Source organism: Nyctereutes procyonoides, unplaced genomic scaffold, assembly GCF_905146905.1.
Source record: "Nyctereutes procyonoides isolate TBG_1078 unplaced genomic scaffold, NYPRO_anot_genome, whole genome shotgun sequence".
Classification (NCBI taxonomy): Eukaryota; Metazoa; Chordata; class Mammalia; order Carnivora; family Canidae; genus Nyctereutes; species Nyctereutes procyonoides.
Window position 1 is genome coordinate 36,980,297 of NW_026575146.1, and position 59,440 is coordinate 37,039,736.

At 43.8% G+C, this 59,440-nt stretch overlaps 1 long non-coding RNA gene across 1 annotated transcript; it reads left to right on the top strand.

Annotated features, from left to right (window-relative positions):
• The first annotated feature begins 6,036 nt into the window (after positions 1-6,036).
• LOC129499698 (uncharacterized) lies at positions 6,037-56,811 on the top strand. Its single transcript, XR_008662439.1, has 3 exons — positions 6,037-6,173; positions 54,916-55,053; positions 56,533-56,811. It is a non-coding gene; the product is annotated as an uncharacterized LOC129499698 (long non-coding RNA).
• The last annotated feature ends 2,629 nt before the right edge of the window (positions 56,812-59,440 follow it).

Consider the following 59,440-nt stretch of genomic DNA (forward strand, 5'->3'; position numbering starts at 1 on the left):
AGCAAGATAGGTCTTGATGTCTACTCTTAGTACTTTTTCATACACAGACCCTCTTGCTCTGCTCCTTGGTTGTAAATCCCAGCTGTCTTGGCTATCTTCAGAGTGGAGCCCAGTCTCTCTCCCAAGGCCACAGTCAGGACACCTGTCGCCGAAGTCCTGGCTAAGGTCTTCCTTCCATTTTTAGAAGCGTCAGAATGAATTTTTTCTTTAACACCATTAGGGTGTGAGCTCAAAGGGATGAGTGAGCCTAGCCGTTCTCATCCCTCTGCCAAGTTCGCGCAAGCTGACTTGGGCTGCTTTCTGCTTGCTGAGACCTGCCCCAATCAGGTAACCATCTCTTCACCTTCCAAGACATCCTGTTGGTGCACTCGCCCTTGGACAACTTTAGCCTGCAGCCCTAGAAGAGAATTGCCAATTCCCCTTCCACCCTTTTGAAAACCTCCCTCTGTGCAGATCCTTGTTTCAATCGCCAGAGTATCCTGGGTTTCAAGGCATTTTGCCCAGCCAGGTGCAGCACATCGTCTCTCTATGCACTTCTTCATGTGTGGAAAGGGTCCGAGGACTTTGTAATCCACCTCCCAGCACCCCTTGGGGATTCATCTGATTTTTCAGCAGGAGAATTCTACAGGCTTCGGATGTTAAAAAAAAAAAAAAAAAAAAAATCAGCCCAGCCTCATAGAACCCAGAACCCAAATAGAAGTCAACCCCCAAGCAGCTCAAGGACAAAAGGGGGCTAGGAAATTCGCCTAATCGGCTGACACAACAAACCATATTCCTAAAGGGGCAAAGACTGATTTCCTATGTTGGAAAGAATTTACGATCTCAGTTGCTTTTCCTTTCTTTTTTCTTTTTGCCGGCTTCCTCCTCCTCCTCATGCAATAAAGATCAATTTGTCTGGGAGCCACTTCTTTTTGATGAGAGACCGTTTCTGGGAGAGGTCTTGGGCTTCACGGAGCACATACAAGTAAGTAGAAAAAAAAGAAAGAAAGAAAACACAACACACAACACACGGCGCAGCGGCACCCCAAGTCTCCTCTGACCGCAGCCGCCCCGCAGCCGCCCCGCAGCCCCGCAGCCGCCCGCAGCCCAGCCTCCGCGTCCAGCCGTGTGGGCGGCCCTCTGAGCAGAGTGCAGCCAGGTCAGCCTAATTAGCCAGGCTAATGTCTGGTTTCCTGGGGAGAGTTTTTGTGAAGTAATTGCCTGCCTTGGGGTCAAAATGTAGTAATTATAGGTCTTTTTGTTACTAAATGAGATAAACAGCCTTTGAATTCTTGCAGCAAGTTAGCCAATCACAGGAGACTTCTCTTTGTGCCCCAGAACTGCAGAGGCTATTTTGACAGGTGATTTCAATACCATGTAGCTATTTATTTATTCTGGGCCTGGGACATAAACACAAACATCTTGGCCTCCAATTGCACACGTTAAGACTATCAGGACTCTGTCAGAACCAAATGTGGGGATTGCAGGGCAGAGGGTCTGCTTAAAACGCTGACGTTGGAGAATGAGGTCGGCAGATACTTTGAGCTAAAGGAGAAATTCCCTCACAATTTTAAAGTTAACAGAACAGCAGAATTATCCGTGTTAACCAGCTCCCTTTCTCCCAGTTGTTTGCTTATTTTCTCTGTAAAAGTCAACAGGACAGTCTGGGAAGACCATGGGAAGCTAATAAAGTAGGCAATGTCGTTTCCACCTCCGGAGGTAGACAATGGAGCATGGAGAAAGGAATTCATTCCAAGCTTGACATGAACATATTTTTTACCAGTTCTGGTTGGGGTGAAGGGGACTCGCCCCATGGAGTGGGAATATAACTGGTGTGAAGATCAGGAAATAGGAAATGGGGAAATGATTTATAACTGAAATGAACATTGTTTCAAGGATCTTGTTGCCTCCTGGGCACCCCACACACCTGCAGGCACCTAGCTGGTTAACCCTGGCAACCCAAGGCCCACAGACCAGCGACATCAATATCACTGGGAAGTTTGCTTGAAATGCAGGGTCCTAGGCCCCACTGCAGACCTCTTGAGTCATAGTCTGCAGTATATCATGATCCCCGGGGGATTCCTATGCTTATTCAAGATTAAGGAGTTTTAGTTTAAATTACCATGTGATAGGGTTTACTCCAGATGGGTATGGCTTGTTTTAAGGAAAAACATTGAGAAAGTATGTCCTCCAAAGTATGGAGACATAAGGTGAGTAGTTAAGTACCAGAATGGTGATCTACAACATTTTGGTCTCTTCAGAGGAAAAGTGACTTGTAGACTTTCTTTTTTTTTTTTTTTTTTTTTTAAGATTTTATTTATTTATTCATGAGAGACTCAGCGAGAGAGGCAGAGACACAGGCAGAGGGAGAAGTAGGCTCTGTCCCTGATGTGGGACTCGATTCCAGGATCCCGGGGTCACTCCGGGGTTTTATTCCCACTCCTATTTCTTGATCTTCACATCAGTTTTATTCCCACTCAGCCAAAGGCTGACACTCAACCACTGAGCCACCCAGGTGTCCAATTTATAGACTTTCCTAATGTCAAAACTCAGTTGCATGTGGGAGTTTCAGCCGATCCCTCCATTTCCTCCCTGCTTTACCTGGGAAATGAGAAGAATATAGTCTCCCTACCTCTCTGGATCTATAGTTGCAGCTTGATACTATAAATCGATTACTCTTGGAGCCTGCGGCTGGTCCGTGTCTGTTCTCACTTTTCCCAGTATATCTTTTAGGCCCAGTCATGCATATGGAAGTCTGATAATTAACAAGATAGGTAAACTTTTGGGCATCAAAACAAACCTTAATGTTTAGAAGGAACTGACTGCTGGGGTAGGTCCAGAAGGAGGTTTGTGCAGTTTGTACTATTTCCAAATCCCACATCAAATGCACCAAATAGTGTAAGGGAGCTCTGCAGAGCTTGCCTATAGGATACTCTTGATATTTTTCTAGCACATAGGTGGATTTCAAAGACTCTGTCTTATGATGGTGTTAGTGAAGATAGGCAGCACCTCATGATGCAGAGCATGGATTTTTAAAAAGATATTTATTGGACCATGTCACTATATTGTATAGTTTTCTATACACTAAAAACAAAACCTTAACCAGCAGTCAGTAATCCCTAAGGAAAAAAATTAGAGTATACTACAGTATTTCCATTATTTTAATTCCATTTGAGAACTTGGAAGCCAAAGTGCTTTCAAAGCATTCTGCAGATGAGTTACTCCAAAATCATCTCCTACTAAGAAAATTCTGAGGGCAGCCTGGGTGGCTTAATGGTTTAGCACCGCTTCAGCCCAGTAGGGATCCTGGAGACCCGGGATCGGGTCCCACATCGGGCTCCCTGCACAGAGCCTGCTTCTCCCTCTGCCTGTGTCTCTGCCTCTCTCTCTCTCTCTCTCTCTCTCTCTCTCTCTCTGCCTCATGAATAAATAAATAAAATCTTAAAAAAAAAGAAAATTCTGATTGATGACACATATTCTATTCCTGAAATCAGAATCTCTTTTCCAAATCATCCTATAAGAATTCCATTCTTAATACTGCACAAAATACATGAGTTCTCTATCCAAGACTGCCCAGCTATGGAGTAGAAGTATCACTAAATGGTGGCTGCTGGAAATATGCAAGCCACATATTAAGTAAGATAAACAATATCCCTCACTCAACAAGTATTTATTGAGTACATAATGTCTAAATACAGGCCTGGAGTAATTAGAATAGCAGTTAAAATTTTAGTGAATGCTATCAGGCAACCTTCTACACAGTTCTCACATACTATTTAATTTATTTATAAAATAATCCCATAGTTTGGTAGATTTGGAGGCTGAAGCCCAGAACGCCCAAATAATTTGGCTGAGATCACACAATTAATAAGTGGTAGAGCTAAGATCTGAAACTAGGAAGTTGTCTCGTGAGTTGGTACTCTTAATCCCAATACGATCCACAGCTCTAAGAAGATAGATCCTACCGTTGCTTTCATGGCACTTACTATTTCACAGGGAAGATAGACGTTAAATGACTAATTGCAAGTCTGACGAATTTTAAGTCTGGTGAGTTTTATGCTATAGAAGTGTATCAAAGGGGGGTCTGAAGTCTTTCAGAATAAGTCACAAATTTAAGTTGCAAGTGAGAATTCCTGGTATAAAGTTTCCACAGCAAGGCCAGAGTATGGAGCTAGAGCCCAATTAGGGTGAAACTGGATGAGTTACGGTAATGATGCTGAGTTTTATTTGGAGAAGAATGGAAAACTGTTAAATCAAGTGAGAGAATGCCCCAATCTGATTATGACGACAGCAGGGTGGAGTAGTGGAGAGTGCTGGCTTGGAGGTGGTGGGAAGGCCTCTGTGGGAGGCTGTTGCAGTAGGATGATGGCTTTGCCAGAGTGTCGGCCGTGGGGATGGGACATGTGGTTGGGGGTCAAGGAAAAGGAGTTCAATTCCTGAAATGTAAAATATGAATAGTGAAGCTTAATATAGACTCATTGACTTGATAAAACATAACCAAGTATAGCAAACCATGGAGCCTCTCCTCCATATTTTATCCTCCACAGGATGGGCCAGGCACCCTGCAAAGTGGTTTGTGTGCTTGTATCATTGATCTTTACAACGACCCTGTCAGGCTAGCACTGTTTAGATTTCCATTTGACCTATGAGGAAGATGAGACTGGGGAGGGTTAAGTGAGGTCCCAAGGTCACAAGAAAAGTGGCAGAAGCAGTGCTAAAGCTCTAGGGTGTCTGATCCCACCAACTACAGTCCTCACGTGTCTCTTTCCAGAGCTTGTCTGACGATAAGACTCACCTATAACACTTGTTGAACAGACTTATCTCTGGGCTCCCTCTCTGGATGTGCTGATTCGGTGAGCTGGGGCCCGGGATCTGTGTACTCACAAATTCCATCACCACTTTCCCCTCATGCTGCTTAGTTTTATTCACAGAACTGATCACAACTGGAAATCTTGTTGTGTTATGTATTGATTTATTACCTAGCAGCTCCTCTAGAACAAACCCCCCAGAAGGTCACGGCTTTGGCCCCTGGAATGTGCCAGGATCCTCTTTCCCGCCCCTCCCCTCTCCCTGGAGGACCCTGAGGGCCCCTGGCCCTGTCTCCTGGTTTCTATCCTCGCTCCTCCTTTGACCCATCTCCATACTGAAGTCACAGTGATCTTTGAGACATGTCAGTTTACTCGGCCATCAATCCCTTCCTCATATCCTTAGAACAAGAATGCTATAATCTGGTCCTTACTTCCTCCCTCGGTCCCTCAATCCAGCCAGGCACTCAGCCTCCAGTGTGACCCAAGTGCTCTGAGCATCAAGGGTCCCATGGGAGGCTCCCAAGCGCACTTTTCCTGGAGGTACCAGAGTTGCTCTCACTGCTACAGTGTGGAGGTAGTGAGGCCGGAGGCCACAGTCCCCAGTGGCCACTCCCCTGCCTACTTCCCCTTCTGGGTATTTGTGAGGCTTCAAGAGAGAGCCGTTTGCTGGCTGACTTAGAGACAGGCTCAGCAGGTTAAGCTCTGCGGCTGTACTTCTGACCCAGGTGGAAGGCAAGAGAAGGTGTCCTGAGTGGGAGTTCAGGGAGGGCTGTTCAGCTGTCCCGGTGGGCAGAGGCAGAGCAGAGAATGCAGGGAGGTCTCCCACAGAAGAACTCTGCGGTGGCTCCCTGGGTGGCCCGGCCAGCACAGCCTGCTGTGTTCTGTGCAGTTAAAAGCAAGCTGCGGGTGGAGGGACCTCTGTGCTCGGGCCGAGCGCGGCTTACGCCACACATGGCTAAAGTACACAGACGATTAGCAATCAGGGCAAGGACCTCCCTGCTGCAGAAAATGACACAGGGGTTACTTCTCTGTAAACAGCCCCAGAAAAGCCCCGGTTCCTTTTACGGGCTGTCTCTCCTCCCTTTGAGAAGTTGCGAATGCACCCACCCAGGGCTTTGGCTCTCAATCCACCAACGGGCAGGAGGCACGTGCGCGTGCACACACGTGCACACACGCACACGTGCGCACACCCCGCCGTCTGGGCAGCAGCACGCCCCGAAGGCCCTAGGATCTCTCAGAAGGCTGTGCCCTCAGACCCAGTGGGCGCTGTGTGGAACCAGAGGAGCTTGAAAGTAGAAAACAGGTGGCCCTTGGTCGGAGTGGCCCAGCAATGGGGAGCATCCCTCGTGGGCCCAGTGTCCTGCACCTTCGTTTCCTGGGTCCCTGGTAAGAACAAAAGAGAGCATTTGCACGTTGCCTGTTATTTATTCCAAATTAAAATATCCTGAGTAATCTTTCCAGCCCTCCCTAGAAAAGATGGGACAGAGACTTAAGGGGTTTTAAAGGCCTCAAATCCTACTCAGATGACACCAGAGCCTTTTGGAGTCTCTGCAGCAAAGTGATTTTGAGGCGTCCCTTTACCTGGGAAGTCCAAAGCAACATTCTTTGGGAACAAAGATTTGTGCTTGTATTAATGGCCATTAAACTTGTGAATGACGGAAGGCCCCACACAGGCCTAAGCAGCAAAGATTTCTGGGCTTCTGCAGCTGGAAAGTCCAGATGGGTTAAGGTGCGCATTCCAGGGGTAGCAGTGAAAACAAACACGTACTGAATCCTGAGCACAGATCGCACTAGCCCGGGCATTTAACCCTCAAGCCACACAATGATCATGGCCCTATCCCCACCCATTTTGCAGAGGAGCAGGGTGAGGAACAAGACTTGTATCTGGAGGCCGACAGGGCCTGGATGGGACCATGAGGCCCTAACCCCCTAATCTGATCTCTGAATGCCACTCAGTCTGGCTCCCAGTCTCCTTAGGCAGTTGTCTCTGCCACCTTCTGAACTTGTCCCATCCTACCCACCGGCACAGGCTTCCCCCCTTCCTGGGGAAGCCCCCTGGGGGAAGCCTCCCCCCACCCTGCTCTGGGGGGCTTCAGGCCAGGGCAGTCTCTTGCTGCCACTCTACAGAGCAAGTAGAGGGGCCAGGCAGGAAATACAAACGTGTGACAAGGGCCATGTGCACTGTGACAACCAGGACCAGCCACCGCACGGATGTGGCCCGGGGATCTCCAGATCCTCTAATTTTCAAGAAAACCAGAAATCTGGACTTTTCATGTAAAAGTTTCTGCTTTTGAAAATGTGATGCAGGCCTAACCACATGCATTTTGGAGTCAGTGGTGTTTGATTTCTGCTCTCCATTAGAGTCTTGGGGAAGCAGCCCTAGGGGCTCACCTGTCTTTGAGGCAGCTCCTTTAGCCAGGGGTGCTGCCTCCACCTGGGACCCGGTTAGCTACTGGAGGGGGGGTGATGCGCAAAGGGATATGCGACCAGAGTCCTGCTGAGACCACCCAGCCCGTGGTTGGCATCTCCAAAGAAGAAGTGATTGAGTAATGTCTAGAACGTCTGCACAGCCACTTGTATGAGTCCATAGTCCCTTAGAGCAAATCGTAAGAGAAAAAAAATATTCCATTTAAAGTTAAAGTCGGTTATTTTTTGGACTAGCTTCAAAGCAGAGATGAACAGAATGGGCTAAGAGGCGGCCAGTGTGAGCAGTAGTGGCGTTTCTCCAGCCTCTAATGATGTGCCTTAGTCAGAAACCAGGGGACCCACGGAGGTTGGGCTGGGAGCTTGGTTTCCATTTCCTATTCAAAGGTTAGCCTGTCTGATGAGATAAACACAAAGGAGCCAGATGTGGTATGATTGTAACAGTCGCTGATTATATCGGATACTTTACCTGGGAGGCATTTCCACCTTGGGGTGGGGCGGACTCTGATGAGCAGCTCTTGTGGGCCTTTCTGGGTGGGGTTCTAACCGCGTAGCCCAGCTAGAAGCCCTGCCATGTGCTTCACCACAGACTTCGGGTTCCTAACTGAACAATTCTGCTGCACAGATTTGAATATTTTCCTGTCCTTGGTAGGATGGGTTCAGGAGGTGCTCCCCTACGTGGTACAGAGATCTGAGCACCAGCAGGGGTCCCTCTGCCCTCTAGTCAGAGCCTAAGGTTACTCGTGGCACTATCTTTCCTCAGGCTTAACACATTGTGCATCTTTGTTAAGCGTACGTGGTTCTACACTAACCTGGAAGGATGGTGTGTTAGTGCATGTGACAAGCTGCTTGGAAACCATCGGCCCTGTTTCAGCTGCTGCATACAACTCTTCCTCTCATAAAGGCCTCTGGGGACAGGCACTGTGAGCCCATTTTCCAGAGGATGACACCGACTCCAGGAGTTGGAGGGAAGCTATACATGATAGTTATATTTAGTATTCCGATAACAAGTGTCAAGGGCAGGATGCCAGGAGTATCACATAGAATGCTGTTGGCCACAGCAGAAAATTCTAATGCAACTGAGTTAGAAATGAGGAAACTCATTATCTATCAGGAGCATGGGTCTGGAGGTTGGGAGGCCGCTGCTTAAGCTCATGGCTCAAATGACACCATCAGGAACCCAGATTCTTTCCTTCTATTTGTCATCTTGGCAGGTCGGCCTTGACCTCAGTCCTCACTGGCCTGCTTGGCTGCATTCCACCCAGACTCACCCATACCTGGCATGAGGGAGGCAGCGGGGCCGCCACCTGGGCTGCTCGTGCCCTTACCTTACACATGACTTTGAAGGACCCACACCTTAGCTTGTCTGAGTTTTGCTGTAAAGTTACATTAGCAATGCCCGTTTTCTTTCAGTTAGCCTAATAGGTTGAAAAGAGCTCTTCGTTTATGTTTTAGACAAAAGGTGTGTACCAGTCCAGGCTTGGAAATGAGTGAGAATTTTCTCCATTGCAAGTGACTCAAGTCCTGTCCTCCCACTTGTGGCTTCTGCTCTGCATGATGATTGAGAAGTTAGATCTGGAAATCTGGCCACAAAAATTACTTAATGGATTCATGCCTCAGTTTCCACCTCTGTAAAATGGGGATCATATTAGAATCCGCTCATAGGGTTGCTCAGTAAGGATTCAGTAAGTTAGTACATGGGAAATCCTTGGAACGGGGTCTGGCCTACTGTAAGGGTTCAGTAGGCTCCAGGTCTTAGTGTTGGTCTCCAAGGTGCCTCAAGAATGAGGCAGCTTTGATGTGACAGCCGTGCAGCCTGTGCTTCCAATGAAGAGTGAGGGCTAGCCCACTACCTCAGATCCCAGAGAGGACTCTGTGGTTCAAATAGCCCCCTTTCTGCCCAAGCTGGGGCTTGAGCCGTGCCCCGCCACTCCGTGCAGGGACTGAGGTCCCCCCCAGACCTCCCCAGGCATTGAGAAGAAAGAGTGGTTTCCTAAAGGGGATCCAGAAGGCTATGACCAGAGCAAGGGTGGTAGGTGTGCCACATGGATGATGCTACGGATGACCCGCCATCATTCCTTCTGCTGTTGATCCCTGGGAGCGGGCATTTGGACTCAACATGTGACTATATTAGACACCGTTTTAGCAGCTGTGGTTGTGAGACATTTTTCTGGCATAATATAATTCTTTATTCTGCTGTCCAGACTGCAGTGTCATCTCTAAGAACTCTCTGAGTATTTGATCATATTTAGATTACTGAATTTTTTATAGTAAAAATTTGGAGGGGCAAATGATACCATCAGAGGCGAACTCAGCATTGATAGATGTGTAAAGAAAGACCAAAAACCACCCTTTCATTGCACTTCTTTGGTTATATAAGCAGGGTAAAAATTTGGTAGAACCAGAAAGAAAGCAGGTAGCAGCTGTGTCTAGTCCATTAGGATAACCCGAGGAGTGTGGCTTGCTGGGAAACACACAGGCCCTCCCGAGGTGCCCTGGGCTCGTGTGGGGCACTGGGGCACCTCAGGTGGGCCTCCCCACCATGCCGTCCCCCTTCAGGCCTGAGGACATAGCTTTATCACCTCTATGCCCCACGGCTCCTGCCGTGACAGAACATGTATGGGCTTTGTAACGGTTTATGAACAAAACTGATAATGCCTGTAAAAAATGTTTCTTTAGGGGCACCTGGTGGTCCAGTGGTTGAGGGTCTGCCTTTGGCTCAGGTTGTGTTCCCAGGGTCCTGGGATTGAGTCCCTGCAGGGAGCCTGCTTCTCCCTCCCTCTATGTCCCTGCCCCTCTCTCTGTGTCTCTCATGAATGAATGAATAAATAAAATCTTTAAAAAAAACCCCAAAGAACTCTTTTTAAAAAATAATGCAGTGCATTATAAATCATTTTTCTGAAGCCTGAAACTTGCTATGTGTGAGCAAGTACTTGGTAAAGTACTGTTTTATGCCAACAGAATATTTTTGAAATGTAAAAGCCACAGACCTCCAACTAACATCTTCCATTTAATACTCATTTTTGGGCAGCCTGGGTGGCTCAGCAGTTTAGCACCACCTTCAGCTCAGGGCATGATCCTGGAGACCTGGGATGGAGTCCCACATCAGGCTCCCTGCATGGAGCCTACTTCTCCCTCTGCCTGTGTCTCTGCCTCTCTCTCTCTCTCTCTCTCTCTCTGTGTGTGTGTGTGTGTGTCTCATGAATAAATAAATATAATCTTTTAAAAAAAATCCTCATTTTTTTTTGACACGTACATGGTTTACAAAGTGAAACAGTTTTGCGACATCCAAACCAAAGCAGTCTGCCCATCCCGCCTACCCATCCCCCTTCCCACCCTTCTGGCAAATGTAACTCCTTCCAGATCTTTCTTCTGATGTTTATCTCCATGTTGTAAAATAATAACCTTACATTGCTATTCTGTAAGTTTATAGTTTTTGATATTGTCCTCATCTATCTGAGCTGCTATAACAAAGCACCACTGATTGGGGAGTTTGTAAAAAAACAGAGATTCATTTCTCACAGTCTGGAGGCTGGATGTCTGAGATTAGGGTGCCAGCGTGATCAAGTTCTGGTGAGTGCCCTCTTTGGGGTTGCACACAGCTGACCTTTGGCTGTGTGCTCACATGGGGAGCAGAGGAAGCAAGCTTTCTTGTGACTCTCCCGAGGGCACTAATCCCATGTGTAAAGGTTCCATCCTCATGACCTCATCTAACCTTAATTACCTCCTGAAGGCCTCACCTAACACCATCACACTCTAGGGTAGGACTTAAATATCTCCCCCCACAATTTGGGGGGGGGGATGGATATTCAATGCATAATAGGTATCACCTACTAACTTCTAACTATAGAATATAAAGTCTGGCTCCTTTCATACGCCCTTCCCAACATTCTCCCCATACAATTATTTCTATAATTTTTTGGTTAAACTAAAACTCATTTTTGCTAATATCAGGATTATATAAATAGCTGAGCTGTGTGGTATACTATGATTATTTCCTTTCAGAGTCACTTGTTTGTCTCTCTGGCAGCTAAAAATTGCTTCATATTTTCATTTCCAAATTTTGTAATGTACCTATCATTTATTCATCCTCAAATTCTTTGCTACAGTATACATTTCTCAAAACATTCTAATGCATCTAGTAATCTATGTGATTCATATTTTTCTTGGTGATTATCCTTCTGGGGATTTCTGTTCCAACCTATGAGTTATTTTACTCAGTTTCTTCTCCATAGACTTTTTCCCCAGAGGATTCCTCTTTCCACTTCTGGTGAACTGGTTCTTTCTTAGACCAGCTGTAGTGTAGAGCCACTGTCATCAACCTAGGGATCTCATCCCTCACCCTAAGAATTCTAATTTGTGTTGGAATGTTTGTTTCTTGGATCCCATATTTTCCTCATTCTTGGTATATTTCCTTGCTTTAGTGAATTATACCCTTCCAATAGCTTCCCATTTTTGGTTTTGGTTTTTTCTGAGGCTTACATGTCTGAAAATGAAAATATATTTATTTTTTACTTTCACTTTTTGGTTGATAACTTGGATGAGGGTGATAAAATTCTAGATTGGAAATCATTTTGAAGGTATTACTTTTCTGGCTTCAGTCCTGGTTCTGACAAGTCTAATGCCATTTCGATTCCTGGTCTTTTGTGGGTGCCCTTTTTTTCTCTCAAGAACATACTAGCATCATCTCTTTCTCAAACATTCTGAAAATTTAAGGTGGTCTGCTCTGATGTATTTTGTTTGCTGTTTGTTTCATTTATCCTGCCAAATAGTTGGTAGGAATTTTCCATTAGGATACTTTGGTTCTGGGAAATTCTCTTACTTTATTTTCTGATAATTTTCCTCATGCAGAGTGAAGAAAGTCTAGCTTTAAAATTTGGTGGACTAACCGTATAATTATTTTGGTATTTGCTATCTTATTTTCTCATCCCTTGTTTATATGTCTTCCATTTAAAAAGAATGTATTTCTTGAGGTGCCTAGGTGGCTCAGTTGGTTAAGCTGACTTGAGTTTGGCTCAGGTCATGATCTCAGGGTTGTGAGATTGAGCCCTGTGTCAGGGATTTTCTCTCGCCTTCTCCCTCTGCCCCTCCTCTGCCTGAATGCTCTCTCTCTCGCAAATAAATAAATATTTTAAAAATGTATTTCAACTCTATCTTTCAACTTCTATGATGAAGTTTTTAAAATTCATGTTATTACTTTTGTAAATTCTTCTTTATGTGGCATCTTGATCTTGTTTTATGAGTATAATATCTCCTTTCTTTACTTAAAAAATGAATTACAGATTTTAAAAAGATATCTTGATGTTTACGTTATCTCTTTTTTTCTCTTGTTTTTTTTTTTCTCTTTGTTCACAAAGACTTCCCTCAACTATCTGCTAACCTTTGCGTTTTATTTAAGAGTGACTGTTAAAATAGTACAGGAAACTCTGTATTGTGTGCAAAGGTTTTCCTTCTGTTGTAGTGTCCCAAAGGGTAATTGGCTATTTTGTTAGAAACTCCCAAATGTCATTACTGATAGTCAAGTATCTGGGGTCAATCAGTTTTTCCAGAGAAGGACTCTCTAATTTCCTGCTATGGGATGAGGTGGAGGGGAGGGTCCAAGCCTGACTTTTAGAGCTCAGAGCCAAGTGAGTAAAGAGGCTTGACTTTGACCTTACCTGCTGTTTACCTTGGGGACCAGGTCCCTGGGCTTGGACTCTCTCTGCTTTATCATCTTTAAAGAGTGACTCTCTTTCTGGATAGCAGAGGGCTGATCAGTTGTGCCCAAGATTGTGTATCCAAGAAACCACCAAGGAGCCGACACTGATGCAAGCGCACGAGGGTTTATTTGCAAGCTCGAGCTTGTGTGCAAGTATACCCGACACAGCGGAGCAGGGACTTGGACCCCGAGGTTAAGAGGCGTAGTAGTTTAATAGGGGCCAGTGGCCAATGAGTTTGTAACACACAGAAAGTTGCATAGTCATGTCAGTCCACACGCAGGTGGCCGATTGAATTACAATTTACCCTATAGTGACCGTTTGAACTAGCCTATCACTCTGGTCAGAATTGGCGTGCAGGTTTGGCGGGCAAAAGGCGGGTTTACATTCTTATGAGCTGGTTTGGGTAAGGGTGTGCTCAGCGGCTTGACTAGGGTGGGACAGCGCCTTAAGCAATAAGCAGGTCATGTGGGGGTTATACATGAGATGGCGGGTGTAGCACAAAATGGAGTTAGTCCTGCTCTGCTTGTCCAGGGGTAGGGGATTTTTGTTAAATTCCTTGGGTCCCACAGGTCCTATGCTGTGTAGGGTTAGCAAGGGGACTGGGACTTCATTCTTAACCTGACCACCAGGACTCTTCCCAAGAGAAACACCTGATGCTTCTATTCCCAAGATTTCCTCTAGGCATGAACCCACCTATAGCTCTGGGCCCAGAACTGGCTTTCTGACTCCTCTGGTCTGCTCAGTTAATCACCATTAGATATGACTGCTACCTTCTGACCTCCCTCTGCTCTGACTCCTTTCATGTCTTCTTTTGCTCTTGTGGATCAATGTGTTTTTATCTTTTTTCTGTCACTTTAATGGGGTTTTGGGAGGGAGTAGAGAGGAATTTGTGTGTAATTCATCATGTTTACATAAATTTTCATAAATCCATAACACCTAAAGTCATTAACCAACCCACCTGTGTATCTCTCATTCACATTTGGCACAACTCCTTTGTCTCCTAACTGCCCACCACACTTCCAGTGAATTGGCCTTACTTCTTAGTTGTGGTGGGGGTGGGGGTAACCTCATGGCAAGAGCCTCCAGTTTCTATGCAGAATTAGAGCAGGTGATAAAGAAACCTCTGCTAATCTCTAGAGTATTAGACACTGTTCCCAGGTCTAGGTAACTCTGAATATGCCAGACTTTTCTTAAGGAATTAAATAACAACGTAAGCTTTTGTTAAAGCTTCCAATTTAAAATGATGTTGTATGAGGGAAAAGTCCCACAACAAAACATTCTGGTGTCTGAGAGAACAGCCATTGCTCTTTTTAGCCCTTTGCTTAAAAAAAAAAAAAAAAAAAAAAAAAAAAAAGTTCTCTGGATATAATGGAGGAAAAGTAGGATTGAGGGGTGGAGGGACTCGAAAGCCCACCCTAGGGTGTTTGTAGAAAAGGCAAGAACTGCTTGGAGCAATGGCATCCTGGCTGAGAGTGGCCCTTCTGGTCTGAGCCCAGTTCTCAGCTGAACAGTATGGGTGAGCTGTGCCTATTTCTTCCCCAGGCTGAGGACATGGTAATTCACAGGCTATATCCTGGGTTTCTGCTGGTGGAGACGGTGATCAAGGACTCATTGATAAGGCATTGCAGGAACAGACATCTCTTGGCTATAGGGCAGAGTTTGAATCCTGGAGCTGGGTCCCTGGTGGACCTTGCAGATTCTGTGCTGAGAGGCTGCCAGGAGGCCAGCAGGACATTGGGAATGGTACCAGCTGTGGACTGGGCTCCCTTTGGGTACAGAATGTTTTATTCAGTGGAGAAAAAGTTCTGGGGCATATGAATAAAGCCTCTGGATTCCATGTAGAGGGCTGTTTAATTCTCTCCCTCTTCTTCATGCTTTGAACACAGCCAAAGGCATTTGGAACTTGGCCAACATTGATCATATCATAGGTGACAATGGAATCTGAGCCACCCAAAATCAATGACAAATCAAATCTCTAACAACTGGCTGTTGTTATATATATATATATATATATATATATATATATATATATATAATAGTATTATATATATATTATATTATAATACTATTAATATGTAAACTATTTCCTTCCCAGTGAAGAGGCTCTTTATAAGACAGCTCTCATGTTCCTACCTGGTGAATGAAAAAAAGTGTTCTCTCTAGGTATGAGCGTTCTGATGTGGGGACAGGATACAATGTTTGATCCAGTGATATCTGGCTCCAATCCAGTCCAAGGTTCTGTGATCCAGGCCTGGGAAAGGAAGGAGGACAGCAGGGTTGTGGAGGTGGGAAGATGAGCTCTGGCAGGGAGGGGGAGTGTGAGTGTACTGAGTAGAAAAGTGCCCCCCCCCAAAAAAAATATGCCCAAGTCAACCTATGGAATCTGTGGACTTTTTTTGGAAAGAGTCTTTGCAAGTGTGATCAATTAAAAGATCTCAAGATGAGGTCATCCTGCATTTAGGGTAGGCCAAATCCAATGACTAATAGGTGTCCTTGCAAGAGAAAGGGGGGGGGGGCAGAGATTTGAGCCAGAGAGACACACAGGGAAGAAGGCCATGTGAAGAAGGAGGCAGTGATTGGAGTGATGCTGTCATAGCCAAGGAAGAGGCAGGAAGGAAAAAAGAGTCTTTGCTAGAACCTCTGGACTGAACATGGCCCTGCCAGCACCTTGATTTCAGACTTCTGGCCTCCAGAACCTTGAAGGAGTAAATTTCTATTGTTTCAAGCTACCAGATTTGTGGTAACTTGTTGCAGCAGCCATAGTAAACAAATGAAATGGGGGAGATCTGGAAAAGAAGAGTGGGAAGACAGGAAGACAAAGAGGTGAGAGAGGGAACAGCTGTGGAGGCAGAGGCAGGGAGAGGCATGGCTGGTCTGCTCACAGGGCCATAACAAAATAGTATAGACAGGCAGAAATGGCAGAAATGAATATTTTCACAGATCTGGAGGCTGGGAGTTAAAAATCAGGGTGTCAGCATGGTTGGTTTCTAGTGAGGACTCTCTTCCTGGCTTGTAGACCTTCTCCCTGTGTGCTCACGTGCAGAGAAAGAGCAAGAGCAAGCTCTCTGGTATCTCTTCTTATAGAGATGCTAATCCCGTTATGAGGGCCCCAACCTTATGACCTGATCTAAACTTGATGTTTTTCCAACGTCCCCATCTCCAAATGCCATCTCCTTGGCGGTTGGGTCTTCCACACATGACTTTTGGGGAGACATAGCTCAATCCAAGTCACTATCTTACTGCATAAATCTCCCAGCAAAGGTCTGGTAATTTAGCAGTTGAAATTGGACAAAACTCTGATGCACAAAACAGGCAAAATTAAACAAACAAACAAAAAAAGGACAATTTAACCTGGAAGAGAGAACACACTGCCTTGGGTTTAATTAGGCTCTAAGGACTAGCCCAACAGTTTGAATGGTAGTTAAGGCAGGTGGGGCAGTCATTCATCAGATCTGCAAAATGAGGACTAAGGGTGTCACCTGTTTAGTCCCACTATCTTCCTCTTCCCTCATTATTCTGCAAAGAGGGGTTCCTGGACAGGTTACTCTCCTGTTATGGGCTGAATTGTGCTCTTCTCCCCTTCCCCCATTCCCAATTCTTATATTGAAGTCCTAACCCCAAGTACCTCATGATATGATTGATGGTATTTGGAGCCTATCTATACCTTTAAAGAGGTAATCAAATTATCTGAGGTCGTTAGGGTGGGCTCTAATCCAATCTGGCTCACGTCCTCACAAAAAGAGGAGGTTAGGACATGGACACACCTAGAGGAAAGACCCTGTTGAAGATACAGAGAGAAAATGATCATCTACAAGCCAAGAGAGGCTGAGAAGAAACCAATTCTATTGACACTTTGATCTTGAACTTCTAGCCTCCAGAACTGTGAGAAAATAAATTTGTTATTTAAACCATCTAGTCTGTGGTACTTTGTTTTGGCAGCCCAAGAAACCTAATATACCTTCTCCAAGCCCAGCTCTTCAGGTAGAACCCTCCTTGCTCTATTAACAGGCTCCTGATGAACAAACCACCTCTACTCCATTGCTGCTCTTGGCCTGTTGGAGTCAGGGACACACTGCAATCCTTATTCACTCCCTTCTAACCTCAACAAGTTACTCAATCTCTTTGAATCTTGGCTGCTTCATTCATAAAACTATATATAATGAACTCTCCCTGGGCATGCACATTAAATGAACTATGTAACCTATGTAAACCTATGTAAACAGACTTAATGCAGCTGAAGTCCAACCACTCTAGAATCTTCTCCAGTTTTACCTACTGTAGGGGACATTTGCCATGTTTTGCAGCCCAGCACTGAGTAATCTGCCTCTTTGGGGGAAATGCCAAGATCTATGGGAGGTTGGGCCATGTCTCCCACTGTGTGGAGATGAATCTTCTAGCAACTTATCTTTGGGAGGCAGACAATGTGACTGGTTCAGCCAGACTCTCCCATCAGGCCCTAGACTCTTGAAGGAGTGACATAAAGAACTGATGGAGGTGACAGTAGAGAAAAAAGACCAGAAATGTGGCAACAAGGGCCCAAGGGTGCTATCCACTGGGCTGTACCACTGATGGTAGTGCAAGCAGCAAGTCTTGGGGGATGGCTTTTCTACATTTTTGTCTAGTACCCCTTTGTTTTTGTCTATACCTAGAACTGGATCTTCCAGATTGCATATAAATTTCATACATTGCTTTCCAATGATTTTGGTCTTTAAATCAATACAATAGAATCCTTTCCTGCTCAAGTTAGAATTGGTTCCTGTTTTTTGCCACCAAGTGCTCTCATGGGCACATCAATGTTGTGTTTCTATTTGCAGTTGGTTTCCTTGCTCTCTGTTTTCTTGGGGCCTGTCTCAGTTGGCAATCAGATTGGAAAGTTATTTTGCAAATTATTTCACACTACGGTGAGAAAGATATGCATAAAGTAATAATTTTCCCCAAAACATTTGCATTTTGAAGAGGGCAAGGAAATAAGTGATGCTAAGAAGTTAGAATTCTATTTAACTGTCAGTGGAAGAGTTGATCTTTAGGACTAAATCTGTATGTATAGCAGACTTGTGATGCCTCTGGAATCCTGTTGTTCAAGGCATTGTCTAGTCTGCTTTGGCTGAGACAAGTTCATTTGAGTGGGTACCTTCCATGTTGGTCCTTCTGCTGGCACAGGTAGAGAGCATAGCTGTCATTCAGGTTTGTGTTTTATTTAGATTTTACAGTTTTAAATGGAAGGTTCTGAATTTCTTACTTGAAAGCCCACCCAGATGCCCTATTGACCAGCATTGGCAGGTAAAGGTCACATTTTGTCCAAATGAGCAGGGGGGTGGGGGAGAGGACAAAGAGAGCATTTGTCTAAATATCTTAACCTGTTGTTCAGGATTGATGACATGTGGCATGACTAAGACAAGAATTTCTAAGCAGATTCAATGGGGCAGGGTGAGGGTGGAGGTGGAGAACCAGTTTAAGTTGGAGATCCCAGGGACAGCTTGAGCCAAAACACAAATTTCAGGTCAATTCCTTTAGCCAGCCTACTATTGCTGGCTCCCAACTGCCACTACCATGTCATTTTCATGGAGACTTTAATCAGCTCTTGATGACCTTGCATCTAGAAAAGGAAGAGGAATTGAGGAAAGAAGATGGGGGAAAGGACAGGAATAGAAGCAGAGTTAGGAATGGGGCATTCACTGTGAATTAGTAACTTCTAAGTAGAACCTAGGCAGGTATAGCAAGGACAAATTGTTAAGTGAAGCAAAGAAAACAGAAAGGCAATCTGGGAAATGACACAGCTCTCATCATCAGGCTCTTTATTTATGAAAATATGTGATGATCCATTTGGTTGTGAGACTTAAGGATACTGCCTGCCTGCCTGCCCTGGTCATATGAGACTAGGCCTCCCAAATAAAGTGGCTAACCAAAACCTAAGGAGAGCATCAGCTGTGAAATAAAGAAGTAACCATCTTGTGACATTGTTGAAGGACTAACTTTAAGGTCAACTCACCGCATTTGGTAAATCTCAGCAGGGTAAATTTCATGAGGGCTTTGAAATGGACTCTTACCTCCTTTAGTCATGTCAAAAGGGAATTTTGGCTTCTGAGGCTAGGTAGTTTCTGGGGGTGCTTTTCAAATGCCAACCCATGTTGCCTCAGGAAATATTTTCTAACTCACTGTTCTGCCAGCCAAGATCCCATCATCAAGTCATTGCTCACTCCTCCCTCTCTGTAGCTCCCCAAGTCCATCGGCCAACAGAATCTCTCCCACTCTCCACTCCCACTGACTCTACTTTGTCTATATTTGTCCTGTTTCTGGCTCTATCCACAGGCTCCTCAGGGATCTTTCAGCTTCTAGGTTCTTCTCCCCAATTTAACTTGTGCTGTCCACTACTGCCAAATTAAAAAACACCCAAACTTCCACATTATTTACAAAATATTAGATTTAGAGTCAAGATCTTATTCATCTGGGCCCTTCTTAGTTTTCTAGAAATGAGAGAAGAATTTTAATTAATTGTGGTTTTACACTTCCCAAGATTCTAACAGATGTTGAGAAAGAGTGTTGTCCTGGAAGAACAATGGCTGGGTGTTCTGCTTTTAGATAAATGTCTAAAGAAACCCAAATGATACTTTTTATAATTAAAGAATGCAAACCCTATGAAGACATAGTCTAATATGTTTTCTTCCTTAGATTTTAAGCCATATGACTGCAATTATGTGGTTGGGTGGCATCTGAGGGGCTAACCAAGGGATGGAAAGCCAAAGCTGAGGAAGTGGAAAAGGAAGAGATGGAGAAAGCCAGGGTGGTAATCTCTAGATGGAAGCCAGATGAAAAGACTCTCTCCCTTCCAGCCCATGCTCAAATGGTAGCAACAAACACACAGACAACACACACTCAAATATATATGCATGTACACACACACAGAGTTCCTTTATGCACTAACTCATCAGTGCTCTTGGATTTCTAAAGCAATCATTTCACGGTTGGGTTGCATTGTTCTTTAGACTTCAGTTTTTCTCACTTGGATATTGCCCATTCCCTTAACAAGTTTGGTAGACATGGGGGGAAAGAGCTAATGATCTCCTAAATAGTAACTCTTTGGGGCATCCTCCTTTCTTCTCTCTTTTTTTCTCATACATTGTTTTTGTAGTTTAATATCCTGAGCAGTGTGAGATGATCCAAAATTTCTCAAAACCTTTGAGTGCACAGCATCATAGCATCATATAATAGGATTGCTTGCAAGTATAATTCAGAGAAGTCTTTGTCCAGAGATACAAAAGTTACCATCAGTTATTTAAAATGGTCTATTACTAGCTTGGATTTGAAAGTTTCCTTCACTATTACATGTATCCATGTGGGCACGCTTAAGTTTTGCTGTTTGGGGCTTAGCCACATTGTAGAGAAACACAAAGATGTAAGAAATAAATTGAAAAAAAGGTCCATAGAGACAGATTTTACATCATAAAAGAGTAAATTATTAGGTGTTATAAAAATACAAATATTGCAGACTGTATTTTATATACTGCTTCCAAGAATAAAGCTATGCCAAATCTGGTGTGGAGGGAAGGCATTGATTAATCAGATTTCTGGATGGTCCTTTCCTTTCACCCTTAGCACCACTGTGCTGTTTTATAGGCAGTAACCCAGTCACCAAAGAAAAAAGGATCTGAACAGAGGCCTTGGAGGATCCAACTTGAGGACTAATTATTGCCTTGTTAAACAGTGAGACAGAGTTATTGCAAATTTTTGGGTGTGGCAGTTCAAACATATTTTATAAGACAAGTTTCTGGAAACCAAGAATTTCTCAAATTTAATAAGTAACTGAAAGAGTAATTTACAGAAATGTAGTCTCTCCATGGTCTCCATGGTTTTTTCATGAAACAAAAAAATAAAAGGGATGATGTTAAATGGGAAATGGAATAGAGGTAACCCTTCCACACGGTTTTTTGAAATTCCTTTCAAAGCAACTCTCTACCAGACAATGTTACCAAATGTCCTGTATAGCTATTGTTCTGAAGGCTAGAATTCTGAAATCAAGAGCAGGGCCATGGTCTCTTGGAAGGCCCTAAGAGAGAGATCCTTTCCTGCCTCTTCTGACTGCTGGTGGTTGCCAGCAATCCTTGGTATTCCTTGGCTTGTCATCATATCACTCCAGTCTCTGCTTCTATGATCACATGGCATTCTTCCTGTATGTCTGTGTCTACATTTCCCTCCTCTTACAAGGATATCAGTCATTGGATTAGGCCTACTCAGAATCCAGTATGCTGTCATCTGAACTTGATTATAGCTACGAAGACCCTATTTCCAAATAAGATTGTATTCATAGGTACTGGGGGTTAGGACTTCAACACCCCATTCCTAGTCCATGATGTCACCATTAAGAGAATATGCCAGAAGTTCTTTGTAATTTATATACAATGATATTAGTAATAGCTCCATACTCGAAATAAAACTACCCAGAGTAAGATTAACTTCTGCATGACAGCATGAGGAGCTCTGCAGGCCCACTGTAGGAAAACTGGAGAAAAATTATAGAACCCTGATCATTTCAACCTTGTGGGAATGGTTCTAAGAAAAGACAGTAACTGAAGAAACTTCTACTCAAGAACATTTACAAAAATTTGGTAAGATAGGTGAGTGTCTGTGATATTTGAACTGAAACTGCTTCCTTCCTTCCCAGCTCCAGTCCAGCAGGGTGGAGATTCCACTCCAAACTTCTGTAGTCAAGAACACAGGGTTCCCTCTCCCTCCAGCATGCAGAGGACTTTCTTCCCCAGAGAAGCAGTATGGTAGTGTTTCTCATCCTGTCCACAGCTACCTATTTCTGAGACTAAGTTCCAGATGAGTATGGTTGAGAGGTGGGGCTCCTTCTTCTGTTACTTAGCTGCCACTTGTAGAATAGAGCGTCTCCCTTCAGCATGGCATGCTGAGAAGGGTATAGCTCTGGTTACTCTTGCTCTGGCTCATATGGTGGTGGAAGATGTAAACTTAGAGAATTTCTGGCTGCCCCTACCTCTCTACCTTGGCTGCCCCTACCACTCAGCATCTAGAGTAGAGGTGTCACTCAGAAAGAAGCTTGCCATTGTCCCTATCTCCAGCTCTAGAACCTGGCTCAAATGTTTTGCTAAAGAATGGGGCTGGAGAGAGGAGGAAAAGTAGGCCATTAAAAAGCTAGTTCCTAATATTTTTCCAAAGGAATTAAATTCTTTTGCAACAGTGCTTGGAGAAAGTCAAACTAAGCATGCTCTCAAAAACCATGGAGGTTGTGGTGATAGGCAGCTGGGAAAATATTTAAGATACTGAAGACCGAATTGTAAGCCTGCTAGTCTGCAGGAGGAAGCTCTGCAGGAGAAAATATTATACTCAGAATGAGTCCCTAGGGAGGAGAAAGTACAGCAACTTACGAGTAATGGAAGACCAGAAGGAGAGGAGAGAAGGGAGCAGAAAAATATTTGAAGAAATAGTGGCTGAAAACTTTCCAAATTTATTGAGAGATATTGGTCTTGGTCTATAGTTTTCTTTTCTTGTAATATCTTTGTCTGGTTTTGGTCCTAAGGTAATGCTGATCTCATAAAATGAGTTAGGAAGGACCTCCTTTTCTCCTATCTACTGAAAAGCTTGTAGATAATTGGCATAATTTATTCCTTAAATATTTGTAAAATTCACTAGTGAACCCATGTGGGCCTGACACTTTCTGTTTTGAAGGCTATTAAATTACTGATTTAGTTTCTTTACTAGATACAGGCCCATTCAGATTGTTTGTTTCTTCTCCGGTGAGTTTTCGTAGATTATGTCTTTCAAGGAATTGGTTCATTTCACTTAGGCTACCAAATTTGTAGATATAGAGTTGCTCATAATATCTCCACATTTATTGAAAAAGAATCTACACATCTAAGAAGCGCAACAAAGTCCAAATAGGATTAATTCACAGCAAGCCACAGAGACACATTAAAGTAAAAATGTTGAAAGTTAAATACGAGGAGAAAATCTTGAAAGCAGCAAGAGAAAATGACTAACAAGGAACCCTCAATAATATCAACAGCTAACTTCTCAGGAGAAACAATTGGGGCCTAAAAACAGTGGGATAACATAATCAAAATGTTCAATGAGAAAATATAAACTAAGAATTCTGTTTCAGGCAAACTATCTTTTAAAAAATGAAAGTGAAATAAAGACTTCCCCAGATAAACAAAAACTGTGAAAATTTGTTGCTAGTTTGCTGTATAAAAAATATTAAAGGAACTTCTTCATACTGAAAGTAAGTGACCCCAAATGGTAATTCAAATTCATGTGAATAAACAAAGACCATAAGAAATTATGTAATTACAAAACAGAGTTTAAATACACATGTTCTCCCTTCTTCTCTTAATTGATTTTAAGACACTGGTTTAAAACGATATGTAGATAATGTATTTGGAGCCTGTGAACACATAAGTATGAAGAATATTTATTTTATCAGTAATAGCACAAAGGATGCGAATGGGAGCAAAGCTCTATTAGGCTAAGGAAATGACTGCAGACTACAAAATAATAATTATAGTGATGTTTTGGGTTTGTAACATCAATAGATCTAATATGTGTAAAAATAATATGACAAAAAGGGAGGATAAGGAATATATAAGAATAATGTTTCTATACATCAATGAAATTAAGCTAGTGTAAAGCAGAAGCTAATTCTGATAAGATGTATGTGGTAAACTCCAGAAGAACTACTAAAAATAGTAAAAAAAATCAGTAAAGAAGTTACAATGCTACATTAGAAAATATTATACTCATATTTACTTAATGTAAAAGAACTGTAAAGTAGGAATAGAGGGCAAAAAGACATGAGACAGATAGAAAACAAAAAGCAAAATGACACACATAAATTGAACTATCTTAATAATAACATTAAATGTGAATGGATTAAACAATCCAGCCAAAAGACCAAAATTGTGAGACTATATTTTTAAAAATGTTTCAACTATATGCTGTCTACAGGAGACACATTTTATATTCAAAGATGCAAAGAGATTGAAAATAGAAAGATGACAAAAGACACAGCATGCAAACAACAATCACATGAAGACTGGAATGGCTAAACTGATGTCAGACAAATAGACTAAAACAAAAAAAATGTTATAAAAATGGACATTTTATAATGATAACAGGGTCAATCCATCAGGAAGATATAACAATTCTAAACTTATATTCACTTAATAACATGATATCAAAATATATAAAGCAAAAACTGACAGAAATAAAGGGAGAAGTGGATAATTGAACAATAATAGTTGGAGGCTTCAATACCTCACTTTCAATAATATCTAGAACAACTGTCCTTTATCAGTTTCAGAAAGTTCCCTTTTATTTCAAATTCATTCACTTTTTTTATCATAAAAAGTGTTGTATTCTGTCAATTTATTATTCTGTATTCCTGAGACAATCATGTGATATTTCTTTCTTATTCTATTAATATGATATTTTACATTAACTGGTTATTGGGTGGTAAAAGTAAATCCCACTTGGTCAAATTCTTTTTAGATATTGCTGGATTTGGTTTGCTAATACCTTATTGAGGAATTTTATGCCCATTTTCATAAGAGATATTAGTGTGTAATTATGTTTTCTTATGATGCTTTTGTCTGCCCTGGGTATCAGAGTAATACTGGCCTCATGAAATGAGCTGAGAAGTATTTCTTCCACAGAAAAGTAATAAGGAAATAAAAGGCTTGAACAACAGTATAAAGAAACAGACCTAGCAGACATTCTATAAAACATTCTACCCAACAATAGCAGAATATACACCACTCTCAAGTGCACATGGAACATTCTCCATGATAGACCATATGCTAGGCTAGGCATAAAACACACTTCAGTGAATTTAAAAGATAAAAATAATACAAAATACGTTCTTCAACCACAGTGAAATGTAGGTAAAATTTTTTTTAAAAGATTTTATTTATTTATTCATGAGAGACATAGAGAGAGACAGAGCGAGAAGCAGGCTCCATGCAGGGAGCCTGATGGGGGACTCGATCCCAGGTCTCCAGGATCGTGCGCTGGCCAGAATGCAGTGCCAAACTGCTGAGCCACCCAGGTTGCCCTGTAAGTAGAAATTAATAGCAGGCAAGAACTGGAGAAGCTTATGAATAAGTGGAAATTAAGTAACACGCTCAATAAATTGCCACCGAGTTAAAGAAGAAATCAGAAAAGAAATTATAAAAGTGTCTGAAATGAAAGAAAATGAAGATACAGCATACCAAAACTCATGGGATTCTGCTAAAGCAGTTCTCAGAAGGAACTCTAAAGGTGTAAATGCCCATATTAAGAAAGAAGAAAGATCTTAAGTCAGTAGCCTTTCACTTTAAGACACTGGGAAAAGAAGAACAAACTAAACCTGAAACAAGCAGAAGACAGGAAATAACAAAGATTAGAGCAGCAATGAATGACCTACAATAGAGAAAATCATTGAAACCAAAAGCTGGCTCTTTGAAAAGATCAATAAAACTGACAAACACTTAACTAAAGTGTCAATAAAAATAAAAAGAGAGAAAACTCAAACTGCTAAAATCAGAAACAAAACAAAAAGGGACATTACTACTTATTTTATAGAAATAAAATGAATCATAAAGGATTACTATGAGCAATTGTATTCTGGCAAATTAAATAACTTAGATGATGAAATGGACAATTCTTAGAAAGACACAACTAATAAAACTGACTATAGAAAAAAAACCAGTATGCCAAGTGAAGAAATTAAATTAGTAATAATAATAATTAAACTAGCAAAGAAAAGCTTATGCCCAGATGGCTTCATCACTGAATTCTACCAGACATTTAAAGAATTAATACCAGTTCTCCACAAACTCTTTCAAAAAATAGAAGAGGGAGAAATACTTCTCAGCTCATTTCATGAGGCCAGTATTACTCTGATACCCAGGGCAGACAAAAGCATCATAAGAAAACATAATTACACACTAATATCTCTTATGAAAATGGGCATAAAATTCCTCAATAAGGTATTAGCAAACCAAATCCAGCAATATCTAAAAAGAATTTGACCAAGTGGGATTTATTTTTAACACCCAATAACCAGTTAATGTAAAATATCATATTAATAGAATAAGAAAGAAATATCACATGATTGTCTCAGGAATACAGAATAATAAATTGACAGAATACAACACTTTTCATGATAAAAAGAGTGAACGAATTTGAAATAAAAGGGAACTTTGAAACTGATAAAGGACAGCTATGAAAAATTCACCGCTAACATCATCATGAATAGTGAAAGACTGTATGCTTTACCACCATGGTCAGAAACAAGACAAGGATACTTGCTCTTATCATTTCTATTACACATTAAACTTGAAATTCTAGCCAGGGCAATTAGGCAAGAGAAACTAATAAGAGGCATTCAGATTAGAAAAGAAAGAATAAAACTGTCTCTATTCACAGATGACATGATCTTGTATACAGAAAAACCTAAGGAATCCACTAGAAAACTATTAAAACTAATAAGCAATTTCATTAAGTTTGTAGGATATGAGATCGATATATAGCAATAAATTATATTTCTATACACATGAACAATCCAAAAATAAAATTAAGAAAATAATTCCATTTATATTAGCACCAAAAAAAAATGCTGAGGAATAAATCTAACAAAAGAAGTACATAACTTATCCTTTGAAAACTATAAAACATTGTTGAAAGAAGTTAAAGATAATCCAAATAATTGGAAAAACATTTCATGTTCATGGATCAGAACGTGACAATACTTCTCAAACTGATCTACAGATTCAGTGAAATTCCTATCAGAATTCTAGCTGGCTTCTTTGTAGAAGTTGACAAGGTGATTCTAAAATTCATATGGAATTTCTAGGGTCTTAGAACAGCCAAAATAATATTGAAAAACAAGGACAAAGCAGAGGGTTCATACTTCTTTATTTCAAAACTTACTCCAATGTACGGTTAATCAAGACAGCGTGGTATTGTTAAAAGGATAGACAAGTTGGTAAGTGGAATAGAATTGAGATTCTAGAAATAAACCCATATATCTATGGTGAACCGATTTTTCACAAGGGTGCCAAAACTATCCTATAGGGCAAGAATAGTCTTTTCAACAAATGGTGCTGGGTCAATTGAATTGCCATATACAAAAGTTTAAGTTTGGATTCTTACCTTATACTATATACAAAAATTAACTAAAAAGGATCAAAGACCTAATGTAAGGCTAAAATCATAAAACTTTAAGGAAAAAAAACGCATGGAAGTTTGTTCTTGGATTTGGCAAAAGATATCTTATAAACACCAAAAGCACTGGCAACAAAGAAAAATGAGGTTGGACTTCATCAAAATTATAATTTTTTCTGGTTCCAAAGACATCATGAAGAAAATGGAAAAACAACCCACAGAATGTCAGAAAATATTTTACAATCTTATATCAGATAAGAGACTTAGATCTACATCATATAAAGAACTTACAACAATGATAAAAAGCCAAATAATTCAATTAAAAAATAAGGAAAGGATCTGAATAAACATTTCTAAAAGAAGGCATGCACAGTCAGAGAAAGACAAATATATGATTTCACTCATATGTGGAATTTAGGAAACAAAACAGATGAACATAAGGAAAGCCAAGGAAGAGACACCTGGGTGGCTAAGCAGTTTAGCACCTGCCTTCAGCTCAGGGCATGATCCTGGAGTTCCGAGATGGAGTCCTGCATCGGGCTCACTGCTTCTCCCTCTGCCTATGTCTCTGCCTCTCTCTCTCTGTGTCTCTCATGAATAAATGAATAAAATCTTAAAAAAAAAAAGGAAAGGGAAAGAGAAATAAAATAAGACGAAAACAGAGAGAGAGGCAAACCATGAGAATCTTAACTATAGAGAACAAACTGAGGGTTGTTGGAGGGGAGGTAGGGTAGGGGGATGAGAAATGGGTGATGGGCATTAAGGAGGGCACTTGTTGGGATGAGCACTAGGTGTAATAAGCAGGTGATGAATCACTAAATTCTACTCCTGAAACTGATAGTACACTGTATGTTAACTAACTTGAATTTAAACAAAAATAAAATAAAATAAAATAAAATAAAAATAAAATAAAATAAAATAAAAGACATGTGTACAGATGGCCAATAGCACACTAAAAGATGGTTTATTTTATTTGTTATCGAAGAAATGCACATAGAAAGAATGAAATACCACTTCACACCAACTAGGATGGTTGTAATCAAAATGTCCAGTAATTGCAAGTGTTGATGAGGTTGTAGAGAAGTTGAAACCCCCATACCCTATACTGGCAGGAATGTAAAGTGGTGTAGCCACTTTGGAAAACAGTTTGGTAGTTCCTCAAATGATTAACTATAGAGTTACCATATAACCCAGTAATCTGATTTAGAAATATATCCAAGAGAAATAAAAACATATATCCACATAAAATCTTGTACATGAATATTTACAGCAATATTACCCACGTTAGCCAAAAGAAGGAAACAGCCTAAGTGTTCATCAGTGACAAATAGAGAAATGAAATGTACACAATACAATGTAACATAACGGAATATTATTCAGCTACAAAAAGGAAGGAAGAACTGATACATGCTACAGCATGGATAAATCTTGAAAACATTGCACTCAGTGAAAGAAGCCAGCCCGAAAAGACCACATATTATATGGTTCCATTCATACAAAATGTCCACAAGAAGGAAATCTGGAGAGACAGGATGTAGAGACATTTGCGGAAGTGGGGAAGAGGGGATCTGGCAAAAAGAAGGTGATAGCTAAAGAGTATCAGGTTTCTTTCTGAGGTGATGAAAAGTTTCTAAAATGGACCATGGCGATGATTGGACATAACTGTGAATATAGAAAAACAACATTGAATTTCATACTTTAAATAGTATCATATTTGAACCATATCTTAAGTAAGCTGTTAAAAAACTACCCAGAGTGAAAATACAGCCTCGCACCAGAATTCCAGCATGTAATGTCTGCTCCTACAGTATGGGCTGACCACAAAGGCAACCATCTGGGAAATTCCTGTAAGTTGGAGGACTACTCAAGATGGTGGTGGGGACTGTTTTCATGTCACTTCTCTTTATTGAGCATGTGCAAGGACTTCGAGGGAGCTACACCTACCATCTCTTTGTGTTCCTCCTATTCTATTTTTCTTCCTCTACTTGGCTCCATCCACAGTCATCATATTCTGAGGACTGGGGAAAGAAGGGCCATTTCGTTTCCCCTTTTCTGGCTGATGTGAGAGGGGGTTGTAGTGACAGGGACACTGCTCAGGAAAAATCAGAAGAGTCATCTTGGATCTTTCCCAAGATCCTATACTCAACTCTGCCATAATTTGTAAGTTCCGCAATTTATTTATAATTTTAAACCCCTTTTCTCCTTTTCTTTTTGCTTTATATAATGCACATTTATGTTACAATAGGGCCTGATTTTCTATAATAGGCTTTTATATGTGCTTTTGATTCAAACACAAAAACTCCACTTCAGTGTAGTAAATAAATACCCAGCCATTATTGTCCTAAATAATTCACAAACCTCAAACACACTTGGACTCAGATACACATCCTTGCTAAAGTCCACTGGCATATCCCATCCCCCAACCGCATTAAGGAGCTGGAGAACAAATTACTGTGTTTTACAGACAATGAGTCTGTATTCACTATTTTGAGTATATAAGTAAGTTTGCGGTTAGAGTATTGACCTTTATCACTGTCACGCCTGGAGGCTAGGCAGGCGGGGCCTGGTTTCTGGGTCTGGATATGCCACTGATTTATCTGTGGGTTGATTCTATTTGGGACATTTTTAATGCTCTAATCAAGATTCCTCATTTTCACCCACCTGTGCTGCTGGAGACCTTGAGAGGAAAGTCCACTTGTCCATCATATGAGTTACTCACCTGCAGGCACATCTTGCTTCTTCTTATATCTGACATTAACTCACTTTAGCTTATTCCCTTTGGCCTATGTTGCTCTCTTCATCTTAATGGATGGAGCCACTATAGCAGTCCATGCCACTAATTTTTCTACTTTCTACATGAGAGAGAAATAGACTTTTATCGGGTTTAAGCTGCCATATTTTACTCAGTCTGAAATTTATTTTGTCAGATGTATCTATACAGGAATAATGCTTGAGCTCAAGCTGGTAACCACAAGAAAGGCCATCTACTCAACTAAATTTCAAAGATTCTGTCAGTAAAGAAGGGGATATTAGAATATTAGGAAATATGACATTTCATATAAAACAACTCCAAATCCCATTAACCAAGCTAATAGAAAGTCCAGAACCTCCCAAGGCTGCTTCCTTGATTTGCCACAGGTCCTCCAAGGTGCTTCAGCATTGGGTCCTCATTGCTCACTGAGGAGCAAGAATGGATTGGTTGGATTGGATGGATTCCTGGGATGATTCCTACAGCAGCTACAGAGCTAGCTTCCTTGATGCTGGGCCTCTGTGCTGTCTCAGCCACTGCTGCTGCCAGTGGCCCTCAGTATACAGCTGTCCCCAGTGACGACCAGAGTGAGGAATGTGTCCCTCTATCCCCCCAAGCAGCCCTTCCCCTTAATTCTCCATCTACAGTGGAGTTCAGACTGTACCTTCATGAGAATTTTCTGAACTTTGAAGCCAGTGAGATGGAAGTACAACAAGGAGAAAGGCTTACAGTGAGCACACAGGCCCAGACCCTCCAGGCTTCTTTATAGGCTGCTCCCTCCTTCCATCGTTGGAGGTACTCTGAATGAACATCTCCATGCTTCAAACCCTAAAAAATGACCCTCAGGATGTCAGGAGGAGGTCAATACCTCATCTCCTCCTTGATCCACTTCAAGAGCCCCTATTCTATGTACTAAAACCTCCTGCTCCCCAGGGTGGGGACATCTGTTCCTTCCAGGGGGTGGCAGGGAGGCACGGCGCCCACCAGAATTACGTAATCATCAGAACATTTGCCAAAGTCCGTACTATTGACCAGAACTACTCGTCACCCAGCCAAGCAGGCGGGAAACAGGTCAGCACTCCTATACGGTCTCCTGTCATCAACTACTCGACCCGTTATTCCATCTCAGCCGCGGTCATAAACACAAGCCTTCCCACAGGACTCCGATTTAGTCCATGGAGCTTGGCTGGCAAAGCAGCCTCCCTCTGTCTTCCGTGCACTTCTCGTCTCAGTGGGTGCAGGAGTTTTCTCAATAAGGATGTGTCTCATAGCAAGGCAACTTCGCTCAAGCTAAGGATTTTGAGTTTGGCACTGTTCCTGGGGAGGGAGGGAGGCGGAGGTCAGATGTAACAGGAAGCCACGAGGTAGCCCTGTTTTAGACATCCATGTTCTGGGATCGGCCTTCCCGCAATTCTGTCCACGTAATTGATGGTGACAGTTTCTCTGACAATAGAACTTGGAAATAGATGTGATCGTATTTTAGGGAGGGATGTGTGTCCTTCCAGATCCAGAAGCATGTACAACTCACAGCACCTCCTTGAAACCAAGAATCCTAGAAATAGAAAGTGTCTTGCTGCAGAAGGGTAGCACTGGGTCGTACCTAATTTCTTGTCGGGTTTTTTGTCCTTGTTTTCATGACTCTTAACAATGAAATGTTTCCTCAGTCACAAAGGTAAAAATACAAGATATAAATATTCATTTCCTGCAATATGGACTGCAATGAAATCCTTGCACATGTGAAACTTTATGGTCTCCCATCAGTGGAGACTCATGTTTATTTTATGTGAAAGGGGAACCCATGAGAACAGTGTGGAGGTTCCTCAAAATGTTAAAAATAGAGCTACCCTACAATCCAGCAATTGCATTACTAGGTATTTACCCAAAGGATACAAAAAAAAATACAGATTTGAAGTGGCATGTGCACCCCAATGTTTAGAGCAGCATTGTCAACAATAGCCAAACTATGAGAGACCCCAAATGTCCATCGACTGATGAATGGATAAAGGAGATGTAGTGTAAACACATAGTGTAAACACAATGGAATATTCCTCAGCCATCAAATGAATGAAATCTTGCCATTTGCAACAACATGGAAAAAGCTAGAGTGTATTATGATAAGTGAAATAAGTCAGTCAGAAGAAGACAATACCATACTGTCTCGCTCATATGTGGAATTTAAGAAACAAAATAGAAGAACATGTGGGAAGGAGTAAAAGAAAAAAAGAGGAGAGGGAGACAAGCCATAAAAACTCTTAATGATAGAGAACAAACAGGGTTGATGGAGGGAGGTGGGTGGGGGGATGGGCTAAAGGAGTGATGGGCACATGATGAGATGAGCACCAGGTTTGTGTGTAAGCGATGAATCACTGAGTTCTGAAACCAGTATTGCACGATACGTTCACTAACTATAATTTAAATTTAAAAAAATGGGAACCCACATTGAACTTTGTAAACTCTTTACATATTTGAAATTGTTCCTTCCCTTCTATTTAGTGGTACATGTTTATGTCACTTGTTTATATCTCTTTGCTCCTTTTACCATTTGTTATTCATGGGAATTATCTTGCTATTGGAACTGAAATTTTCTTTAGCTGGAATCTCCACCATGGGAAAAGAGGGGAAGAATGTTCTTACCTTTGGGGGTGGTGATGCTTTTGCAGACAAGAAATGGAAAAAGGAATGATGGAAGGGAAGAAACTGTGGGGCCTAAGAAGAGGGTTATTTTCATTTTTAGCAGAAAAATGTCACTGCCCCCATGTAATGAAACAGGAGGCCCCCACAGAGTGACAGCCAGCAGGGAGCTCTCTGCCTCCAAGCTGAGGAAGTCTGTGAGAGTTTTCTTTCTTTGGGTATAATTTTGTTGTTGAAACATGACAAGAAATCAAGCAGAAAAGCACTGAGGATAATAAACAGATATTCGGGCAGCCTGGGTGGCTCAGCAGTTTGGCTCTGCCTTCAGCCCAGGGCCTGATCCTGGAGACCCAGGATCGAGTCTCACATCGGGCTCCCTGCATGGAGGCTGCTTCTCCCTCTGCCTGTGTCTCTGCCTCTCTCTCTCTCTGTCTCTCATGAATAAATACGTTTTTAAAAATCTTTGAAAAAAAATAAACAGATATCCAAGAATTTGCCATCCCAAATGACTTATCCCTAATGTTAATATTGGAACACAATTAGTCCTAACCCTTTTTCTAAAAAAAGAAACTATTATAGATATATTATGAAGTCTCCGAAGTACCCCTCTCAATTCTGCCCCCTGCCAGCCCCACCCACCATCTCTATGGTATCATTCCAGTCCAGGTATCAACTCTTTTCATACACTTATGTGTCTACACATAATAGATTTATTTTTTTAATTATCACTTAAATGGCATCAAATTGTATTAACATCTGAAGCTAGCTCTGTTCACTCTAAATTGTTTTCTAGATCCATCTATATTGAGATATATATATCTAGTTATTCATTTGGACTCTTGTATTGTAGTCCTTTATATGACTATGTTAAATTCATTTATTCATTTCTCTACTAACAGACATTTGGAGTGCTTTCTTTCCTTTTCTATTGTAAATAGTGCATTAGTGCTATTATATCATGAATTAGAATTACAGACATATAATCACACATATTGCAGGTTTGGTTCCAGACCATGGCCATAAAGTGAGTATTGAAATAAAGCAAGTCAAATGAATTTTTTCATGTTTACCCTATACTGTAGTCTGTTAAGCGTGTGATAGCATTATGTCTAAAAGATGTATGTACCTTAATTAAAAAATACTTTATTGCTAAAAAATGCTAACCATTCTCTGGACTTAAAGCAAATTGTAATCACTGATTACGGATCATCATAACAAATATAATAGTTCAAATATAAGTTTGAACTATTGCAAGAATTGCCAAAATGTGGCACCAAGATAAGAAATAAACTAATGTTGGAAGAATGGTGTTTATAGACGTGATCAGTGAAGGGATGTCCCAAACCTTCAACTTGTAAAAAAATCCCAGCAATACAATATTTGTGAAGAACAATAAAACAAAGCACAATAGAATGAGGTATGTTTGTATTAGGTTACAGAGCTTATTAATTGGAGTAGCAAGAGATGCTGTAGCAAATGCAAATTTATAATGGCTCAGGAAAGCTACGAGCTTATTTCTCTTTCATGTAAAGTCTAAAGTGGATGGTCCTCAGTGACAAGTTGTTGTGCTCCAAGTGGGTTTCAGGGATTTGGCTCCTTCTCTCTTTGGAGTTTTTACTTCAGGATCTCCCAGGTAGTAGTGCTGGCCCATATTCAGCTGGTGGAAGAAGAAAGAAGGGGTAGGAAGGCAGAGCCTTCTCAATTGCCTTAGCCCAGAAGTGGCGCCATCACTTGTTACATGGCTCCACTTAGATGTGGGGCGGGCTATATCCCAATCTATGTATAAATCTAACAATATCAAAGTCTAGGGGGAAAGTAGGAAAACAGAAACTCTCATACACAATTCTGGGGATGTGAATTAATACAATACTTTGGAAAGCAGACACTTAGCGAGGGTTTGGGTTATGGAGAGAGCATGTGGAACGAAGGACTTGCTAGTGGAGATTAGGACACCATCTCCAGATTTTTTTCAAATCCTACTGTCATTCTGGCTACACTCCTTGCTTATTGTACTTCCCACAGATCATTTCTTCTTCTCAGCCTTCCTGAGACAGGATATTTTGTTTTTTGCAGCAGAAACTACTTCTGGCCCATAAAACAAAAAGGACAAAAAATCAATTTCTAGGAAGGGTAAGGAATGAGTGAGAAATTGAAGGGCTAGCTGAAGAACCAGACCTCAGCCAGGAGGGGAACCAGCACCTCATAGAGTCGGGGTGGGGGGTGAGGGGTGGGAGGCAGGACTAAGGGAGGGTCACCCAGATGGCTCAGCTCCCTGCCTTCCTACACTAAAATCCCTCTACCCAAGGAAGAGGTCTGACTGGCTGGGGCTGGGTTGCCAGCCCTCCCCTTGACTGGGTTGCTGGAACACATGTGATTGACACTCTCACCAAGCCAGATACATAGGTACAGGGGTGATAGCCTGCTGCCTTTGAGTGGGGGTGAGTAGGTGCTGCACAGGCCCTAACTTAAATCTCAACCTTTTGCCACCTGCCCCATGCTTCCTCTCCCCCCTCCTCAGAGCCACTCCCTTTTGAACACAGAATGTCAAAATTCTTCCCATCCTACTTCACAGAGCTATTTACCTCTTTTTCTTTCCCCTAGGGCAACTCATCCAGGCCTTTTGGGTGTCAGCTTTCTTGGCTAAAGGGCCTTATTTGTTTTTCCTAAACAAAGAGCCATCCAACAGGAAATAAATTATGCACTCCTCTAAGACACACCTGGCTGCAAGAAGCTATGGTTCCAAGGAGGGCCTCTGTCTCTGCTTTACACTTGCATTGGGGAGAGAGGCCATGTTCCCATGGCCCTCTCCTGTTTGGTTGCTGGAGAGTGAGGTTGAAGATGACAGCAAGAGACAGAATAAATATTGTGTGGAAGAGAGGAAAAGGAGGGAGAGGAGTGCAGAAAATAGCAAGCCTAAGAGGACACTGGAGGGCAGTAGAGGGAACGGTGTGTTTCTTCTAGGTGATGGGTTGGGTTGGCATGGATTGGGATTCTTTCTTTCTTTCTTTCTTTCTTTCTTTCTTTCTTTCTTTCTTTCTTTCTTTCTTTCTTTATTTTTCATTGGTGTTCAATTTGCCAACATATAGAATAACACCCTGTGCTCATCCCATCAAGTGCCCCCCTCAGTGCACATCACCCAGTCACCCCCACCCCCGCTCACCTCCCTTTCTACCACTCCTTGTTCATTTCCCAGAGTTACGAGTCTCTCATGTTCTGCCTCCCTTTCTGATATTTCCCACTCATTTTTTCTCCTTTCCCCTTTATTCCCTTTCACTATGTTTTATATTCCCCAAATGAATGAGACCATATAATGTTTGTCTTTCTCCAATTGACTTACTTCACTCAGCATAATACCCTCCAGTTCCATCCACGTTGAAGCAAATGGTGGGTATTTGTCGTTTCTAATGGCTGAGTAATATTCCATTGTATACATAGACCACATCTTCTTTATCCATTCATCTTTCGATGGACACCGAGGCTCCTTCCACAGTTTGGCTATTGTGGTCATTGCTGCTAGAAACATCGGGGTGCAGGTGTCCCGGCGTTTCACTGCATCTGTATCTTTGGGGTAAATCTGGTCAACTAATATTCAACAAAGGAGGAAAGACTATCCACTGGAAAAAAGACAGTCTCTTCAATAAATGGTGCTGGGAAAATTGGACATCCACATGCAGAAGAATGAAACTAGACCATTCTCTTACACCATACACAAAGTAAACTCAAAATGGATGAAAAATCTTAATGTGAGACAAGATTCCATCAAAATCCTAGAGGAGAACACAGGCAACACCCTTTTTGAACTTGGCCACAGTAACTTCTTGCAAGATACATCCATGAAGGCGAGTGAAACAAAAGCAAAAATGAACTATTGGGACTTCATCAAGATAAGAAGCTTTTGCACAGCAAAAGAAACAGTCAACAAAACTAAAAGGCAACCTACAGAATGGGAGAAGATATTTGCAAATGACCTATCAGATAAAGGGCTAGTAGCCAAGATCTATAAAGAACTTATTAAACCCAATAGCAAAGAAACAAACAATCCAATCATGAAATGGGTAAAAGACATGAAGAGAAATCTCACAGAGGAAGACATAGACATGGCCAACAAGCACATGAGAAAATGCTCCGCATCACTTGCCATCAGGGAAATGCAAATCAAAACCACAATGAGATACCACCTCACACCAGTGAGAATGGGGAAAATTAACAAGGCAGGAAACCACAAATGTTGGAGAGGATGTGGAGAAAGGGGAACCCTCTTGTATTGTTGGTGGGAATGTGAACTGGTGCAGCCACTATGGATTGGGATTCTTAACTATTTTTATGGCATTGAATAAGTTTCAGCCATTGGAGTAAGTTTCTGGTCCCCTTATATAAAAAAAAAAACATTCCTTTTTTTAAATGCACAAAATGAAATACATAGAATTACAAAGGAAACTAATTCTATCGAAATATAGTTATGAATGAAAACAAACATTTTGTCAAATAGTAATACTTGTGCTTCTTTCTTAATATTTTAAATGACAAGACCCAGTAGTGGGTCTAATTACTGTAATGTGAAGAAGTGATTAGCATATATGATATAAATATATCCGTGATTCTACTGGTGACAAAATTGCAGTACTACAAAGGGTCATAGAAGGAAATTTCAGTTAGAGGTTCATAAAAATAAAGATGTGGGATTTTTTCCCCCCAGCAAGTCTACCAGGCTCTTGAATTCTATCTGCAGATACCAAGTTGAGAATTTTTCCTCTGGGTGGAGAATGAAGAAACTCTTTCCATGAGACATTTTAAAACAAGATGCATAGGTGGTGCTGCTTCGAGGCACCATGTATGGTCCAGAGGCAGGCAGAGGGTCGTGCCCTCCTCTGTGCAGGACTCCTCCACCTTGATGTGGCACCCGGGGAAGAGTGGCTTTGGGAGGACCAACAGTGACTTTGTCACATGGGTGTGGAGCCCCACACAGGGCAGAAGCAACATGGCGGTCAAGTCCATGGCTGGAGGAGGAAGGGAGTGAGTGGGCTGCTTCCCTTTCAGTACCTGGCAGCACCAGGCATCTGGTGGCCCCTCACAGGTGGGAAGGGCTACTTCCTGTCAGATATGTGAGAACTTTTCTGTCAGGTTTGATACAGTTGATAGTGAAATGAAATAGAGAGGCCAGGCAAAGGTGGGTCGAGGCAAGCTTTTAATGGAAGTGCTCTCGGGTGAGGTTCCCCAGCCCTGCAGGGGAGTGAAGCCAGGGAAGTCGCGGGCCGGGAAAGTTGCATCCAAAGGGAATACCTGCGAGCTTTTTAAGTGGGGTGGGATAAGGGGTTGTGTCTGTCCGGGGTGATAGGTATTAGGGGATATTACTGGTGGAATCGGTATGGGGCAATAACTGCTTATGCCCTTATATGGGGTCTGGGTAAGGTGCAGTTCAAGTTTCCTGAATACGTCCTGTCTCCCTGATGACGTGTCCTTGGGTGGTTTGCTGGTGATGGGAAAGTTCTGAGGCGGGGGTAACAAGATGGAGGGTCCACCGCCATTTTGTTGGTGCCTCTGGATCCCCCTTGATCCCATGGGCCCAACATTTTCAACATAGGTAGGGATTGTAACCAACCTGTTGTACCCAGTGAAATTAGTTAGATTTAGGATTGTCTTGCTCATCTTCTTTCTGGAGGTGATGTGAAACTCAGGGAGTTGACACAGGTACTTTGAGGGCATTGGTTCAAAGGGGCCTCCGTCTTCATCTTGCTTTGTCTTGGTCCTAAACTGAGACAGAATTCTATCTTTTGTCCATGGGTGATTCTGCAGACATGTTGAGAGTGTCCCCATATGAACCCTGGCTCTAGCATCTCCTTGTCTTAGATGCAGACTTTCTTATCTCCCTCTTCCTCTCTCACTCTCTCACTCTTACTCTCATTCTCTCTCCCCCTCCCCCTCTTTCATGATCTCAGGAAACACTCAAATGCTTTTACATGGGAGAAATCATGGGCTTTTGCTGGCTTTTTAATGCCTGTACCCCATACATGTCATGAGCAACTACATCACCATAGTGGAGCAGAGGCTTCCCTGTGAGGTCTGATGATCTGCTAGGGAAATAAGGTGCAGGTGGGTGGACACTACCCTGGCATCTCCAAACTTGAAAAGGGATTCCATTATTTTTCTTTCTCTTGGACTAAGCTCGTAAACAGGAAGGGTAAGCAGAGGCATCACACACCCGAGTGACCCTCTTGCTTTCCCAGCTCCTCCCTCCCTGGTATAGACTACATTTATCCAGTCTCCCTGAGGTAGGGCATGTGCTCTTTGTCTACTTCTTTCTCCAGTCTTGTTATGACACAAACTTTCTGTTTTCATGCTTTGGGAAGGGGTAGCCTTTTGAAATTCAACCCTCCTGCCTTCTCTCAAAATTCTCAACTTTTATAGATTTGGATCTGGGCTTCAAGGCCATGAATTCTGAGTTTCAAGAACCTATTTAACACTGAAAATCCAAGAATTAACTTCTTTGGTTTCTTCTACTTGTGGCTCTGTTCATGCAATCATGAGTAGAAGCATGTAGGGGGTCATGGGGTAACTCTTGTGTGAGGAAATTACTTAGTATCTCAGGATGTCATATCAGCATCCTGAGCAATATGAGCTTGGGACATTCATGGGCATGTGAACACTCAAACATCAGCAGCATTTTCTGCTCCAGACACAATTCTTGCCTGTATAGTGTGAATGTATTTTAAAGTTCAATTTCTGCTTTATTACATATCAGCCTCTGAATAAGAAGGCACACGACATTGATGACAGACAGGTCTTATTCCAGGTGGAGACACAATGCAAGTGTTTTTAACAAAAAGAAGAAGCAAGAGGAGGAGGAGAAAGATGAAGACAATGAGGATGTCGAGAAAGCTCATGGGTGCAATGGGCAGCACAAAAGACCAGGGCCTTGGGGGAAGAGGTAACACGTATCATTGGGAGGCCCAGCACCTGGCCCTTGCTGAGGGCCTAAACATGGGGTTTCGGCCACAAACACCTTCTTCAAGGAGCTGGAGACTTAGGTATCTGACCACCGGGAGATACAACTCCTGCCTGCACTGACATGCTCACACTTCTGTCGTCTCAGGGAAACCACCTCTACTCTCTAGAATCTTCTTTCCTGAGTCGTTTTGCCAGTCTCTTTCAGAGGTATGGTGGACACTGAGCAGGGGCAGCAGGATGGGCAGGAGCCCAGCAGGATGACTCCAGGAGCTGTGAGCAGCATCACCTCCGCCCCCACAAGTGTTTGAAAATGTGGGGGAACACTCTCTGTTGTCATGAGGGGGCCTACGCAGCCGAGGCTGCATGAGTTCGTCCCCACCCAGAGCCTGTGGGAGAGCCTCCTTGGTGGGAAGGGGTGGGTAGGGTGTGAATGAGCCAGGGCACAGGGCATCATGCACCTGTAGCTTCCAGGGTCTGGGCCCTGGCGCCTGGCGGTAGTGAGCGATGCTCCGCAGTCATGCTCCTTCTGGCCGCCTGCCTGGATGTCCTGCCCCCAGGATATGGGCAGGTGACCGCTGCTCAGAGCCAGGCTTTCTCCCTCTGTACCTTGGTGCCCTCAATGGTGTGTGAAGAGGCCCTGGGAAGTTAGCAGTTTCCTAGGGCAGCGCCCCCAAGGAGTCAGGATGAACTGGGCCCCTGGGGCCTCTGTCTCATCTCCTAGGGGAGGCTGCTGTCCTCAGGCCCGCTCAGGGCCGCAGAGGGAGGACAGTAAGCGCAGGGGCTGCCCTGGTGCTCCTCAGCCTACCTGGCACTGCCCTCAGGCCAATCCAGAGCCACACAGAGTTATTTGCAATTTCATGGAGACAACAACTTTGTGTTTAAGTCAAACCCACAGGCAAAATTCGCCTTAGCCCCTTGGGCCTCTGTTCCTAAGGCTGCCACCCACCGCACTTGCGGCCCAAGCCCATCACCACCACCTGTCGCGGGTGTGACTGCTACCACCGCAAAAGTGTTTGTGATAATAGTGGAAAGTCTCAGCCAGACCAGTTTATTTATTTATTAAAGATTTTATTCATTTATTCCTGAGAGACACAGACACAGAGGCCGAGACACAGGCAGAGGGAGAAGCAGGCTCCCTCTGGGGAGCCCCATGAGGGACTCCATCCCGGGACCCCGGGATCACACCCTGAACCAAAGGCAGACGCTCAACGGCTGAGCCACCCAGGTGCCCCTCAGCCAGACCATTGTAGGATGAGGCGAGGTCCACAGCAGGACAGTCTGGGTACCCTTAATCCAGTGACGTCCACCCAAGGCCGACCCGGCAATTCTGCTTCTAGGTACCCAAGAAAGTCTCCCACGGGTGGCGGGTATTGCGGACCGCAGCTGCCAGAGGCTGTGGCAGCGCCACCCGGGAGACACCAGGTGAGTGCTGGGAGCGGGGCAGCAGAAACGGTGGGCGGCGCGGAGGAGGAGGGCTCCTGAGGGGCTACTGAGCCAAGAGACAGAAACGAAATATCGAGGGGCTCCCACTGCTCCCTGTGACGGTAGGGACGGGTGCGCACACGTCACCCGGCTGTCGGGTGGAAGAGCAGCCTCTGAGCCCAAAGACGCTCCCAGGTGTGGACCTGCATGTTGGCAAGATGCCCCCGGTGTAAACCTGCACGTTCCCAAGATGCCCCGTGGAGCAGCCGGGGTTGCACAAGCCTCCTCTGCTGTGCCGGAGGCGGCAGCACGCTCTTCCCACGGCCACCGCAAGTAGAAGGACTCGCACCCACGCCTCCGTGTCTGGCTTCGGGAGAAGGGGTGGGGACAGAGAATAGGGAGAGTTAGGTACAGGAAGGTGGAGGACACAGGAGCGGGGAAGCGCTTCCCAGGGGAGCTGGTGCGGAGGACGTCAGCGCTGGCACCCTGCGGGGGGAGGTGCTGTGCACGCAGATTTGTTTCTTCTCCCTCCCTCCCAACCCTCTGGCGCTCCCGAGCAGTGGGAACCTCCGCCCTGAGGACAAGCTCAGGGTCAGGACGGCAGCGTCCGGTGTGCCCCAGTTGCCCCGGACCCCTGTCTCCCTCTGCCGGGGGTGGGTGGGGGGCTGCCCCCGGGCTGCAGGGCCTTGCACGCCGGGCCTGGGGAGAAACGAGTGGGCGAAACGGAGGGTTGGCTGCCACACACCAGAGAGACCTTTTCATCTAAGGCTGAGTCCCGTTCAAAGCCAAATTCCAGAGATTGTGAAGAGCAAGAGGAAGGAGTAAGCTGAAAATTCTGTGCTCAGAGGCTCAGTGCTCTGCCATTTGCTTGCAGTCTGTCTATTGCTTTATATGGTTACTTCAAAGCCCTGGATGTTGGGGTCAGAAGGAACCATTAGTAACAGAAGCATGGTTTTAAAAAGAAAACGTGAAGCAGGAAGGGTAGAGATGGGGAGATGGGGTGGACGCAGACCACTTCAGTGATGCTCAAAATATCCAGACTGAACTCATTTGAGGTGCTGAACAACCAGAGCTGGGGTCTTGTCATCCATATTTGGCTGTGTGTGAGTGTGTGTGTGAGTGTGTGTGTGAGTGTGTGTGTGTGCGTGCACACGTGGTCTTTCAAACCTTTGAAAATTGGGGATAATTCAAACACAATCTCATCAGGAAAACCCTGGATGAGATTACCATTGACAATCACTCTTCCAAAATGGTTAATGGCAGGAAAGGTCACTAAAGTAACTTTTCAAAACCCAGGTAGGAGCCTGCATGCTTGTTTGCTCCCCCATGGCGGGGATGAGTGGGGCAGGGTTGCTGCAGAGAGGAGAGAAGAAAGGACATGGAGCCTGTACCCAGGGAGCCTGTACCCAAGGGGGCAGGAGGGTGGCTGGGGACCTGCCCACCCCTGAGAAGAAAACCCACGGCCTGGAGACATATATTGTAAGGATTCTTTCTACTTTGCTTTTCCTTTCATCAGAGGAGCTTTGAAACCCTTTTACAGGAATCAGTGAGCCCTCATTATCATGGAGTTTATAATTCTTGTCCTATAGGTGAGGCAACATCTAAGGTTATAAGATGAATGAGCAATAGAGTCATCCTTATTTTACAGGAGTTCCAGTTCTCCAAATCCATTCCTCGGGTGTTGAACATGGGCTGTAGGAAAAAGTCACCAAAAAGAAAATAAAAAATTTAGAGCAGCAATCGTGGGAATTCCGTCCGTGGCACTGTCTAATCTATACGATACGTGGCGTATCTTCTCCGTTTAACTTGTGGAGTTTTGGAGAAGATCCAAGGAGGTAAAAGGGATGTGTAAATACCTTCTAAAGTCCACCACAAGATGTGAACCTAAGATAGTAGTGCCAGTAAAGGGTCTGTTTTCTGTCGCAGTTATGTCTCTTACCCAAAACCCTCCTGAAGGTGGGAGGTGAGCTTACCTAAGGGCTCTGCTGCCACGTCCCTCCCTCTGCTTACTTTCCAGACCTTTCATTATCCCATGCAACTGCCCTGAGCCATTTTAGTCACTCGGGCTCCCAAATACTAGCCTGAGAACCCGTGACTCTGGAGGCAAAGTTTTTAAGGTCCTTGACAAAATGCTAAAAATAAAGGCCATGCAGTAGGAATTTTCTACAAAATCAAATTTATTCGATTAAAAAAAAAAAGTGTCTCTAATTCTGAGCCCCCTCCCTCCTTTACTCAGCATTAAAACGCTGTTCTGATGTTAAAATACTGGTGCCAGTGTACGGTAGGGGTCTTTACCCCCTTAATGTGTTTACTTGGAAAAATTGCAAGAAGGCCACTTTATATAGGTTCTCCAGTTTAGTTTTGTTTTGGTTTTGAAATGTTATTGATCCATTAAACTCCACAGTCTGGGAATCACTACTGAATGCTCTATTGCTTGCTTTCTGAGACCTGAACTTGTACCTATAGGAAGCAATGAAATGTATATACTGGACCCTTTATAAGACACTGGTGGAGAGAGAGGCATTTGGGCTGGGCAACCTCTGACTTAGGAACGCAGCCTTCCCAGAATTCAGGCAAAGCACATGGGCATCGGAGCTCTTGCCAACAAGGGACAACTGCTCAGACCATGACTCAGATCTCAGAGGGTGGCCTGGCCACAAAAGATCTGGGGTGGAGGCAGGGGAGTGGGGGGGGGGGCACCTGCTTTGACCTGCTGCCCAAGGCCAGAGTTTGTTCCCAGTATCCTTAGAGCTAGCAGAAAATCACATTGTGGATGATCATTAGGGGTAATTCAAGCCACACTGTGTTTGACAGGTATACCGCCCATTAATTAGGGCTTTGTGGAAGGGCCCAACACTCTAACAGCCGTTTATAGTGTTGTTTCTAAGGAAAAATGCATTCTGAATTCCAAATCATTAAATTAAAATCAAACTCTTGAAATGGTTCATACAAGGTAGGACCTGGGAACCATCCAAGAGACCCAAATGAATCAAAACCAATAATTAGCATTTCTATCCTGTGTTCTTTTTTTTTTTTTTTTTTTTTTTTAAATTTTATTTATTTATGATAGTCACAGAGAGAGAAAGAGAGAGAGGCAGAGACACAGGCAGAGGGAGAAGCAGGCTCCATGCACCGGGAGCCCGACGTGGGATTCGATCCCGGGTCTCCAGGATCGCGCCCTGGGCCAAAGGCAGGCGCCAAACCGCTGCGCCACCCAGGGATCCCTCTATCCTGTGTTCTTATGTATTAGCTCCAAGGTCCTGCTGAGGCAGACAGAAAGGCTGGGTTCTAGACCTGAGGGCCTCCATGTAGTCACCAGCTACATGTGGTCCCAGCTGTGATGGGCTCTAAGTATAAAGTACACACTGGACTTCAAAGATATAAAAAAAGAAAGAAAAGTAAACTATCTCAATAATTTAAAAAATACTGATAACACATTGAAACAATATTTTGGATATATTGTGTTTAAAATATAGTATTAAAATTAGTTTCACCTGTCTCTGAACTTTTATTTAAAATGTGAGTAGAAAATATGAATTACATAAAATTTTAAATTATATATGTAATCTGTGTAATTTGCGGTTTGCATTGTTTCTATTGGAAAGCACCTCCCTAGACCAGAGGTTGGTAAACTACAGCCCACAGGCCAAATCCAGTTCACTGCCTGTTTTTGCAAATAAAATTTATTGGAAGATAGCCACCCCATTTGTTTACGTATTGTCCCTGGCTGTTTTTGAGCTGCAACAGCAGAGTTGAGTAGTTGCACAGCCACTGTGTGGCTTACAGAACCTGAAATATCTACTCTCTAGCCCTTTATTGCAAAAGTTTGCCAACATTTGGTCTATACTATCAGGGTTCAAGTCTTGGTTCCCAGACTTACTAGCTGTGTGACGTCGGCAAGTTCTCCATGTGTGCTTCCATGTCTTCATGTGTAAAATGGGGGTAATGATGAAACAGACCTTATTCCAAGAGGTTGTTGTAGGGATCAAGAGAAAGAGAATGTATCCACCATGGAGTCAATGTTCAATAAATGCGTCATCATCCTCATCCTCACTGTCATTTTGCAGATGACATGACTGGAGATCAGAAAAGTTATGTGTGGTCCATGGTCACAGTCACACAGCTCAAATCCAGTCCCCTAACTTATGCTTTGTTATTTCATTCAAAGGCTCTTTAAAAACAAAAGAAAGAGCCCTTTAAAAAAAAGATTGTTCAGGCAGCCCGGGTGGCTCAGCGGTTTAGCACCACCTTCAGCCCAGGGCGTGATCCTGGAGTCCCGGATTGAGTCCCATGTAAGGCTCCCTGCATGGAGCCTGCTTCTCCCTCTGCCTGTGTCTCTACCTCTCTCTCTCTCTGTGTGTCTCTCATGAATAAATAAATAAAATCTTAAAAAAAAGAAGATTTTTCATGCTGAGGGTCAATTCACGGCCCGCATGTACCCCTCTCCCTTCCCAGATGTGGCCTCAGATCATTCGCAACACAGTTCTCCAGGCAGTAAACACACCTGGATAGGCATATGAGTTGAAATCTTTTTGTCATCCCTGCTCCATAGACCTGGTATTCAAGGTCAGCTGGATAGACAAATTCCAATATGTCACTCTCAGCATTTCAAATAAAAACAGCATACTTTTGGAGTATCCCAGGAGTTGTATAGCCTTTTAAAAAAATTGGGGACATAAAATGCAAATAACTATTTTGCATTTACACAGTCCTTTACAATTTATAAAACATCCATTAAGATTAGCAGAGCAGATACTGGTATTCCACTTGCAAAGATGGGAAAATTGAAGGTCAGAGAATTGATTGGTCACCATTAGAAAGCTAGTAAGAAAGAAGCAGAACTTAGATTGTGATCTGCAGGCCTCTGTGGCCACTATCCCTTAGAGCCAGAGTCCTTGACAGAAATGCTTTCGAGAACTGGCGGTGTAAATTTTTGAAGCAAGCTGGATATTTATGTACAAATTCAGTAGGAAGAGTCTTCAGTTCCAAAAAAGTTTACTTTCTTCCATTTTTCCTGAGACCTGTCTCCTTATCTACCTTTCTTTCCTCTTCAAATTTGATGATAGGATGTTTTGATTAGTGATTGCTACAGAGGAAACCACCCCCAAAACTTAGTGATATAAAATAACCACAGCCATGTACTACTTCTCATGATTTGGTGGGTGGACTGGGGTCTGCTGGGTATTTTTTTTGCATGGAGTGTTAGCCAGGGTGGTGATCATTTGGAGGCACAACCAGGCTGGAATGTCCAGGATTGCTCACTTATATGGCTGATGGTGGGGCTGGCTGTTGGCTGGGAGCTCAACTGGGGTTGTGGAATGGAATGTTCTAGTTCTTTCCAGATGGCCTCTATAAGTGGTGTGGGCTTCTCACAGGAGGATGGCTGAGATCCAAGATGGAGTGTTCCAAGTACATGAAAGCAGAAACTGAATGTCTAATGGCCCCATTTAAGAAGTTAGGCAGCATCACTTCTACCACATTCTGTTGGACAGAGCAAGTCATGGACCAGCCCTGATTCAAAAGGGGAAATTGACTTCCTTTTTCTCGATGGGAGGAATGATCATGAATTTTCAGTCATCGTCAATTCACAGCATATGGGCACAGAAAAAATATCTCTACTGTAAGAGAAACAACAGAACTAATAAAATGATAAATTACATCTGACATTCAGCTGTGGTCTCAAGAGTTAAGAGGAAGTGTGAGGCCATGGTGCTGAGAGGCACCAGGCAATTCCTGCCAAGTAGGAATGTAGGCACCAGGCACCAGGCAATTCCTGCCAAGTAGGAATGTAGGCCCACCATCTCCAAAAGCATCTCCTAATTTCCAAGAAATGGCCAAAATAGAATTTTCTTGTGAAGTCTCTATTTTTCAATGTAGGATCAACCTTTAAAATCCCATTGCATGGGGCAAATTGACCTGTGAGCTTCTGGCTTTCAACATGTGCCTCCATGGGACAGCTCATCCTCTACGGAAAGCACCTGTTGGCAGGACAGTCACGAGCAACCTGTTTACCAGAGAACGTTACTGCTCACGGTTGGTAAGAGAGGGGGGAGAAAAGAGCCAGTTAATTATCAGGAGGCTGAGTAGTCACCAGGTGAAAAAAGGCATTTCTTTTATTTATTTACTAATATTCATTTGTAGGACTCTAAAAGTCTCAGGTAGACCAGGAGAAGCACCAGTGGCAACAGCTGCGCCAGACAGAGCCGTCCTTTTTTATATGATGAACACCTGGGGAGGTTGGTTTCCAATTATTTCCTGCAACTCTTATCGGATTCTAGGTTGGAGAGGACTAAGGAAGGATGGAAAGGACAGAAGGAGGGAGGGAAGTCAGAGGAGTGATGCCTCGGCCCCTGGGGACAGGCACTGCCATCTGGAATGGGATGGATGAGACAGAAGAGGTTCACCCCTGCTCAACAAGTGACCCGAGTCACAGCCCCCGGGGCAATCCCCCCCCATCCAGGCTGGAGGTCCTTCTGCCTTCCCCAAACCTGCTCCCAACGCCAGGGTCTCTTCTCACCGTGGAAACCAAACAGCATTCAGTTCACCAATGGAAAAAAATCCTTCGTGCAGGATAGTGAAGAGATGCCTGTGTTGAAGGGCTCCCCACACTGGCTATGCTGGGGGAGGAGAGGGGGTTCTGGAACCTGAATTCCAGGGCACTGCACACACCACACACAGTTCACACAACATGTGAGGCTTCGGGGCAACCAATGCCCTCTGATGGGAACCTAGAGGGGACACCGGGGACAACACACTCCTCCAGGGGTCTGCTTGAGGGGTCTCTGGGGTAGGAGCAGGAGCCAAGAACCTCTCCTTGCCAGCCACCCCATCCACGGAGTGTGCATGGGCCCATGTGCCGGGCCGGGTGCTGTGTGTGTGCATCTGTTTGCTCCATTCGTTCATTCAGCGAGTGTTTTTGAAGCGTCTGAGTGAGCCAGGTGATTCTCCAGCCTTTTCCAACCTGCCCTTGAGATGAGCGCAGGTTCTCCTTGCAGGACCTGGGTCCCATGGCCCAGGAGGATGGGCTTGTAGTCAGAGGTCCCCCAGCTGCTCCTGGACTGCCTTGGTGGATAAGGAATGGGGCCGCTGCTCCATGACCTCAGTAAGCTCGAGGGCCATGGAATGTAGGTCATATTTTTCAAGTGTAAAAAAAGAGTTAAAGTTTAAGCTAAAATATATATATAAATATATACATATATTTATATATGTAAATATATACATATATTTTGTAATGTATACATATATGTAAAACATGTAAAGTATACATACATGGAAAAAATACATATATTTATATATATGTTTTAAGCTCCACTTTTAGGTAAAAGAGGCAGTCTGGGGATGTCGTTTGGGTAGTGAGAGTACTTTGTTTCCCAAATGTTTGGATGGTTTATGAAAACTATTGTTAAGATTATTTGAAATTAGGACCGTCTAGCACATTCCTTACTATATGGGATAAAATACTTGTGGGAAGAGCATTAGAACCATGGAAAACTAAGGAATAATTGTAATTCTAGGGACAGAATCCTTATTTGTAATATTTTCATGGCCTATTTGCTGCTGGATGGGGAAATTGACCTTGTGTGTGAGCGTTAGAAGTAATAACTAATAATAGCTAACAGCCATTGAACTCTGACTTTGTGCCAGATGTTATCTCAGTCGCTTTGCACTCCTGCCTCATTTAATTCTTGCAGCAACCATCTGGGATGGGCACTCCGATAACTCCTGGAGGTGAGAGACACCCCAGAGTTTCCTGGTTCGTGACTGGCAGAACCTAAAATCAACTCAGGAAAACTGCCTCGTTCTGTGTGTGTGTGTGTGTGTGTTTAAGATTATTTATTTATTTATTTATTCATGATAGTCACAGAGAGAGGCGAGGGAGGCAGAGACACAGGCAGAGGGAGAAGCAGGCTCCATGCCGGGAGCCCGACGTGGGACTCGATCCCAGGGATCACGCCCTGGGCCAAAGTCAGGCGCTAAACCGCTGAGCCACTCAGGGATCCCTCGCTCTGTTTTAATTTATGGAAACAGGCTGCTTACTGGGTCTGGAGAAGGTAAATGACAGCCCATGATGATGAAAACTTAGCTCGGAGGCAGCGCACCTGCTCTGAGTCCCCAGTTACTGCTTGTTAGTGGGCCCCGTCACCCCCTGCCCCACAGCGCAGGCCCCCTCAGCCATCACTCTGCATCTGTCACCCAGTTGGAAGACGTGCCACTCACTGCATGCTCACCAGGGAGGCCTGCTGGGTGGGCACACACATGGTTTGGAGGAGGCGAGGTGCGTGCTCAAGGTCAAGCCCCAAGAGCAGCACCCAGTGGGGTGTGGGGTTGAGAGCAAAGGATCAAAGTCCCCTGTGACAACAGAATATGCCAACCACAGGAGGGGTGGACTGGTGATCACCAGGCTGCATCTAGGAGGACGCATGCCAGAGAGACCTCCAGGCAGAAGCCAAAGGCCCTCTAGGCAGATGCCACTGGACTCTGGGAGGCAGGGAGGTGAGAGGGGATGAACTGCCCCATTGTGGGGTGTGGCCACAGGGCAGTGAGATGGGGGCACGCTCAGTGGTGAGGCTAGAGCCCAAGGATGTGTTGAAAAAGTTCTTGAATGTTGTGTTCAGGGCTTGGCGGAGCTGTCGGAGAGGAGTGTGCTGGCCGCAGAATCACAGCAGAGTAGCAGCACCCTCCAACCTGTGATTATAGTTAAATAACTCGTGGTGGCATGTGAGCACTGCAGGGGTCTGGAGAGAGACGCAAGAGTCGGGAGCTGAGGCCATTCTTGCCCGGCCCCCTCATATAACGCACATGTAGTAAAATTCTGATCAAGTGTGACTAGGGATTGTATTTAAACAACAGACTACAGCTTCCTTTTTTTTTTTTTTTTTTTTTTTTGTATTTCTTTAAAAAATAAAAGCGTCTTCCTTTAAGCAAATGTACATGTGGCTTGGGAGGTGCTCAGTCTACGTGAAAGAGCAAACTATCTTTGAGTACCTCGATCTCCCAGATGAAAGGACATGGGGTGCAGGACTCCCCTTGGACCTCCGCAGGGAGGTCTGGGCCCAGCGGTGCTCCACTTCTGTGCTGCATGTGGCTGGGCTTGGGAGCTGCACAACCACAGGTGGTTCTTCTTCTTTCTTCTTCCTCCTCCTCTTCTTCTTCTTCTTCGATTTTATTTATTCATGAGAGACACAGAGACAGAGGCAGAGACATAGGCAGAGGGAGAAGCAGGCTCTCTCTGGGGAGCCTGATGAGGGACTCGATCCCAGGACACTGGGGTCACACCCTGGGTGGAAGGCAGACGCTCAACCACTGAGCCAGGCGTCCTCACAGGTACATCTTCTAACATATTTTGTACGACATGATCATTTCCCTAAATCTCTGCACCCCCCCCCCGTACAACCAGGCCGCACAAATGCAATTTAATTATAATTTCCAGCCAATTCCCTTTTAGTACAATAAACGCTAAGGAGAACTTCATGGCCAGCCGCGGAGGGTTCTGTTCAAAGTTTCATCTGGAAAAGCTGTAGACGGTAAAGGTCTTGGTCCCCTCGGCGCACCCGGGCCATGGTGGTCCGGCCCCTCTGTGCCACCCCCTCTTCTCAGGTGAAGCTGCAGTGTCTCTGGTATTTGTTTGTTTGTTTATTTATTTATTTATTTATTTATTTATTTATTGCGCCTCTGGTTTTAAAGCCTGCAGCTGAAACATCAGAAATGTTACATTTGTCCCCCCATGCCCACCCCTCATTTTAGTTTTTTTTTTTTCCCTTCCTATTCCCACAGGGAGACTATCTATTTTTGCTTTAGATAAATGATGCATCATCTATTACTGTGGACTTCCTTCTATGATCGATTAGTTTGAGGCTGTCAGCGCTGCTTCAAAGCTACCATGTATCTTTCACACCCCTCTACACCATAATTTATAAGCACTGTGGGTTTCAAGAAGAAGAAAAAAAGCAGCCCTCGGTACTTTTATTAGCCGCTGAAATGCATTAGGGTGCATGCGCTTTGAACTGCACGGAAGAAGATAACCATGCCTGTAATTGGAATAACTCACATTGGTCCCCTCCCCGCTCCCTTTAATAACTTCTGCATTGTTTTATCCCCAGGATTTATCGATGACCTGCAGTAGCCCTCTCCCAGGCCCCGGCCCACTGGGGTGTTTGTGGGGGAAAGGGCAATGCACGTGGCCCACTCCCTGACCCGGGCTGCCCCATAAATCAGGGTCCGCATTCGTCTGTGATGGTGAGCCAGATGGCAGCTGTTGTTGGAGGAGCTCGACAGGAATCAAGGCCTGTGATCTTTCCTGTTGCTAACAGGCCTGATTTTTTATGGCTGTCAGCATCCTTGGAATGGCTGAGGGAGGCACGCAGGGAGGCAGGGGGCAGGGGCCCTTGGCTCTAGATCTCCGCTTTCTTCTCCCAAGGGGGCAAGCCACAAAGGTCTTTCTCTCTTCCTCACTGGTCAGGGGGCTCATCCTCATCGTCTGGTCTGAAGAAGTTTCCTAGAGTGTGCAAGTGGCAAAGTTAAATGTAACCAAAAGACTTCTAGAAGGGAAAATGGCGGTCAGCTTCCCTTTGCCATTGCTACACGGACCCTGACCATCACCTTATCTGAAAGATGAGCAGCCTTTGTGTTGGAGTAATGTCTAAAACTCAGTGGTTTCTTAAAACATGCTCTCGTTTCCCCAAATGCCTCTTGTATAGAAATAAGAACGATTACTTAAAGCTACTTGGTGGGTCCGACATTTAGATTTTTTGCTTTTCCAGAGTGAATGGAGAGAAAATTCAGGCAGGATGTAAGGGCAAAGGATGAAAAGCAAAGAGCTTGCCAGACTAAAGAAAGAAACCCCAGCCGGTTCTGAAGTACCTGATTAGGGGGTGTGAGCTACAGAGATCCGGTCATTAAGGTGGAGGTGGACCACACTGGTGTCCCAGCCTGAACACCAGCATGGAGTAAACAGTTTATTAACAGTCCCTGTGTGGTCCGACAGCCTGCATCCAACAGACGCAACCTCCCAACAAGAACAGAGCCAGCCATAGGGCAGAGCTGTGTGGCCAACACCAAATAGAGCCTACAGAAGCCCAGAGGAGATAGTAATAGAATCCCAGATGCAGCCAAGTGCTTTATAGTGCAGAAGAGTGCATCTACTTATTTATATAGCACTGGGAGCTAGCCTCAGACCACAGCGATGCTAAGCTTCCCGATAAAGCAGATATACCCAAGAAATCACAGGCAGAAAGTTGTAGGGGACATCTGTGTTCTTAGAAATACTGTGGGTCCACAGAGATTCTCAGCTGTGACAATATTTGCTGCAGGGGGATTTAGCCTGCAGCCAAATATCCACTTCTCAAGTTCTGAGTCCAATTACAGATGTGTAAGTAGAACGCAGTGCCATTTCCCCGTAGGATTGTCTGTAGGCCAGTGAATCAGAGAACCTCACGACTCTCATAATCTCTAGAGGACTTGCTTGTTCAAGAAGGAAAGTCCCAAAACAGCCTCAGGGACAATGAACCAGTACAGGGCATGTTCAAGACAGGCTGGCTGGAAAAAAAAAAAAGCCATTCAAATGTTTCCCCCCAAAGGCAGGTGCTTCTCCGAAGACCAATCGGGAAGGGCCCAGGTGTTATTGTCAAAGGGGTTGGGCCACAGGGTAGAGCTTCCTGACTAATACAGCAGGCAAGTAGGCAGGTGCATGGGCTGTGTAATATATTCTTTTCTCAGAGTTGGGGCTTTTGGCTTTCTGAGACACCTGTGAGATGGGCTATTGCCTCCTGATGTAAAAAAATGGTGGTGTGACCCTGCCTTCATCCTTTCCCTCTCCTGGGCCCAGCTAAGCAGAGGCAGTAGAGGGTACAAACAAAGGCAGACCTTTTTTACCCCTCCAGGATTCAAGTCTTCTAGCCAGGAATCTGTTTGGATCCCTTCTACTGTAAAGCTTTCAGGAAGGCTTTCCCATGTATGACCCACACGCTTATAGTAGGCTTTCTGGGGAGTGCAGAGCTCTGCAAGCTCCTTCCCACCATGAGCGAAGGTCTCATGCCACAGGTGAAAACATGGCAGCTATGGTGAGAATCCTGGGAACCTAAACAGATAGAAGACCCATTGTGGTGAGCAGAGTAATGGTCCCCCAAAGATGTCCACATTCTAATCCTTAGAACCTGGGAATACGTTACCTTACATGACAAAGAGGCCTTTGCAGATGTGATGAAGTTAAGGCTCTTGAGATAGGGACATTGTCTTCCCAATTAGTCACTAGAGTCTTTGAGAGAGAAAGAGGAGGCAGGAGAGTCAGAGGAGGTATGACAATGGAAGCAGAGGTGGGAGTGATGTGGTTGCTGGCCAAAGAGGCCAAGAGTTGAGGAATGTGGCAGCCTCTGGACGCTGGAAAACCAGGGGCGCCTGGGTGGCTCAGCTCAGGTCATGATCCTGGGGTCCCGGGGTCAAGTTCCACATCAGGCTCCCTGCATGGAGTCTGCTTCTCCTTCTGCCTGTGTCTCTGCCTCTCTCTCTCTCTGTGTCTCTCATGAATAAATAAAATCTTAAAAAAAAAAGAAGCTATAAAAACAAGGAAATGGATTCTCCCTAGAGCCTTTAGAAGGAACTCAGCCCTGCTGACACCTTGATTTTAGTAAGACCCATTTTGTAGTTCTGATGTCCAAAACTGGAAGATAATAAATTTGTGTGCTTTCAAGTTTCTAAGTTTATTATCACAAGCATGCTCCTCATTTTTGTGTCTTTCCATGTGTTAGCCTCACTTTTAAAAAGGACTTGTTTCCCCTCATGCAGACTCTTGGGCCCTCCTGTAATTTGACACTGATGGGGTTCTGAACGACTCTGAACAGGTGAGAAGTGAAGATTCGAGGGCTAAGAGTAAAGAATTTGTTGCCTGAGGACAGATTCAGTGGCTACAGTAACAATTAGAACAAATAAGCCTTTCATACAAGAGCCAAGATCAACAAGCAAAGAGAAATAAGGAGGCCAGTCAGACTCAATTGGGGAGTCCACTTTCATTCCAGGGTAAATTTGCTGGCACAGTAGTATTTTCCCCTCAGGCATCTCTGTCTTATAGGCCTGGGGCAGTGAGTGGGAAAGAACTATTTCAGGTTTTTCTCCTCATTGTTAAATCTGACCTAAGCAAACATACACGTGTAAATACATACACAATTTGGTCTTTGCTGAATTTCATTTCACATCCGACATATTGACCTTGCCTCTTTTTTTCTTTTTTAAAGATTTTATTTATTTATTCATGAGAGACATAGACAGAGGCAGAGACACAGGCAGAGGGAGAAGGAGGCTCCCCACGGTGAGCCCAATGTGGGACTCGATCCCAGGACCCCGAGATCATGACCTGAACCAAAGGCAGATGCTCAACTGCTGAGCCACCCAGGTGCCCTCTTGACCTTGGCTTTGTATAAGCTATTAGAAGGACAGTATCTCATAGCAGTTCAACCATGGGCTTTGGGGTCAGAGAACTGGGTATGAATAAATAGCCTCTCTTCACGTTAGTAAATGACCATGGGCAGTTCATCACCACTCCTGAATCCCCATTGTCCCCATATAAAAGGGGACCAGTCCTAATCCCTAAGTTACAGCATCATTGAAAATATTAAATGGCATTGATATTCCTGGGCCATTATACAGTACTTGGCACATAGCTGGCAAGTGGCACAAACCACTTTGCTTATATGCAGATTCCTCACTTCCATGCAAATTTAACATAGTTGTTATTTTAATTATATTTGGTGGAAATAAATGTGCAGTTTAATTAATTATTCATTTTACAAGGCTCATAATCTGACCCAAATGTGATGAAGGCAGCAATGATAAAAAAGAGCATGCATTTACTGCTGTGCCCGACACTCTTTGAAACACTTTACGCATGAAGTAATGGAAGCTCACGAGGTTTGAGTAACTTGCCCCAGTCACCCGGCTAGTCAGCAGTAGAACTTGGATTTGAGCCCATGCAGTCTGAGCTTAGAGCCTGACCAAGCACTTTGCCATGTTGATCTACAAGGGAAACCCCCTCAGGACTTATGCCATGATTCCTATAACCATGGGATGATCAGCAGATTCACATCAGCTCCTGATTTCTCATGTCCTATAGGGTCAGTGTGGTACCCTGCGCATTTACCTGAAGATTAAATCGTGCTGATTACTATCTTGGAGATGTCATGTAATGAAAATCTTGGCTTCGCTGTGGAATATGGGAGATGTGGAGGAGGGTAAATGATTATTTCGCCAGGTGAGCAAGTCTTCCAGGCATCTCTCCAGCATTGTGGTCAGGGCAATCCCTGTGACTGCTAGTGACGGTTTAGGAATGATTCACTTGGAATTGTCTTCTGGGTTTACCTTTAGTGGGTAGTCATTTCCATGATTACGAATAAGAATGTGCTTTCCAGGATTCTGGAACATGTGAGTAGAAGAAAGAGAGTGACAACTTTGGGAGGTGAGGGGATCATCTAAAAAAATCCAGGGAAAGTAAAAATTAGGAAAAAATGAGCAACACTAAATATTGTAGATATCAGAGGGCAAAGTTCTCATGAAGCCTCAGGGAAAAAAAAAATCCTGGAAGAGATAAAGTGTCGAGTTCCAAACACTGAGAAAAGAAGTGGATTAAATGAGTTATTTCCAGGGTTTTTTTTTTAAATTTTTATTTATTTATGATAGTCACACAGATAGAGAGAGGGGGCAGAGACATAGGCAGAAGCAGGCTCCATGCACCGGGAGCCCGACGTGGGATTCAATCCCGGGTCTCCAGGATCGCACCCTGGGCCAAAGGCAGGCGCTAAACCACTGTGCTACCCAGGGATCCCTATTTCCAGGTTTTGATGGAAGCTGAAGTGGAGAGATTTCAAGGTGAGGTGAGAAGTCAGGCTCAATTCTATCAACATCCCACAGGTGACCAGGATTTCCTCCGCTCAAAATAGCAGCTGCTCCATCTGACCTGGAGTAGAATATTTCTGAGTAGTTTCCAAAGCAGCTGAATCCTGCCACCCCTGGTAGTCCTGAATGCGCGAGGAATTCTTTTCTTCCTTTCCTACAACTGTTTCTCCCCGCTATTTACTTCTGCTCCTTTCCCCCCACAGTCCCTGGTTAGATTTCTGGCTATTGGGATAGTTTAATCGAAAAGGGTACAAGGCAAATGGCCTGGCTTAGAAGCTGTAAGTGTGATTTAATGCCACTTTTCACATTCAATGGTGGGAGCCCACAGAGAAGCGTGCTAAAGACAAGAATCTTCTACTGAAGGAAGCAATATTTAAGAATATTTTTTTGGCTGTCATACTCTGAATTTAAAACTAATAAGTTTTACTTTCATAAATAAATAAAATAAAATAGAATAAAATAAAATAAAATAAAACAAAATAAAATAGTGAGTTCCTTGTGTATCACAGTGTGATTGGGCTGTCCGCACGGTTTGGGAAACACACAGTGTGGTTTCATTCAAGCTCGTGCTCCACTTCCATAGTGGAGAGCCTGCAGTTTCCATTGCACAGTAGTAGTAACATTTCAGCCGTGGCTTGCGAACCCTGGTGGGTGCTGTTGTCATGAATATTATTCCTGTGGGATTATTTTGTGTGGAGGCCTGGGTTTTGTTAATATTTTCAGAATCTTATCTCAGTTCACACATGTTTTAAATACCAGGAAGAGTTTACTGGGGAAGCCAAGGTTATGCAGGTTTCCTGAACCATGGTAAAATGACTTGTCCTTTCGTCCTTGTCAGTTTTGTTGCAGATTTGGAGAGTCAGGGACTCTTGTCTCAGAAGAGTGGGTGCCCTCAGGAAAAGGGGGGACCCTGATGAAGCAATGGAACAACAGAGGCCCAGGAAGAGCCAAACTAATAGAAGCTAAGGACGGAGAAAAATGAATGATGGAATAAATTGGGCAAACGTGACTTTACACCCTCTCAAGTCCTTTTGTACACCCCAAATATGCTGCTCAGTACATCGTTCTTTCCTTCATCCTTCATGCCACCCCCTCCCAATCATCACTTTCAGGAAAGATGTAGACACAATGGATCATCAAAAATAAGAGCAACAACACAGATGGAATGAGTGAGGAGAACTTACGGGAAGCAAACAAAGGCATGAAGCTAACAGAGGAGTTAGAATGAGAAACATTGTTCTTTTCAGTTCAATACAATCAAATCTCAGAGTGGATCTGGTAGTTGGCCTGTGTTTTTCGCTTCCTAAAAAAATATAGGATAAAAGCAACCACTTTGCTTATATCCAGATTCCTCACTTCCATGTAAATAATGGAGGGGTTAGGAAATAAGAGTGAAAATCTCCGTAGATGAGGAAATGAAGGGGATTGGCAAGATGTGGAATCAGACGGGTAATCAACAGAGAAAGGCTCCAAGCCATGAGGAGGGGAGGGACCACAAAGGAAGACTCCACAGGGGTGTGGTCTCCGGGACCAAGGAGCTCTGTCCTCACTCTCCAGCACCCCAGGCCACTTTAAGGGTCTACACTCAGTGAATGCTTTTTTGGCTCCTGTCTCCCCATCAGTGTATCAATGTATCCCCAGGGCAGTTTCTAACACATAGTAGATGGTCCATCGGTGCTTGTTGGACTTGGGTCTAAGGGCCTTGGATGGAAGAACCAGTACAAGGAAAACACATCGTGTGAGATGGAGATGATGAAAAACAGTAGTAAGGGGCAAAAGGAAAGACATCTTTCAGGTGTTGGTACAGATCTTTCCTGAGCCTTCTAGGATGGAGTGCTCCTCCTGTGGGTTTCCCCAGCACCATGCGCTTCCTTCACTGCAGTGCACAGAGGCCTGATGGGTAACTGCCTGTCTCTCTTCCCCCGTGGTCTTCAGGCTTTGAGCAGATGGTGGGTGTGCCCATCTGGCTCATGATGATGTTCTAGAATCTAGCACAGTGCCTGGTTTATTGTGGTTGTTCAATATATATTATTTTTTTATTTTTAAAGATTTTATTTTTATTTATTTGAGAGACAGAGAGAGAGAGCACAAGTTGCGGGGAGGGATAGAGGGAGAGGGAGAAGCAGACTCCCCGCTAAGCAGGGAGCCCAACGCCAGCTTCATCCCAGGACCCCTGGATCATGACCTGAGCTGAAAGCAGATGTTTGACTGAGCCACCCAGGACCCCCCCCCCCCCACTATTTTGAATGAGTGAGAAAATGAGACCAAAGTTAAAGGAAGAGTCTCATGAAGAAATAAAGAAATTTGTTTTAAAAATGACAGAGGGCATGAAAAGATGTTTAGACACCTCTGAATAAAGAAATTTAATTTGAAAAAAATAAAGACTCTATAGTGAGAAACAGGGAAGGACACTATGAGAGCAACGATAATGTGATATGATCTAGAATTTTGGTTTCCTTACCTATAAAATGAAATTAATTATCACCACCTCCTTTTTGTAAGGGTTAAATGACACCGTGTGTGAAGTGTTGAGTATTTCGTGGCCTCTACAATTAAGACTGTTAGGTTGTAAGTGATAGAAGCCCAGTGTGAAGTTATTTATGAGAAAGAAAGAGGACATTGTTTTACTGGCTTATGTACCCAAGCCAAGAGGAGGGCAGGGAGGGGGCAGTGTGAGTACTGTGGTGAACCCCAGATTCCCTTGGTGTGTTGGACTCATCCTTTCCAACTCCAGCTGTCTTTAGAAACCTGCCACTGTGGCCAACAGCAACTCCAGGTTCATGGCAACAGTTTTGCAGATAAAAAGGGAAACGGGGCTTCTCTCTCTGGACCCCAAATCAACAGAGCCCAAGAGTCCCATCCAGTTGTGTCCTTACCTCTTATGTTCCACACCATGCTCAGGAACCTGATGCACCATGGATGCCCTACTCTGGGTCACATGCTGAAACTACTGAGCCACCCAGGTGCCCCGCATGCTCATTTTTCAAAAGAGGACCAAAGCATTGAAGAAATCAGCATAGGCCAGGACCTCAACCCAATTTCTATCTCTGATATTCAGTAAATGAAATCTATTAAGGTAGGAGCAGTCATAATAAAATGCAGTGAAGGAAATGAAGGAGAGGAAACGATCAAGTTTTCCTTCAATTTGTCCACTCTGTCCTTAGTTTAATAATATGGACCTGCTGCAGATTTGTATCTTGGTCCCTACTCTGTATCTGATAGCTTAAAAAATTGGAAGCCACACACTGCACTATGTAGAAATCCATGTCCAGATTTGGTTGACCTTTCAGCCACACTCAAGATGATCAGCACCTTGGCACTGTTTCCTTTTCCCTCCTCCTCTTGTCTGAATAAATAAATGTCAAGTTCCACAGAAGGCACCATGCCTTCTATTTTCTTTTTGTGTACCTTACCTTGCCTTATTCACAGGATGCCATGTTCCCAGTGTTTATCGAGTGCCTTTTAATAATCGAATGAACAAGCAAGTGGATGAACAAGTAACATCATCAACAATCAACCATGTTACAAGATGAAACTTGTGCATCAAAATGTTTTCTCTAAAAGTAACTGGGGGCGCCTGGCCAGCTCAGTAGGAAGAGCACACAGCTCTTCATCTTCGGGTGAGTTTGGGCCCCATGTTGGACCCAAAAAGAGATTACTTAAATATATAAAAAAACTTTAACAAACAAAAAAATAAAATAAAATAAAAGGAACTCACTGAAAATAATTGAAAGGTTTGCCTCAGA